General features: G+C 26.4%; 3 long non-coding RNA genes across 3 annotated transcripts; 2 read left to right on the forward strand and 1 right to left on the reverse strand.

Moving 5' to 3' along the window:
- Positions 1-11,698: 11,698 nt before the first annotated feature.
- On the forward strand, positions 11,699-26,810 carry LOC126302206 (uncharacterized). The gene is made up of 2 exons (XR_007553122.1): positions 11,699-11,994; positions 25,773-26,810. It is a non-coding gene; the product is annotated as an uncharacterized LOC126302206 (long non-coding RNA).
- On the reverse strand, positions 26,231-27,981 carry LOC126302204 (uncharacterized). Its single transcript, XR_007553121.1, has 2 exons — positions 27,545-27,981; positions 26,231-27,310 (listed from the first exon to the last, which is right to left on the reverse strand). It is a non-coding gene; the product is annotated as an uncharacterized LOC126302204 (long non-coding RNA).
- Positions 27,982-31,055: 3,074 nt separating this feature from the next.
- LOC126302198 (uncharacterized) lies at positions 31,056-47,982 on the forward strand. Its single transcript, XR_007553115.1, has 2 exons — positions 31,056-31,752; positions 47,366-47,982. It is a non-coding gene; the product is annotated as an uncharacterized LOC126302198 (long non-coding RNA).
- The last annotated feature ends 24,107 nt before the right edge of the window (positions 47,983-72,089 follow it).

A 72,089-nucleotide genomic window follows, 5' to 3' on the forward strand; every position in this document is an offset into this window, starting at 1 on the left:
TTATTTACCTAGGATTATAGCTACTTATGTTTTTAGCTTAAAATAGGTTATTATAATATAATATATATATAATATGTAATTTAATATTTAATATTATTATAATTGGATATAATAAATAAAATTATTAATTTAAATATAAAATATTATAATTAATATAAATAATTATATTAATTATAATAATATAATTATGTAAATTATCTATAATTAGATTATTTAACATATATATATGAAAGTTAACTTAATATAAAAAAAGAATTCATATTAATAACATATTATATTAAATTACATAATTGTATAAAATATATTTATTATATTATTTAATCTTTTTTTATTTATTAGTGAAAAGAAAGATTAAATAAGAAAGAATATAATACATTTATTGCTATACATGTTCCATATTAATCTTTAATTATATATAATAGAGAAGTTGTTGTGGTCATACATAGGGGCGTTTCTTTTTTTTGTTAATGTTTGTGGTTTTTTTCTTTTTTTTCTTTAAATATTTGAATCTTTTACTTTTTCCTGAATTAATAGATTTAAAATTTTCTTATTTTTTATTTTTAAAAGTTTTATTCTTGCTTGTTTATTCACTTTTTCTTTGTATTATATGTAAGTTTTGTTAGACTAAATGTTCTTTTTGCAGTAATTTGATTTAATTATCAAGTGATTTTGGATTTAGCAATTGATTTAGTATCGGCATAATTCGTGCCAGCAGCCGCTGTTATACGATTGATACAAGTGAATATTATTGGTTAAAACAGTTGTTTATATTATTAGGGTTGAAATATAAATTTGTAAGGTGAAATGTTAAAATTTATTTGTGGCCCTTTTTATGAATCTGTGAAATTTAAATAATAAACCAGGATTAGATACCCTATTATTTTAAATGTTAATTATATTTACCAGGGTACTATTAGTTAAGGTCTTTAAACCCAAAGAATTTGGCGGTATCTCATTCCATTCAGAGGAACCTACCCCATGATTGATAATACACGATTTACTCTACTTAATTTATTTGTTTGTATATCTCCGTTATCAGAGAATCTTTTTAGAGCTATAATTCTCAAGATTTATAATTATAAAATATTTCAGGTCAAGGTGCAGCTTATAGTTAAGAGGAGGTGGGTTACAATAGATTTTTGTTTATAACGGATTTGATAGTGAAATACTGTTAATGAAGGTGGATTTGATAGTAATTTAATTTATTTAATTTAACTGATATTGGCTCTGAGATGTGTACACATCGCCCGTCGCTCTCATTATTGATTATTCTATTTTATTTTAAAGTAGCTTCAATTTAGATGAGATAAGTCGTAACATAGTAGATGTACTGGAAAGTGTATCTAGGAAGAGTTTCAAGATATAACTTATTAGTAAAGTGTTTCATTTACACTGAAAATTTTTCTGTGAAAATCAGGATATCTTGATTATTTATTTTATTATATTTATTTTTTGTTTATTTAATTATTTAATATAAATAATTTTATTGTATTTTTGTCTTAGTATATTTTATAGAATTGATTTTTTAAATTATAGTTTATTGGTAATGTAAGTGTTTTATGAAATATTATTTTAAATTTTTTTAAGTAGATTTTATTTATTGTACCTTTTGTATCAGGGTTTATCAAAATTTTAGTATTTATTTTACTTGTCTCGATTTGGGTTGATTTATAAATAATTTATAGTTAATGTATCATAATTATTATTAAATTATTTGTAGAAATGAGATGTTAATCGTTTCCCAAGATATCTAGTTTCTTAAGAAAAAATTTAATTTTTTAAAGTTATTTGTTTTTATTTAATTTTTTAAGTAAAAATATTAACTTATTTATTCTTTAAGGGATAAGCTTTGAAGTTAATAACCTATAATTTATTTTATAGAAATATAATAGTAACCTTTAAACCAGCTATCTTTATGATTACGTTTTAGTTCATTATTTTTTATTTTGATTTTATAAATATTTTAGGTTTTTTATTAAGATTATTAATTAAATTTTAAAATTTTTGTAATAATGATAGAATTAGTATATTTATTTGTATGAAATTTTTACCTTGTGAACTTATAATAAGGAACTAGGCAAAATTGATTTCCGCCTGTTTATCAAAAACATGTCCTCTTGTTTATATTTTGAGGTATGGCCTGCTCACTGAGCGTATTTTTAAAGAGCCGCGGTATTTTGACCGTGCAAAGGTAGCATAATCATTAGTCTCTTAATTAGTGGCTGGAATGAATGGCTTGACGAGAAATCAACTGTCTCTTAATAAATTTTTGAATTTAACTTTTGAGTCAAAAGGCTTAAATTCTTCTTTAGGACGAGAAGACCCTATAGAGCTTGACATTTTACTTTTATATAGTTTTTTGTTTGTCTTTCTATATTTAATGATGATGTTTTGTTGGGGTGACATGAAGAATAGATAAACTCTTCGTTATTATATCATTTAATTATGTTTGTTATTTTGATCCATAATTTATGATCATAAGATTAAGTTACCTTAGGGATAACAGCGTAATTGTTTTTGAGAGCTCATATCGACAAAGCAGATTGCGACCTCGATGTTGGATTAAGAAAAATTTTGGGTGCAGGAGCCCAATGATTAGGTCTGTTCGACCTTTAAATTCTTACATGATCTGAGTTCAGACCGGCGTGAGCCAGGTCGGTTTCTATCCTAAGATTGTTAATCCATATTAGTACGAAAGGACCATATGGTTAAAATATTTTTTGTTATATTGATTAATATTAATTTATTTACTATTTTGACAGATTAATGTGTTGAATTTAGAATTCATTTATGTAGATTTTTTCTACAAATAGTATTGATACTTTATGATTTATTTATATTTATTTTGAATTTTCTTTTATTGGTTATTTGTGTTTTAATTAGTGTTGCCTTTTTAACTTTATTAGAGCGTAAGGTTTTAGGTTATATTCAGATTCGAAAGGGTCCAAATAAGGTAGGTTTTGTTGGAATTCCTCAGCCATTTAGAGATGCTATTAAGTTAATTTGTAAGGAGCAGCCAATTCCTATTATATCTAATTACCTACTTTATTATTTTTCCCCTGTTTTTAATTTAATGATTTCTTTAGCCGTTTGAGTAATTTTTCCTTATTTAACTTATATGTGTTCTTTTTCTTATGGATTTTTATTTTTTTTATGTTGTACTAGATTAGGTGTTTATACTGTTATAATTGCTGGTTGATCTTCTAGTTCAAATTATTCATTATTAGGTTCTCTTCGTTCTGTTGCTCAAACAATTTCTTCTGAAGTTAGTTTAGCTTTAATTTTATTGTCTTTAATTATTTTAATTGGTAGTTTTAATATGTTTGATTTTATAAACTATCAGCTTTATTGTTGATTTATTATTATTTCTTTTCCTTTAGCTTTAGCTTGTTTTGCTTCTTGCTTAGCTGAAACTAATCGTACTCCTTTTGATTTTGCTGAAAGGGAATCTGAGTTAGTTTCAGGATTTAATATTGAGTATGGTGCGGGTGGTTTTACTTTAATTTTTTTAGCTGAATATACTAGAATTGTCTTCATAAGAATGTTATTGGCTTTAATTTCTTTGGGCGGTGATTTTTATTTTTTTATATTTTTTATTAAGCTTGCTATTATATCTTTTGGTTTTATTTGGGTTCGTGGAACATTACCACGGTTCCGTTATGATAAATTAATGTACTTAGCTTGAAAAAGTTTTTTACCTTTATCTTTGAAATTTTTTATTTTCTTTATTGGTTTAAAGATTTTATTTATCTCATTTGTTTAGTGAAATTTTTTGAGAAAAGTTAATAGAAGAGTTAAACTTCTAATTTTATGTTTTCAAAACATATGCTTTTCCTAAGCTAATTAACTTTATTCCTTAATTAATTTATCTCATGCGTTTGCGACATGGACATTAATTAAGAAATATGTGAAGTAAATAATTGTTAAGATTTGACCTGTTATAATATAAGGTTCTTCAACAGGTTGTTTACCAATTCACGTTAGTAAGCATACAACAACTACTATAATTCAGAATAAAATTTGATTAATAGGGTAAAATTGAATGCCTCGGAATGGTGTTTTATTATAAAATGGTAAAATTATTAAGATTCTAATTGATAAAAATAATGCAATAACACCTCCTAACTTATTAGGGATAGATCGTAGAATTGCATATGCAAATAGGAAATATCATTCTGGTTGAATGTGAACTGGTGTTACTAATGGGTTGGCAGGTACAAAGTTATCTGGATCTCCTAATAGGTAAGGATTAATTAAACATAGTATAATTAATAATGATGTTATTATTACAAATGTAATAGAATCCTTAAAGGTAAAGTATGGATGGAATGGAATTTTTTCAATATCTCCATTTAGTCCAAGAGGATTATTAGATCCTGTTTGGTGAAGAAAAAATAAATGAATTGCTGCTATAGCAGCAATAATAAATGGTAATACAAAATGGAATGTGAAGAATCGATTTAATGTTGCATTATCAACAGCGAATCATCCTCATACTCATTGGACTAAATCTGTTCCTAAGTATGGGATTGCTGATAATAAATTAGTAATTACTGTTGCACCTCAAAAAGATATTTGGCCTCAGGGTAAGACATATCCTATAAATGCAGTTGCTATAACTAAAAATAAAATCACTGTACCAATTATTCAGGTATGTATATATACATATAAGATCCATAGTAAATTCCCCATCCTACATGTAAGTAAATACAAATAAAAAATATAGATGCTCCATTTGCGTGTAAGGTTCGGATAATTCAACCATTATTTACGTCTCGGCAGATGTGTACTACACTACTGAATGCTATTTCAATATTTGATGTATAATGTATAGCTAAAAATAGTCCAGTTACGATTTGAATTACCAAACATAACCCTAATAGGGATCCAAAATTTCATCAAAATGAAATATTTGTTGGGGCAGGTAAGTCAATTAAAGAGTTATTAATAATTTTAATTAAAGGATGTCTTAATCGTAAGGGTTTATTCATTAGTAATTATCTTATTTTACGAATTGATTAATATTGGTGATTTTAACAACTGCTAGTAGTGCTAAAAATAAATAAATTATTATTATTATTGTAATAATGAATGTTGGTCTATTATATAATTTTTCTAAAGATATTGTTATTTCTTGATAATTGATTGAATTATCAATATTTATAGTTTCGGTGTTTTTGAAAAAGTCTATAAATATAGATATATCTAGAATAATTAATATTAATATGATAAATACTCACATTATTAATGTAATAATTATAGTGATTGATTTAGGCTGAAATATTTCGTTTGATGCAATTCTTGTAATGTAAATAAATAATACTAGTATACCACCAAGAAATGTTAAAAATAAATTATATATGATAATCAATATCTTTCTATTATTGTTCCTGTTATTAATCCAACTAGGAAGGTTTGAAGGATAATAAAAAGCATTATTGATATTGGGTGTCTTAATTTAATAAAATTAATATTTATTACATTTGATAATGATATAATTATTATTTTGATCATTTCAGGGGTTAGTTTATTTAAAATACCGGTTTTGGGGACCGATGATGGAAGCTTTTCCACCTCTGAAGTTTTAAAAGTGGGGGCTGGACTTATTTCCGGTTTACAAGACCGGCGTTTTTTTAAACTATTAAAACTAATGTTTATATTCTCTATTTTTACTTCTTTATTGATTTATTTTGCTGGTGTTTATGTTTTTTCTTCTAAACGTAAACATTTATTAATGGTTCTTTTGAGATTAGAATATATTGTTCTTTCTTTATTTATGTTAGTTATTGTTTTTCTTATTGAGTTTGATTATGATTATTTTTTTCCTGTTATTTTTTTAGTTTTTTCTGTTTGTGAGGGTGCTTTAGGTCTTTCTATTTTAGTTTCAATAATTCGTTCTCATGGTAATGATTTTTTTAATTCTTTTGGTTTATCTTTATGTTAAAGTATTTATTTATAACTATTTTTTTGATCCCTCTTTGTTTATTAAATAATTGTTGATGGTTGGTTCATTCTTTAATGTTTCTGTCGGGTTTTGTTTTTATAATTTGTGTTTATTCATATGCTGATTTGAATATAATTAGATATTATTTTGGTATTGATTATTTTTCTTTTAGTTTAATTTTACTTAGTTTTTGGATTTGTTCTTTAATAATCACTGCTAGTGGTTCAGTTTATTTAAGTTCATATCATTCTAATTTTTTTGTTTTTATGGTTTTGATTTTAATAATTATGCTTTATTGTTCATTTGCTAGATTAAGTCTTCTTTCTTTTTATATTTTTTTTGAGGCTAGATTAGTTCCTACTTTACTTTTAATTTTGGGTTGGGGTTATCAACCTGAGCGTTTGCAGGCTGGTGTTTATTTAATTTTTTATACTTTGGTTGCTAGATTACCTTTATTATTAGTTTTATTTAAGGTTTATGATTTTTCTAATACTTTATATTTTCCTTTATTGGTTGATTTTGGTTCTTATTATTTTATGTTTTATGTATTTATAATTTTGGCTTTTTTAGTTGAGATACCTATGTTTTTGGTTCATTTATGACTTCCTAAGGCTCATGTAGAGGCCCCTATTTCAGGTAGAATAATTCTTGCTGGTGTTTTATTAAAGTTAGGTGGTTATGGTATTTTTCGTGTTATAAAGGTTATTTCTTATTTGGGTTTAAAGTTTAATTATTTTTGATTGTCTTTAGGTTTATCTGGGGGTGTTATTGTAAGATTTATTTGTTTTCGTCAGGTTGATTTAAAGTCTTTAATTGCATATTCTTCTGTTGCTCATAAAAGAATGGTTATTGGTGGATTGATGACTATGAATTGATGAGGTTGTGTAGGTTCTCTTTCTCTAATGGTTGGTCATGGTTTATGTTCTTCTGGTTTATTTTGTTTATGTAATATTATTTAAGAACGTTTAGGTAGACGAAGATTATTAATTAACAAGGGTATAATTAATTTGATGCCAAGAATGGCTTTATGATGATTTCTTTTAAGATCATCAAATATGGCTGCTCCTCCTTCTTTAAATTTGGTAGGTGAAATTAGATTATTAAATAGAATTATATCTTGATCTTCTTTTAGATTCTTTGCTTTGATTTTTTTATCTTTTTTAGAGCTGTTTATACTTTGTATATATATTCTTATTCTCAGCATGGGAATTATTATTCTGGTGTTTATACTTGTTCTCTTGGTTATTTTCGTGAATATCATCTTTTACTTTTACATTGATTGCCTTTAAATATTCTCTGTTTAAAGGGTGAATATTTCTTTGTCTTTTTAGTTTGCTTAAGTATTTTAATTAAAAATATTGTTTTGTGGAATCAATGATATGAAGTTTTTCATCTTAGGCCGTGAATTTATTTTCTATTTGTTCTTTGAGTTTTTTTTCTTTGTTTATTTCGAGAACTATAATTTTTATTTTAGGTATTTATTATTTAATAGTTGATTATAGAGTTTTTGTTGAGTGAGAGCTTTTCAATTTAAATGGTTCTATAGTTGTTATAACTTTAATTTTGGATTGAATATCTCTTATTTTTATATCTTTTGTTATATATATTTCTTCTTTGGTTATTTATTATAGAGAGGATTATATATCTGGTGAAAAGAATATAAATCGTTTTATTATTATTGTTTTAATATTTATTCTTTCTATAGGTTTTTTAATTATTAGTCCTAATTTAATTAGAATTTTATTAGGTTGAGATGGTTTAGGTTTAGTTTCTTATTGTTTAGTTATTTATTATCAAAATGTAAAATCTTATAGTGCTGGTATATTAACTGCACTTTCTAATCGTATTGGTGATGTTGCTATTTTAATTTCTATTGCATGAATGTTAAATTTTGGTGGTTGAAATTATATTTATTATTATGATTCTATTTCTAATTCTTTTGAAATAAAGCTCATTACTATATTAATTGTTTTAGCAGCTATAACTAAGAGAGCTCAGATTCCTTTCTCTTCATGACTTCCTGCTGCTATAGCAGCTCCTACTCCTGTTTCTGCTTTAGTTCATTCTTCTACTCTTGTTACTGCTGGTGTTTATTTATTAATTCGTTTTAGACCAATATTGGATACTTATAATTGTGGTTGATTTTTACTTTTAATTGGTTGTATAACTATATTTATGGCTGGATTGGGCGCTAATTTTGAGTTTGATTTAAAGAAGATTATTGCTCTTTCTACTTTAAGACAACTTGGTTTAATAATAAGAATTTTGGTTATAGGTTATCCAAAGCTTGCATTTTTTCATTTATTGGCTCATGCTTTATTTAAGGCATTATTATTTATATGTGCAGGTTCAATAATTCATAATTTGAAGGATTCTCAGGATATTCGTTTTATAGGATCAATTGTTAATTTCATACCTTTAACTTCAGTTTGTTTTAATGTTTCTAGTTTATCTTTGTGTGGAATACCTTTTTTAGCGGGATTTTATTCAAAGGATTTAATTCTTGAGATGGTTTGTTTAAGATGAATTAATTGTTTAATTTTTTTCTTTATTTTTTTTTCTACTGGTTTAACTGCTTCTTATTCTTTTCGTTTGTTTTATTATTCAATATCTGGTGATAATAATTTTTATTCTAGATTTTCTTTTGATGATAAGGGTTATTATATTTCATTTGGAATAATTGGTCTATTGTTTGTTGCTGTTTTTGGTGGTAGTCTTTTATCTTGATTAATTTTTCCTATTCCTCATGTGATTGCTTTACCTTATTATTTAAAGTTTTTAACTATTACAGTTGTTATTTTAGGTGCTTATTTAGGTTATCTTATTTCTAATTTTGATTTTTCTCATAATTTATTTTCTTTAAGTATACTTTCTTTTGTTAGATTTGCTGGTTCTATATGATTTATGGCCTTTTCTTTCAACTAAGTTTATTAGATATATTCCTTTAAAAATAGGTTATTATTCATCTAAGTCATTTGATTATGGTTGAGGTGAATTACTTGGTGGTCAAGGTTTATATAGATTATTTATTTATTTAATTGGTTATATTCAAGGTTGATATGATTCTAATTTCAAGATTTATCTTTTAACTTTTATTTTTTGAATATTTATTTTGGTAATATTGTTTTTCGTTTACTTAAATAGCTTATAATTAGAGCGTGACACTGAAGATGTTAAGGAAGTATTTTTACTTTTAAGTATTTATAAATATAGATATATTATTTTTACAGTGAAAATGTAATGTTTTATTTAAACTATATAAATTCTAGAAATGTTAACGGAGTTTAACCGCTAATATAAAAAGTTAGCAGCTTTCATATTGGCTTTACATTTCCTTAATTGGAACTATTATAGTTCAATTATATTATTAACAGTAATACGCCTCTTTTTGGCTTCAATTAATAAGAATAAGGGTAGTACATACCAATCTTCCAGGTCGAAACTGACTGCAATATTTCGCTTCTTATTCTATTTAAGGTTGATTGATAATATCAATACTTTTTGAATGCAACCCAAATGTTATATTTAACTACAACCCTTTATTCTGCTCATTGTAATGCTCCTTGGTTTCATTCATGGTATAGTCCTCCTAATAGAACTAGAATAAAAAATATTGTTGATACTGTTCAGATTATAATGTCTGAAGTTTTAAAAATAATTACAATTGGTAGAATTAGTGCAATTTCTACATCAAAAATTAAAAAGATTACTGCGATTAGGAAGAATCGTATTGAGAATGGTATTCGTGCTGATCTTTTTGGATCAAACCCACATTCAAATGGTGATCTTTTTTCTCGATCATTAATTAATTTTTTTGATAGTGTTGTTGCCAGGATTATAACAATTATTGGAATAATAAATCTAATGAAAACTCTTGTTGATAGAATTATGATTGTTTTTCTTGATTTATATCAAGCTTTCTGATTGGAAGTCAAATGTACTATTTATACTAGAAAAACAATTATCTACCTCATCAATAAATAGAGATATATAAGAATAATCATACTACGTCTACGAAGTGTCAGTATCATGCTGCTGCTTCAAATCCAAAGTGATGTCTTGGTGAAAATTGATTTATTGAGTGTCGAAGTAGACATGTTGATAAAAAGATTGTTCCAATAATTATGTGTAAACCATGGAATCCTGTTGCAACAAAGAATGTTGATCCATAAACTGCATCTGCAATGGTAAAAGGTGCTTCTCAATATTCATATGCTTGAAGTATTGTAAAGTATAGTCCTAATAACACTGTGAAGAATAATCCTTGTAGTGCTTGAGTATGATTAGATTCCATTAAACTATGATGTGCTCATGTTACTGTTACTCCTGATGCTAAAAGAATAGCTGTATTAAGTAATGGAATTTGTATAGGGTTAAAGGGTTGAATTCCTATTGGAGGTCATAGTATTCCTAGTTCAATTGTTGGTGCTAATCTTCTTCTAAAGAATGCTCAAAAAAAGAAACGAAAAATAATACCTCTGATGCAATAAATAAAATTATTCCTCATCGTAATCCAATTGATACAAATCCTGTATGTAATCCTTGATATGTTCCTTCTCGTACTACATCTCGTCATCATTGAATTATAGTTAGTAGGGTAATTCCAAATCCAATTATGAATAAGTTAATATTAAATAGGTGGAATCATTTTGCTAGTCCTGATACTAGGACTATTGCTCCAATTGCTCCTGTTAATGGTCAAGGTCTATAGTCTACTAAGTGGAATGGGTGGTTTGAGTGAGTTGTTAACGTAGGTTTAATATACTTCTCTAGAATATAGAGTTCTTAGAATTGAGAAAACATAGGCTTGAATTATTGCTACTGCTGATTCTAGAATTAATAGAAGTATTTGTCCAATAATTAGTAATGAGATTAAGTTTATTGCTATAGATGGTCCTGTGTTTCCTAATAAGGTTAATAATAAGTGTCCTGCAATTATATTTGCTGCCAACCGTACTGCTAATGTACCTGGTCGAATAACATTACTAATTGTTTCAATTAGTACTATAAATGATATTAATGCAGGCGGTGTACCTTGTGGTACAAGGTGTGTAAATATATGATTAGTATGGTTAATTCATCCAAATAATATAAATCTTAGCCATATAGGTAGGGCAATTGCAAATGTTAATGCTAAATGTCTTGTTCTAGTAAAAATATAAGGGAATAATCCTATGGAATTGTTAAATAATATTATAATAAAAATTGAGATGAAAATGAATGTTGTTCCATTAAATGATTTTGGTCCAAGAAATGTGTTAAATTCATTATGTAAGGTTAAATTTAGTTTATTTCAGATAATGTTAATTCGTGATGGTGTAAGTCAAAATAGTGATGGGATTAATAATAGTCCTAGAAATGTTCTAGTTCAATTTAATGATAAATTAAAGATGTTACTTGATGGGTCAAATGTTGAGAATAGATTTGTTATCATTTTCAATTTAAGTTTTTTATTTCAATTGTTCCTTTTTCTGCTCTTTTAATAAGGTTAGGTTTAAATGAGAAGAAGTTTATTTGATTAAACAAGATTAATGTAGCTGAAAATATAATGAATAGTGAGAATCATATAAGAGGGGATATTTGAGGGATTTGGATATAATTTCCCCATCAGAAGTAGTCGTTAATTTACTATTATTTGGTTTAAGAGACCATTACTTACTTTCAGTCATCTGATGAATTTCAAGGTGTACTAATTTTTTTTAGTTACTTTAGATTGACACTCTAATGTTATTTATTTTAACTAACTCCTTAAATTATCTTAGATAATCACTTAATAAATAAATTTACTGAAGTTCTTTCAATTACAATTGGTATAAATCTGTGGTTTGCTCCACAGAATTCTGAGCATTGTCCAAAGAATAATCCAGGTCGATTTATTGTGAATGTTCCTTGATTTAACCGACCTGGCGTTGCATCAATTTTAACCCCTAATGCAGGAACTGCTCATGAGTGTAGAACATCTGATGCTCTTGTTAATACTCGTACTTCTGTATTTATTGGTAGGATTGTTCGGTTATCTACATCTAGTAGTCGGAATCCATCATTTCTAGGTCTTGTTCTGGTGTTATATAAGTGTCAAATTCTACGTCTAAAGTCCTTAGTATAATGAAATTAAGGTTGATGTTGAAATCAATCCTATTGTTGAAATTATTACTGTTATAGGAAGAATGATTCTTGATTTTTGGGACTTTATCTTTATAGATCACGAATTTTCTGTGTATGATATAATTAGAGCTGAGAATCTAATACGTATATAGTAGTAGAGTGTAATTGTAGTTAATACAACTATAATAGTTATAATAGTTGTTATATTGTTTTCTATTAATGATTGTATTACAATTCATTTTGGTAAGAATCCGAGGAATGGTGGTAGTCCACCTAAAGATAATAAAGATAAGAATATTATGAATTTAATTACGGTTTTTATATTTCTGGCTGAATAAATTTGATTTATGAAAAATAAATTTATTTGCTTAAATAATAAAACTATAATTAATCTTAATAGTGAGTAAATAATGAAGTATAGTTCTCAGATGTTTTCTCTGACTGTTAATGATCTAATTATTCAACCTAGATGTCTGATTGATGAATATGCTAAAAGTTGTCGTAAGGATGTTTGATTTAAACCTCCTATTGCCCCAATAATAATTCTTAAGATAATAATTGTTCAAATAAAAGTTCTTAATTGAATACAATAAGATAAGACCATAATTGGGGCGATTTTTTGTCATGTTATTAATGTTAAACAATTATTTCATCTTGATGCTCCTATAACTTCTGGAAATCAGAAATGGAAAGGTGCAGCTCCAATCTTTAATAATAGTCTAGATCTAATTATTATTGATCTAATTATTCAACCTAGATGTCTGATTGATGAATATGCTAAAAGTTGTCGTAAGGATGTTTGATTTAAACCTCCTATTGCCCCAATAATAATTCTTAAGATAATAATTGTTCAAATAAAAGTTCTTAATTGAATACAATAAGATAAGACCATAATTGGGGCGATTTTTTGTCATGTTATTAATGTTAAACAATTATTTCATCTTGATGCTCCTATAACTTCTGGAAATCAGAAATGGAAAGGTGCAGCTCCAATCTTTAATAATAGTCTAGATCTAATTATTATTGATGGGATAAATTCTGTTTCCCATCCCATGGGATATTTTATTTGAATCAGCAAAATTGAAAATAATAATATTGTCGATGCTATTGCTTGGACAACAAAATATTTAATTGATGATTCATTTATTATTATATTTTTATTTCTTGTTAGGAGCGGAATAAATGAAAGTAAGTTGATCTCAAGTCCTATTCAAACCCCAAATCAGAAATTTGATGAAATGGACAGGATCGTTCCTATCATTAATGTTGATAGGAAGAGATGTTTTGTAGAGTTGTTGGTCATTAAAAAGGAGAGGATTGATACCTCTATAAATGGGGTATGAACCCATTAGCTTGTTTAGCTTACCTTTTTACATTAAGGTGTATGATCCACGTTGGTTTTTGATACTAAAGGAGGTAGTTTAATTCTATCTTATGTAATTTTAATGAAGGTAATTTTATTTACTTTATTTACCCTATCAAGGTAACCCTTTAATCAGGCACTTCATTTATTTAATATATAAATCGAAAGTTTTTTTTTGAAATTCTTTTATGTATTATTTTGTTTAATTAGGATTAATTTATCCTGCTCATTTTATTTTTTATATATATATATATATATATATATAATAATTAATTTATATTAATATATTACATTTAATTGAAATTAAAGTATTATAAGTTCATCTTACCATTATCAATTGATTATTTTAATGCAATTATTTACCTAGGATTATAGCTACTTATGTTTTTAGCTTAAAATAGGTTATTATAATATAATATTTATAATAATATGTAATTTAATATTTAATATTATTATAATTGGATATAAAAAATAAAATTATTAATTTAAAAATAAAATATTATAATTAATATAAATAATTATATTAATTATAATAATATAATTATGTAAATTATCTATAATTAGATTATTTAACTAATATATATGAAAGTTAACTTAATATAGAAAAAAGAATTCATATTAATAACATATTATATTAAATTACATAATTGTATAAAATATATTTATTATATTATTTAATCTTTCTTTATTTATTAGTGAAAAGAAAGATTAAATAAGAAACAATATAATACATTTATTGCTATACATGTTCCATATTAATCTTTAATTATATATAATAGAGAAGTTGTGGTGGTCATACATAGGGGCGTTTCTTTTTTTTTTTTGTTAATGTTTGTGGTTTTTTTCTTTTTTTTTCTTTAAATATTTGAATCTTTTATTTTTTCCTGAATTAATAGATTTAAAATTTTCTTATTTTTTATTTTTAAAAGTTTTATTCTTGCTTGTTTATTCACTTTTTCTTTGTATTATATGTAAGTTTTGTTAGACTAAATGTTCTTTTTGTAGTAATTTGATTTAATTATCAAGTGATTTTGGATTTAGCAATTGATTTAGTATTGGCATAATTCGTGCCAGCAGCCGCGGTTATACGATTGATACAAGTGAATATTATTGGTTAAAACAGTTGTTTATATTATTAGGGTTGAAATATAAATTTGTAAGGTGAAATGTTAAAATTTATTTGTGGCCCTTTTTATGAATCGGTGAAATTTAAATAATAAACTAGGATTAGATACCCTATTATTTTAAATGTTAATTATATTTACCAGGGTACTATTAGTTAAGGTCTTTAAACCCAAAGAATTTGGCGGTATCTCATTCCATTCAGAGGAACCTACCCCATGATTGATAATACACGATTTACTCTACTTAATTTATTTGTTTGTATATCTCCGTTATCAGAGAATCTTTTTAGAGTTATAATTCTCAAGATTTATAATTATAAAATATTTCAGGTCAAGGTGCAGCTTATAGTTAAGAGGAGGTGGGTTACAATAGATTTTTGTTTATAACGAATTTGATAGTGAAATACTGTTAATGAAGGTGGATTTGATAGTAATTTAATTTATGTAATTTAACTGATATTGGCTCTGAGATGTGTACACATCGCCCGTCGCTCTCATTATTGGTTATTCTATTTTATTTTAAAGTAGCTTCAATTTAGATGAGATAAGTCGTAACATAGTAGATGTACTGGAAAGTGTATCTAGGAAGAGTTTCAAGATATAACTTATTAGTAAAGTGTTTCATTTACACTGAAAATTTTTCAGTGCAAATCAGGATATCTTGATTATTTATTTTATTATATTTATTTTTTGTTTATTTAATTATTTAATATAAATAATTTTATTGTATTTTTGTCTTAGTATATTTTATAGAATTGATTTTTTTAATTATAGTTTATTGGTAATGTAAGTGTTTTATGAAATAATATTTTAAATTTTTTTAAGTAGATTTTATTTATTGTACCTTTTGTATCAGGGTTTATCAAAATTTTAGTATTTATTTTACTTGTCTCGATTTGGGTTGATTTATAAATAATTTATAGTTAATGTATCATAAATATTATTAAATTATTTATAGAAATGAGATGTTAATCGTTTCCCAAGATATCTAGTTTCTTAAGAAAAAAATTTATTTTTTAAAGTTATTTGTTTTTATTTAATTTTTTAAGTAAAAATATTAACTTATTTATTCTTTAAGGGATAAGCTTTGAAGTTAATAACCTATAATTTATTTTATAAAAATATAATAGTAAGCTTTAAACCAGCTATCTTTAAGATTACGTTTTAGTTCATTATTTTTTATTTTGATTTTATAAATATTTTAGGTTTTTTATTAAGATTATTAATTTAATTTTAAAATTTTTGTAATAATGATAGAATTAGTATATTTATTTGTATGAAATTTTTACCTTGTGAACTTATTATATGGAACTAGGCAAAATTGATTTCCGCCTGTTTATCAAAAACATGTCCTCTTGTTTATATTTTGAGGTATGGCCTGCTCACTGAGCGTATTTTTAAAGAGCCGCGGTATTTTGACCGTGCAAAGGTAGCATAATCATTAGTCTCTTAATTAGTGGCTGGAATGAATGGCTTGACGAGAAATCAACTGTCTCTTAATAAATTTTTGAATTTAACTTTTGAGTCAAAAGGCTTAAATTCTTCTTTAGGACGAGAAGACCCTATAGAGCTTGACATTTTACTTTTATATAGTTTTTTGTTTGTCTTTCTATATTTAATGATGATGTTTTGTTGGGGTGACATGAAGAATAGATAAACTCCTCATTATTATATCATTTATTTATGTTTGTTATTTTGATCCATAATTTATGATCATAAGATTAAGTTACCTTAGGGATAACAGCGTAATTGTTTTTGAGAGCTCATATCGACAAAGCAGATTGCGACCTCGATGTTGGATTAAGAAAAATTTTGGGTGCAGGAGCCCAATGATTAGGTCTGTTCGACCTTTAAATTCTTACATGATCTGAGTTCAGACCGGCGTGAGCCAGGTCGGTTTCTATCCTAAGATTGTTAATCCATATTAGTACGAAAGGACCATATGGTTAAAATATTTTTTGTTATATTGATTAATATTAATTTATTTACTATTTTGACAGATTAATGTGTTGAATTTAGAATTCATTTATGTAGATTTTTTCTACAAATAGTATTGATACTTTATGATTTATTTATATTTATTTTGAATTTTCTTTTATTGGTTATTTGTGTTTTAATTAGTGTTGCCTTTTTAACTTTATTAGAGCGTAAGGTTTTAGGTTATATTCAGATTCGAAAGGGTCCAAATAAGGTAGGTTTTGTTGGAATTCCTCAGCCATTTAGAGATGCTATTAAGTTAATTTGTAAGGAGCAGCCAATTCCTATTATATCTAATTACCTACTTTATTATTTTTCCCCTGTTTTTAATTTAATGATTTCTTTAGCCGTTTGAGTAATTTTTCCTTATTTAACTTATATGTGTTCTTTTTCTTATGGATTTTTATTTTTTTATGTTGTACTAGATTAGGTGTTTATACTGTTATAATTGCTGGTTGATCTTCTAATTCAAACTATTCATTATTAGGTTCTCTTCGTTCTGTTGCTCAAACAATTTCTTATGAAGTTAGTTTAGCTTTAATTTTATTGTCTTTAATTATTTTGATTGGTAGTTTTAATATGTTTGATTTTATAAACTATCAGCTTTATTGTTGATTTATTATTACTTCTTTTCCTTTAGCTTTAGCTTGTTTTGCTTCTTGCTTAGCTGAAACTAATCGTACTCCTTTTGATTTTGCTGAAGGGGAATCTGAGTTAGTTTCAGGATTTAATATTGAGTATGGTGCGGGTGGTTTTACTTTAATTTTTTTAGCTGAATATACTAGAATTGTCTTCATAAGAATGTTATTGGCTTTAATTTTTTTGGGCGGTGATTTTTATTCTTTTATATTTTTTATTAAGCTTGCTATTATATCTTTTGGTTTTATTTGGGTTCGTGGAACATTACCACGGTTCCGTTATGATAAATTAATGTACTTAGCTTGAAAAAGTTTTTTACCTTTATCTTTGAATTTTTTTATTTTCTTTGTTGGTTTAAAGATTTTATTTATCTCATTTGTTTAGTGAAATTTTTTGAGAAAAGTTAATAGAAGAGTTAAACTTCTAATTTTATGTTTTCAAAACATATGCTTTTCCTAAGCTAATTAACTTTATTCCTTAATTAATTTATCTCATGCGTTTGTGACATGGACATTAATTAAGAAATATGTGAAGTAAATAATTGTTAAGATTTGACCTGTTATAATATAAGGTTCTTCAACAGGTCGTTTACCAATTCACGTTAGTAAGCATACAACAACTACTATAATTCAGAATAAAATTTGATTAATAGGGTAAAATTGAATGCCTCGGAATGGTGTTTTATTATAAAATGGTAAAATTATTAAGATCCTAATTGATAAAAATAATGCAATAACACCTCCTAACTTATTAGGGATAGATCATAGAATTGCATATGCAAATAGGAAATATCATTCTGGTTGAATGTGAACTGGTGTTACTAATGGGTTGGCAGGTACAAAGTTATCTGGATCTCCTAATAGGTAAGGATTAATTAAACATAGTATAATTAATAATGATGTTATTATTACAAATGTAATAGAATCCTTAAAGGTAAAGTATGGATGGAATGGAATTTTTTCAATATCTCCATTTAGTCCAAGAGGATTATTAGATCCTGTTTGGTGAAGAAAAAATAAATGAATTGCTGCTATAGCAGCAATAATAAATGGTAATACAAAATGGAATGTGAAGAATCGATTTAATGTTGCATTATCAACAGCGAATCCTCCTCATACTCATTGGACTAAATCTGTTCCTAAGTATGGGATTGCTGATAATAAATTAGTAATTACTGTTGCACCTCAAAAAGATATTTGGCCTCAGGGTAAGACATATCCTATAAATGCAGTTGCTATAACTAAAAATAAAATCACTGTACCAATTATTCAGGTATGTATATATACATATAAGATCCATAGTAAATTCCCCGTCCTACATGTAAGTAAATACAAATAAAAAATATAGATGCTCCATTTGCGTGTAAGGTTCGGATAATTCCACCATTATTTACGTCTCGGCAGATGTGTACTACACTACTGAATGCTATTTCAATATTTGATGTATAATGTATAGCTAAAAATAGTCCAGTTACGATTTGAATTACCAAACATAACCCTAATAGGGATCCAAAATTTCATCAAAATGAAATATTTGTTGGGGCAGGTAAGTCAATTAAAGAGTTATTAATAATTTTAATTAAAGGATGTCTTAATCGTAAGGGTTTATTCATTAGTAATTATCTTATTTTACGAATAGGTCCCTGATTAATATTGGTGATTTTAACAACTGCTAGTAGTGCTAAAAATAAATAAATTATTATTATTATTGTAATAATGAATGTTGGTCTATTATATAATTTTTCTAAAGATAGTGTTATTTCTTGATAATTGATTAAATTATCAATATTTATAGTTTCGGTGTTTTTGAAAAAGTCTATAAATATAGATATATCTAGAATAATTAATATTAATATGATAAATACTCACATTATTAATGTAATAATTATAGTGATTGATTTAGGCTGAAATATTTCGTTTGATGCAATTCTTGTAATGTAAATAAATAATACTAGTATACCACCAAGAAATGTTAAAAATAAAATATATGATAATCAATATCTTTCTATTATTGTTCCTGTTATTAATCCAACTAGGAAGGTTTGAAGGATAATAAAAAGCATTATTGATATTGGGTGTCTTAATTTAATAAAATTAATATTTATTACATTTGATAATGATATAATTATTATTTTGATCATTTCAGGGGTTAGTTTATTTAAAATACCGGTTTTGGGGACCGATGATGGAAGCTTTTCCACCTCTGAAGTTTTAAAAGTGGGGGTTGGACTTATTTCCGGTTTACAAGACCGGCGTTTTTTTTAAAGTATTAAAACTAATGTTTGTATTCTCTATTTTTACTTCTTTATTGATTTATTTTGCTGGTGTTTATGTTTTTTCTTCTAAACGTAAACATTTATTAATGGTTCTTTTGAGATTAGAATATATTGTTCTTTCTTTATTTATGTTAGTTATTGTTTTTCTTATTGAGTTTGATTATGATTATTTTTTTCCTGTTATTTTTTTAGTTTTTTCTGTTTGTGAGGGTGCTTTAGGTCTTTCTATTTTAGTTTCAATAATTCGTTCTCATGGTAATGATTTTTTTAATTCTTTTGGTTTATCTTTATGTTAAAGTATTTATTTATAACTATTTTTTTGATCCCTCTTTGTTTATTAAATAATTGTTGATGGTTGGTTCATTCTTTAATGTTCCTGTCGGGTTTTGTTTTTATAATTTGTGTTTATTCATATGCTGATTTGAATATAATTAGATATTATTTTGGTATTGATTATTTTTCTTTTAGTTTCATTTTACTTAGTTTTTGGATTTGTTCTTTAATAATCACTGCTAGAGGTTCAGTTTATTTAAGTTCATATCATTCTAATTTTTTTGTTTTTATGGTTTTGATTTTAATAATTATGCTTTATTGTTCATTTGCTACATTAAGTCTTCTTTCTTTTTATATTTTTTTTGAGGCTAGATTAGTTCCTACTATACTTTTAATTTTGGGTTGGGGTTATCAACCTGAGCGTTTGCAGGCTGGTGTTTATTTAATTTTTTATACTTTGGTTGCTAGATTACCTTTATTATTAGTTTTATTTAAGGTTTATGATTTTTCTAATACTTTATATTTTCCTTTATTGGTTGATTTTGGTTCTTATTATTTTATGTTTTATGTATTTATAATTTTGGCTTTTTTAGTTGAGATACCTATGTTTTTGGTTCATTTATGACTTCCTAAGGCTCATGTAGAGGCCCCTATTTCAGGTAGAATAATTCTTGCTGGTGTTTTATTAAAGTTAGGTGGTTATGGTATTTTTCGTGTTATAAAGGTTATTTCTTATTTGGGTTTAAAGTTTAATTATTTTTGATTGTCTTTAGGTTTATCTGGGGGTGTTATTGTAAGATTTATTTGTTTTCGTCAGGTTGATTTAAAGTCTTTAATTGCATATTCTTCTGTTGCTCATATAAGAATGGTTATTGGTGGATTGATGACTATGAATTGATGAGGTTGTGTAGGTTCTCTTTCTCTAATGGTTGGTCATGGTTTATGTTCTTCTGGTTTATTTTGTTTATCTAATATTATTTATGAACGTTTAGGTAGACGAAGATTATTAATTAACAAGGGTATAATTAATTTGATGCCAAGAATGGCTTTATGATGATTTCTTTTAAGATCATCAAATATGGCTGCTCCTCCTTCTTTAAATTTGGTAGGTGAAATTAGATTATTAAATAGAATTATATCTTGATCTTCTTTTAGATTCTTTGCTTTGATTTTTTTATCTTTTTTTAGAGCTGTTTATACTTTGTATATATATTCTTATTCTCAGCATGGGAATTATTATTCTGGTGTTTATACTTGTTCTCTTGGTTATTTTCGTGAATATCATCTTTTACTTTTACATTGATTGCCTTTAAATATTCTCTGTTTAAAGGGTGAATATTTCTTTGTTTAGTTTGCTTAAGTATTTTAATTAAAAATATTGTTTTGTGGAATCAATGATATGAAGTTTTTCATCTTAGGCCGTGAATTTATTTTCTATTTGTTCTTTGAGTTTTTTTTCTTTGTTTATTTCGAGAACTATAATTTTTATTTTAGGTATTTATTATTTAATAGTTGATTATAGAGTTTTTGTTGAGTGAGAGCTTTTCAATTTAAATGGTTCTATAGTTGTTATAACTTTAATTTTGGATTGAATATCTCTTATTTTTATATCTTTTGTTATATATATTTCTTCTTTGGTTATTTATTATAGAGAGGATTATATATCTGGTGAAAAGAATATAAATCGTTTTATTATTATTGTTTTAATATTTATTCTTTCTATAGGTTTTTTAATTATTAGTCCTAATTTAATTAGAATTTTATTAGGTTGAGATGGTTTAGGTTTAGTTTCTTATTGTTTAGTTATTTATTATCAAAATGTAAAATCTTATAGTGCTGGTATATTAACTGCACTTTCTAATCGTATTGGTGATGTTGCTATTTTAATTTCTATTGCATGAATGTTAAATTTTGGTGGTTGAAATTATATTTATTATTAGGATTTTATTTCTAATTCTTTTGAAATAAAGCTCATTACCATATTAATTGTTTTAGCAGCTATAACTAAGAGAGCTCAGATTCCTTTCTCTTCATGACTTCCTGCTGCTATAGCAGCTCCTACTCCTGTTTCTGCTTTAGTTCATTCTTCTACTCTTGTTACTGCTGGTGTTTATTTATTAATTCGTTTTAGACCAATATTGGATACTTATAATTGTGGTTGATTTTTACTTTTAATTGGTTGTATAACTATATTTATGGCTGGATTGGGCGCTAATTTTGAGTTTGATTTAAAGAAGATTATTGCTCTTTCTACTTTAAGACAACTTGGTTTAATAATAAGAATTTTGGCTATAGGTTATCCAAAGCTTGCATTTTTTCATTTATTGGCTCATGCTTTATTTAAGGCATTATTATTTTTATGTGCAGGTTCAATAATTCATAATTTGAAGGATTCTCAGGATATTCGTTTTATAGGATCAATTGTTAATTTCATACCTTTAACTTCAGTTTGTTTTAATGTTTCTAGTTTATCTTTGTGTGGAATACCTTTTTTAGCGGGATTTTATTCAAAGGATTTAATTCTTGAGATGGTTTGTTTAAGATGAATTAATTGTTTAATTTTTTTTCTTTATTTTTTTTTCTACTGGTTTAACTGCTTCCTATTCTTTTCGTTTGTTTTATTATTCAATATCTGGTGATAATAATTTTTATTCTAGATTTTCTTTTGATGATAAGGGTTATTATATTTCATTTGGAATAATTGGTCTATTGTTTGTTGCTGTTTTTGGTGGTAGTCTTTTATCTTGATTAATTTTTCCTATTCCTCATGTGATTGCTTTACCTTATTATTTAAAGTTTTTAACTATTACAGTTGTTATTTTAGGTGCTTATTTAGGTTATCTTATTTCTAATTTTGATTTTTCTCATAATTTATTTTCTTTAAGTATACTTTCTTTTGTTAGATTTGCTGGTTCTATATGATTTATACCTTTTCTTTCAACTAAGTTTATTAGATATATTCCTTTAAAAATAGGTTATTATTCATCTAAGTCATTTGATTATGGTTGAGGTGAATTACTTGGTGGTCAAGGTTTATATAGATTATTTATTTATTTAATTGGTTATATTCAAGGTTGATATGATTCTAATTTCAAGATTTATCTTTTAACTTTTATTTTTTGAATATTTATTTTGGTAATATTGATTTTCGTTTACTTAAATAGCTTATAATTAGAGCGTGACACTGAAGATGTTAAGGAAGTATTTTTACTTTTAAGTATTTATATATATAGATATATTATTTTTACAGTGAAAATGTAATGTTTTATTTAAACTATATAAATTTTAGAAATGTTAACGGAGTTTAACCGCTAATATAAAAAGTTAGCAGCTTTCATATTGGCTTTACATTTCCTTAATTGGAACTATTATAGTTCAAATATATTAGTAACAGTAATACGCCTCTTTTTGGCTTCAATTAATAAGAATAAGGGTAGTACATACCAATCTTCCAGGTCGAAACTGACTGCAATATTTCGCTTCTTATTCTATTTAAGGTTGATTGATAATATCAATACTTTTTGAATGCAATCCAAATGTTATATTTAACTACAACCCTTTATTCTGCTCATTGTAATGCTCCTTGGTTTCATTCATGGTATAGTCCTCCTAATAGAACTAGAATAAAAAATATTGTTGATACTGTTCAGATTATAATGTCTGAAGTTTTAAAAATAATTACAATTGGTAGAATTAGTGCAATTTCTACATCAAAAATTAAAAAGATTACTGCGATTAGGAAGAATCGTATTGAGAATGGTATTCGTGCTGATCTTTTTGGATCAAACCCACATTCAAATGGTGATCTTTTTTCTCGATCATTAATTAATTTTTTTGATAGTGTTGTTGCCAGGATTATAACAATTATTGGAATAATAAATCTAATGAGAACTCTTGTTGATAGAATTAGAATTGTTTTTCTTGATTTATATCAAGCTTTCTGATTGGAAGTCAAATGTACTATTTATACTAGAAAAACAATTATCTACCTCATCAATAAATAGAGATATATAAGAATAATCATACTACGTCTACGAAGTGTCAGTATCATGCTGCTGCTTCAAATCCAAAGTGATGTCTTGGTGAAAATTGATTTATTGAGTGTCGAAGTAGACATGTTGATAAAAAGATTGTTCCAATAATTACGTGTAAACCATGGAATCCTGTTGCAACAAAGAATGTTGATCCATAAACTGCATCTGCAATGGTAAAAGGTGCTTCTCAATATTCATATGCTTGAAGTATTGTAAAGTATAGTCCTAATAACACTGTGAAGAATAATCCTTGTAGTGCTTGAGTATGATTAGATTCCATTAAACTATGATGTGCTCATGTTACTGTTACTCCTGATGCTAAAAGAATAGCTGTATTAAGTAATGGAATTTGTATAGGGTTAAAGGGTTGAATTCCTATTGGAGGTCATAGTATTCCTAGTTCAATTGTTGGTGCTAATCTTCTTCTAAAGAATGCTCAAAAAAAAGAAACGAAAAATAATACCTCTGATGCAATAAATAAAATTATTCCTCATCGTAATCCAATTGATACAAATCCTGTATGTAATCCTTGATATGTTCCTTCTCGTACTACATCTCGTCATCATTGAATTATAGTTAGAAGGGTAATTCCAAATCCAATTATGAATAAGTTAATATTAAATAGGTGGAATCATTTTGCTAGTCCTGATACTAGGACTATTGCTCCAATTGCTCCTGTTAATGGTCAAGGTCTATAGTCTACTAAGTGGAATGGGTGGTTTGAGTGAGTTGTTAACATAGGTTTAATATACTTCTCTAGAATATAGAGTTCTTAGAATTGAGAAAACATAGGCTTGAATTATTGCTACTGCTGATTCTAGAATTAATAGAAGTATTTGTCCAATAATTAGTAATGAGATTAAGTTTATTGCTATAGATGGTCCTGTGTTTCCTAATAAGGTTAATAATAAGTGTCCTGCAATTATATTTGCTGCCAACCGTACTGCTAATGTACCTGGTCGAATAACATTACTAATTGTTTCAATTAGTACTATAAATGATATTAATGCAGGCGGTGTACCTTGTGGTACAAGGTGTGTAAATATATGATTAGTATGGTTAATTCATCCAAATAATATAAATCTTAGCCATATAGGTAGGGCAATTGCAAATGTTAATGCTAAATGTCTTGTTCTAGTAAAAATATAAGCGAATAATCCTATGAAATTGTTAAATAATATTATAATAAAAATTGAGATGAAAATGAATGTTGTTCCATTAAATGATTTTGGTCCAAGAAGTGTTTTAAATTCATTATGTAAGGTTAAATTTAGTTTATTTCAGATAATGTTAATTCGTGATGGTGTAAGTCAAAATAGTGATGGGATTAATAATAGTCCTAGAAATGTTCTAGTTCAATTTAATGATAAATTAAAGATGTTAGTTGATGGGTCAAATGTTGAGAATAGATTTGTTATCATTTTCAATTTAAGTTTTTTATTTCAATTGTTCCTTTTTCTGCTCTTTTAATAAGGTTAGGTTTAAATGAGAAGAAGTTTATTTGATTAAACAAGATTAATGTAGCTGAAAATATAATGAAAAGTGAGAATCATATAAGAGGGGATATTTGAGGGATTTGGATATAATTTCCCCATCAGAAGTAGTCGTTAATTTACTATTATTTGGTTTAAGAGACCATTACCTACTTTCAGTCATCTGATGAATTTCAAGGTGTACTAATTTTTTTTAGTTACTTTAGATTGACACTCTAATGTTATTTATTTTAACTAACTCCTTAAATTATCTTAGATAATCACTTAATAAATAAATTTACTGAAGTTCTTTCAATTACAATTGGTATAAATCTGTGGTTTGCTCCACAGATTTCTGAGCATTGTCCAAAGAATAATCCAGGTCGATTTATTGTGAATGTTCCTTGATTTAACCGACCTGGCGGTGCATCAATTTTAACCCCTAATGCAGGAACTGCTCATGAGTGTAGAACATCTGATGCTCTTGTTAATACTCGTACTTCTGTATTTATTGGTAGGATTGTTCGGTTATCTACATCTAGTAGTCGGAATCCATCATTTTCTAGGTCTTGTTCTGGTGTTATATAAGTGTCAAATTCTACGTCTATGAAGTCTGAATATTCATATCTTCAATATCATTGTCGTCCAATGGTTTTAATTGTAATTATTGCATCTACTGAATCATCAAGTAAATATAATAGTCGTAATGATGGAAGGGCAATAAAAATTAATGTAATTGCTGGTAAAGCTGTTCAGATTGTTTCAATTAAATGTCCATGAAGTATATTACGGTTAGTATAGGCAATAAATAATATATAACTTAGGGCATAACCTACAATTACTGTAATTAATAATAATACGACCATAGTATGATCATGAAAGAATGATAATTGCTCCATTAATGGTGAAGCTCCATCTTGAAGAGATAAATTTGATCATGTTGCCATTAATAAATATTTTCTAATAAAAGGTCAAACCTTTATTTGTAGAGCTTAAATCTACTGCACTAATCTGCCATATTAGAATCTAGAGATTAATGGTAATTCTGAGTAACTATGTTCTGCAGGAGGGTTATTTTGTAGTCATTCTGTTGATCTTCTTATGTTAGCTCTAAATATAATTGCTCGGTTTGTAATCATTCTTTCTCATATAATTACAATGAATATAATGATTCCTACAATAGAAATTGTAGACCCAATTCTTGATACTACGTTTCATGATGTATATGCGTCTGGGTAGTCAGAGTATCGTCGAGGTATTCCTGCTAATCCTAGGAAGTGTTGAGGAAAGAATGTTAAATTTACTCCAATGAATATAATTGTAAATTGGATTTTTAATCATGTATTATTTATAGTTAATCCTGTAAATAGTGGATATCATTGAATGACACCTCCTATAATTGCAAATACTGCTCCTATAGATAATACATAATGAAAGTGGGCTACTACATAATATGTATCATGTAATACAATATCAAGTGATGAATTTGCTAATACTAATCCTGTAAATCCACCAATTGTAAATAGGAAAATAAATCCTAGAGCTAATAATAATGGTGGATTGAACTTGAATTTAGTTCCATATAATGTAGCTAATCATTTAAATACCTTAATTCCTGTAGGTACAGCAATAATTATTGTTGCTGATGTAAAATATGCTCGTGTGTCAACATCCATTCCTACTGTAAATATATGATGTGCTCATACAATAAATCCTATTAGTCCAATTGATAGTATAGCATAAATTATACCTAATGTTCCAAATGATTCAATTTTTCCTCTTTCTTGACATACAATATGTGAAATAATTCCGAACCCCGGTAGAATTAAAATATAAACTTCTGGGTGTCCAAAGAATCAAAATAGATGTTGATATAGAATTGGGTCACCCCCTCCTGCAGGGTCAAAGAATGATGTATTTAAATTTCGATCTGTTAATAATATAGTAATAGCTCCTGCTGAAACTGGAAGTGAAAGAAGGAGAAGTAATGCTGTAATAGCTACAGATCATACAAATAAAGGTGTTTGATCTAAAGTTATACTTTCTGATCGTATATTAATTGCTGTTGTAATGAAATTCACTGCACCAAGAATAGATGATACACCTGCTAAGTGCAGTGAAAAAATAGCTAGAGGGTCAAAGAATGATGTATTTAAATTTCGATCTGTTAATAATATAGTAATAGCTCTTGCTAAAACTGGAAGTGAAAGAAGGAGAAGTAATGCTGTAATAGCTACAGATCATACAAATAAAGGTGTTTGATCTAAAGTTATACTTTCTGATCGTATATTAATTGCTGTTGTAATGGAATTCACTGCACCAAGAATAGATGATACACCTGCTAAGTGCAGTGAAAAAATAGCTAGATCTACAGATGCACCCCCGTGTGCAATAGCTCCTGCGAGAGGAGGGTAAACTGTTCATCCTGTACCAGCACCATTATCTACTATAGAAGATGTAAGAAGAAGGGTTAGTGAAGGTGGTAGTAATCAAAAACTTATATTATTTATTCGTGGAAATGCTATATCTGGTGCACCAATTATTAGTGGAACAAGTCAATTACCAAATCCACCAATTATAATAGGTATTACTATAAAGAAAATTATTACGAATGCGTGAGCTGTAATAATAACATTATAAATCTGGTCATCCCCAATTAGAGATCTGGGTTGGCCAAGTTCAGCACGAATAAGTATTCTTATTGATGTTCCTACTATTCCTGCTCATGCTCCAAATATGAAGTATAAAGTACCAATGTCCTTATGGTTTGTTGAGAATAATCATTTTTGCGGTAAGATGGATGAATTTTAGGTGGTAGACTGTAAATCTACTTATGAGATGTTTTCTCTCTTATCATATTTAGGTCTTATATTCAATTATGATTCTAGACTGCAATTCTAGAGGTGTAAAATTTTACTAAGGCCTAAAAGATTATTCTTTTAATTATAACTTTGAAGGTTATTAGTTTGATTAACTTAAGTCCTTAGTATAATGAAATTAAGGTTGATGTTGAAATCAATCCTATTGTTGAAATTATTACTGTTATAGGAAGAATGATTCTTGATTTTTGGGACTTTATCTTTATAGATCACGAATTTTCTGTGTATGATATAATTAGAGCTGAGAATCAAATACGTATATAGTAGTAGAGTGTAATTGTAGTTAATACAACTATAATAGTTATAATAGTTGTTATATTGTTTTCTATTAATGATTGTATTACAATTCATTTTGGTAAGAATCCAAGGAATGGTGGTAGTCCACCTAAAGATAATAAAGATAAGAATATTATGAATTTAATTTCGGTTTTTATATTTCTGGCTGAATAAATTTGATTTATGAAAAATAAATTTATTTGCTTAAATAATAAAACTATAATTAATCTTAATAGTGAGTAAATAATGAAGTATAGTTCTCAGATGTTTTCTCTGACTGTTAATGATCTAATTATTCAACCTAGTTGTCTGATTGATGAATATGCTAAAAGTTGTCGTAAGGATGTTTGATTTAAACCTCCTATTGCCCCAATAATAATTCTTAAGATAATAATTGTTCAAATAAAAGTTCTTAATTGAATACAATAAGATAAGACCATTATTGGGGCGATTTTTTGTCATGTTATTAATGTTAAACAATTATTTCATCTTGATGCTCCTATAACTTCTGGAAATCAGAAATGGAACGGTGCAGCTCCAATCTTTAATAATAGTCTAGATCTAATTATTATTGATGGGATAAATTCTGTTTCCCATCCCATGGGATATTTTATTTGAATCAGCAAAATTGAAAATAATAATATTGTCGATGCTATTGCTTGGACAATAAAATATTTAATTGATGATTCATTTATTATTATATTTTTATTTCTTGTTAGGAGCGGAATAAATGAAAGTAAGTTGATCTCAAGTCCTATTCAAACCCCAAATCAGGAATTTGATGAAATGGACAGGATCGTTCCTATCATTAATGTTGATAGGAAGAGAAGTTTTGTAGAGTTGTTGGTCATTAAAAAGGAGAGGATTGATACCTCTATAAATGGGGTATGAACCCATTAGCTTGTTTAGCTTACCTTTTTACATTAAGGTGTATGATGCACGTTAGTTTTTGATACTAAAGGAGGTAGTTTAATTCTATCTTATGTAATTTTAATGAAGGAAATTTAATTTACTTTATTTACCCTATCAAGGTAACCCTTTAATCAGGCACTTCATTTATTTAATATATAAATCGAAAGTTTTTTTTTGAAATTCTTTTATGTATTATTTTGTTTAATTAGGATTAAATTATACTGCTCATTTTATTTTTTTTATAATTATATATAATAAATAATTTATATTAATATATTACATTTAATTGAAATTAAAGTATTATAAGTTCATCTTACCATTATCAATTGATTATTTTAATGCAATTATTTACCTAGGATTATAGCTACTTTTGTTTTTAGCTTAAAATAGGTTATTATAATATAATATATATAATAATATGTAATTTAATATTTAATATTATTATAATTGGATATAATAAATAAAATTATTAATTTAAATATAAAATATTAAAATTAATATAAATAATTATATTAATTATAATAATATAATTATGTAAATTACCTATAATTAGATTATTTAACTAATATATATGAAAGTTAACTTAATATAAAAAAGAATTCATATTAATAACATATTATATTAAATTACATAATTGTATAAAATATATTTATTATATTATTTAATCTTTCTTTATTTATTAGTGAAAAGAAAGATTAAATAAGAAAGAATATAATACATTTATTGCTATACATGTTCCATATTAATCTTTAATTATATATAATAGAGAAGTTGTTGTGGTCATACATAGGGGCGTTTCTTTTTTTTTTGTTAATGTTTGTGGTTTTTTTCTTTTTTTTTCTTTAAATTTTTGAATCTTTTATTTTTTCCTGAATTAATAGATTTAAAATTTTCTAATTTTTTATTTTTAAAAGTTTTATTCTTGCTTGTTTATTCACTTTTTCTTTGTATTATATGTAAGTTTTGTTAGACTAAATGTTTTTTTTGCAGTAATTTGATTTAATTATCAAGTGATTTTGGATTTAGCAATTGATTTAATATCGGCATAATTCGTGCCAGCAGCCGCGGTTATACGATTGATACAAGTGAATATTATTGGTTAAAACAGTTGTTTATATTATTAGGGTTGAAATATAAATTTGTAAGGTGAAATGTTAAAATTTATTTGTGGCCCTTTTTATGAATCTGTGAAATTTAAATAATAAACTAGGATTAGATACCCTATTATTTTAAATGTTAATTATATTTACCAGGTACTATTAGTTAAGGTCTTTAAACCCAAAGAATTTGGCGGTATCTCATTCCATTCAGAGGAACCTACCCCATGATTGATAATACACGATTTACTCTACTTAATTTATTTGTTTGTATATCTCCGTTATCAGAGAATCTTTTTAGAGTTATAATTCTCAAGATTTATAATTATAAAATATTTCAGGTCAAGGTGCAGCTTATAGTTAAGAGGAGGTGGGTTACAATAGATTTTAGTTTATAACGGATTTGATAGTGAAATACTGTTAATGAAGGTGGATTTGATAGTAATTTAATTTATTTAATTTAACTGATATTGGCTCTGAGATGTGTACACATCGCCCGTCGCTCTCATTATTGATTATTCTATTTTATTTTAAAGTAGCTTCAATTTAGATGAGATAAGTCGTAACATAGTAGATGTACTGGAAAGTGTATCTAGGAAGAGTTTCAAGATATAACTTATTAGTAAAGTGTTTCATTTACACTGAAAATTTTTCTGTGCAAATCAGGATATCTTGATTATTTATTTTATTATATTTATTTTTTGTTTATTTAATTATTTAATATAAATAATTTTATTGTATTTTTGTCTTAGTATATTTTATAGAATTGATTTTTTAAATTATAGTTTATTGGTAATGTAAGTGTTTTATGAAATATTATTTTAAATTTTTTTAAGTAGATTTTATTTATTGTACCTTTTGTATCAGGGTTTATCAAAATTTTAGTATTTATTTTACTTGTCTCGATTTGGGTTGATTTATAAATAATTTATAGTTAATGTTTCATAATTATTATTAAATTATTTATAGAAATGAGATGTTAATCGTTTCCCAAGATATCTAGTTTCTTAAGAAAAAATTTAATTTTTTAAAGTTATTTGTGTTTATTTAATTTTTTAAGTAAAAATATTAACTTATTTATTCTTTAAGGGATAAGCTTTGAAGTTAATAACCTATAATTTATTTTATAGAAATATAATAGTAAGCTTTAAACCAGCTATCTTTAAGATTACGTTTTAGTTCATTATTTTTTATTTTGATTTTATAAATATTTTAGGTTTTTTATTAAGATTATTAATTTAATTTTAAAATTTTTGTAATAATGATAGAATTAGTATATTTATTTGTATGAAATTTTTACCTTGTGAACTTATTATAAGGAACTAGGCAAAATTGATTTCCGCCTGTTTATCAAAAACATGTCCTCTTGTTTATATTTTGAGGTATGGCCTGCTCACTGAGCGTATTTTTAAAGAGCCGCGGTATTTTGACCGTGCAAAGGTAGCATAATCATTAGTCTCTTAATTAGTGGCTGGAATGAATGGCTTGACGAGAAATCAACTGTCTCTTAATAAATTTTTGAATTTAACTTTTGAGTCAAAAGGCTTAAATTCTTCTTTAGGACGAGAAGACCCTATAGAGCTTGACATTTTACTTTTATATAGTTTTTTGTTTGTCTTTCTATATTTAATGATGATGTTTTGTTGGGGTGACATGAAGAATAGATAAACTCCTCATTATTATATCATTTATTTATGTTTGTTATTTTGATCCATAATTTATGATCATAAGATTAAGTTACCTTAGGGATAACAGCGTAATTGTTTTTGAGAGCTCATATCGACAAAGCAGATTGCGACCTCGATGTTGGATTAAGAAAAATTTTGGGTGCAGGAGCCCAATGATTAGGTCTGTTCGACCTTTAAATTCTTACATGATCTGAGTTCAGACCGGCGTGAGCCAGGTCGGTTTCTATCCTAAGATTGTTAATCCATATTAGTACGAAAGGACCATATGGTTAAAATATTTTTTGTTATATTGATTAATATTAATTTATTTACTATTTTGACAGATTAATGTGTTGAATTTAGAATTCATTTATGTAGATTTTTTCTACAAATAGTATTGATACTTTATGATTTATTTATATTTATTTTGAATTTTCTTTTATTGGTTATTTGTGTTTTAATTAGTGTTGCCTTTTTAACTTTATTAGAGCGTAAGGTTTTAGGTTATATTCAGATTCGAAAGGGTCCAAATAAGGTAGGTTTTGTTGGAATTCCTCAGCCATTTAGAGATGCTATTAAGTTAATTTGTAAGGAGCAGCCAATTCCTATTATATCTAATTACCTACTTTATTATTTTTCCCCTGTTTTTAATTTAATGATTTCTTTAGCCGTTTGAGTAATTTTTCCTTATTTAACTTATGTGTGTTCTTTTTCTTATGGATTTTTATTTTTTTTATGTTGTACTAGATTAGGTGTTTATACTGTTATAATTGCTGGTTGATCTTCTAATTCAAATTATTCATTATTAGGTTCTCTTCGTTCTGTTGCTCAAACAATTTCTTATGAAGTTAGTTTAGCTTTAATTTTATTGTCTTTAATTATTTTAATTGGTAGTTTTAATATGTTTGATTTTATAAACTATCAGCTTTATTGTTGATTTATTATTATTTCTTTTCCTTTAGTTTTAGCTTGTTTTGCTTCTTGCTTAGCTGAAACTAATCGTACTCCTTTTGATTTTGCTGAAAGGGAATCTGAGTTAGTTTCAGGATTTAATATTGAGTATGGTGCGGGTGGTTTTACTTTAATTTTTTTAGCTGAATATACTAGAATTGTCTTCATAAGAATGTTATTGGCTTTAATTTTTTTGGTCGGTGATTTTTATTCTTTTATATTTTTTATTAAGCTTGCTATTATATCTTTTGGTTTTATTTGGGTTCGTGGAACATTACCACGGTTCCGTTATGATAAATTAATGTACTTAGCTTGAAAAAGTTTTTTACCTTTATCTTTGAATTTTTTTATTTTCTTTGTTGGTTTAAAGATTTTATTTATCTCATTTGTTTAGTGAAATTTTTTGAGAAAAGTTAATAGAAGAGTTAAACTTCTAATTTTATGTTTTCAAAACATATGCTTTTCCTAAGCTAATTAACTTTATTCCTTAATTAATTTATCTCATGCGTTTGCGACATGGACATTAATTAAGAAATATGTGAAGTAAATAATTGTTAAGATTTGACCTGTTATAATATAAGGTTCTTCAACAGGTCGTTTACCAATTCACGTTAGTAAGCACACAACAACTACTATAATTCAGAATAAAATTTGATTAATAGGGTAAAATTGAATGCCTCGGAATGGTGTTTTATTATAAAATGGTAAAATTATTAAGATTCTAATTGATAAAAATAATGCAATAACACCTCCTAACTTATTAGGGATAGATCGTAGAATTGCATATGCAAATAGGAAATATCATTCTGGTTGAATGTGAACTGGTGTTACTAATGGGTTGGCAGGTACAAAGTTATCTGGATCTCCTAATAGGTAAGGATTAATTAAACATAGTATAATTAATAATGATGTTATTATTACAAATGTAATAGAATCCTTAAAGGTAAAGTATGGATGGAATGGAATTTTTTCAATATCTCCATTTAGTCCAAGAGGATTATTAGATCCTGTTTGGTGAAGAAAAAATAAATGAATTGCTGCTATAGCAGCAATAATAAATGGTAATACAAAATGGAATGTGAAGAATCGATTTAATGTTGCATTATCAACAGCGAATCCTCCTCATACTCATTGGACTAAATCTGTTCCTAAGTATGGGATTGCTGATAATAAATTAGTAATTACTGTTGCACCTCAAAAAGATATTTGGCCTCAGGGTAAGACATATCCTATAAATGCAGTTGCTATAACTAAAAATAAAATCACTGTACCAATTATTCAGGTATGTATATATATATATATAAGATCCATAGTAAATTCCCCGTCCTACATGTAAGTAAATACAAATAAAAAATATAGATGCTCCATTTGCGTGTAAGGTTCGGATAATTCAACCATTATTTACGTCTCGGCAGATGTGTACTACACTACTGAATGCTATTTCAATATTTGATGTATAATGTATAGCTAAAAATAGTCCAGTTACGATTTGAATTACCAAACATAACCCTAATAGGGATCCAAAATTTCATCAAAATGAAATATTTGTTGGGGCAGGTAAGTCAATTAAAGAGTTATTAGTAATTTTAATTAAAGGATGTCTTAATCGTAAGGGTTTATTCATTAGTAATTATCTTATTTTACGAATAGGTCCCTGATTAATATTGGTGATTTTAACAACTGCTAGTAGTGCTAAAAATAAATAAATTATTATTATTATTGTAATAATGAATGTTGGTCTATTATATAATTTTTCTAAAGATATTGTTATTTCTTGATAATTGGTTGAATTATCAATATTTATAGTTTCGGTGTTTTTGAAAAAGTCTATAAATATAGATATATCTAGAATAATTAATATTAATATGATAAATACTCACATTATTAATGTAATAATTATAGTGATTGATTTAGGCTGAAATATTTCGTTTGATGCAATTCTTGTAATGTAAATAAATAATACTAGTATACCACCAAGAAATGTTAAAAATAAAATATATGATAATCAATATCTTTCTATTATTGTTCCTGTTATTAATCCAACTAGGAAGGTTTGAAGGATAATAAAAAGCATTATTGATATTGGGTGTCTTAATTTAATAAAATTAATATTTATTACATTTGATAATGATATAATTATTATTTTGATCATTTCAGGAGTTAGTTTATTTAAAATACCGGTTTTGGGGACCGATGATGGAAGCTTTTCCACCTCTGAAGTTTTAAAAGTGGGGGCTGGACTTATTTCCGGTTTACAAGACCGGCGTTTTTTTTAAACTATTAAAACTAATGTTTATATTCTCTATTTTTACTTCTTTATTGATTTATTTTGCTGGTGTTTGTTTTTTCTTCTAAACGTAAACATTTATTAATGGTTCTTTTGAGATTAGAATATATTGTTCTTTCTTTATTTATGTTAGTTATTGTTTTTCTTATTGAGTTTGATTATGATTATTTTTTTCCTGTTGTTTTTTTAGTTTTTTCTGTTTGTGAGGGTGCTTTAGGTCTTTCTATTTTAGTTTCAATAATTCGTTCTCATGGTAATGATTTTTTTAATTCTTTTGGTTTATCTTTATGTTAAAGTATTTATTTATAACTATTTTTTGATCCCTCTTTGTTTATTAAATAATTGTTGATGGTTGGTTCATTCTTTAATGTTTCTGTCGGGTTTTGTTTTTATAATTTGTGTTTATTCATATGCTGATTTGAATATAATTAGATATTATTTTGGTATTGATTATTTTTCTTTTAGTTTAATTTTACTTAGTTTTTGGATTTGTTCTTTAATAATCACTGCTAGAGGTTCAGTTTATTTAAGTTCATATCATTCAAATTTTTTTGTTTTTATGGTTTTGATTTTAATAATTATGCTTTATTGTTCATTTGCTAGATTAAGTCTTCTTTCTTTTTATATTTTTTTTGAGGCTAGATTAGTTCCTACTTTACTTTTAATTTTGGGTTGGGGTTATCAACCTGAGCGTTTGCAGGCTGGTGTTTATTTAATTTTTTATACTTTGGTTGCTAGATTACCTTTATTATTAGTTTTATTTAAGGTTTATGATTTTTCTAATACTTTATATTTTCCTTTATTGGTTGATTTTGGTTCTTATTATTTTATGTTTTATGTATTTATAATTTTGGCTTTTTTAGTTGAGATACCTATGTTTTTGGTTCATTTATGACTTCCTAAGGCCCATGTAGAGGCCCCTATTTCAGGTAGAATAATTCTTGCTGGTGTTTTATTAAAGTTAGGTGGTTATGGTATTTTTCGTGTTATAAAGGTTATTTCTTATTTGGGTTTAAAGTTTAATTATTTTTGATTGTCTTTAGGTTTATCTGGGGGTGTTATTGTAAGATTTATTTGTTTTCGTCAGGTTGATTTAAAGTCTTTAATTGCATATTCTTCTGTTGCTCATAAAAGAATGGTTATTGGTGGATTGATGACTATGAATTGATGAGGTTGTGTAGGTTCTCTTTCTCTAATGGTTGGTCATGGTTTATGTTCTTCTGGTTTATTTTGTTTATCTAATATTATTTATGAACGTTTAGGTAGACGAAGATTATTAATTAACAAGGGTATAATTAATTTGATGCCAAGAATGGCTTTATGATGATTTCTTTTAAGATCATCAAATATGGCTGCTCCTCCTTCTTTAAATTTGGTAGGTGAAATTAGATTATTAAATAGAATTATATCTTGATCTTCTTTTAGATTCTTTGCTTTGATTTTTTTATCTTTTTTAGAGCTGTTTATACTTTGTATATATATTCTTATTCTCAGCATGGGAATTATTATTCTGGTGTTTATACTTGTTCTCTTGGTTATTTTCGTGAATATCATCTTTTACTTTTACATTGATTGCCTTTAAATATTCTCTGTTTAAAGGGTGAATATTTCTTTGTTTAGTTTGCTTAAGTATTTTAATTAAAAATATTGTTTTGTGGAATCAATGATATGAAGTTTTTCATCTTAGGCCGTGAATTTATTTTCTATTTGTTCTTTGAGTTTTTTTTCTTTGTTTATTTCGAGAAATATAATTTTTATTTTAGGTATTTATTATTTAATAATTGATTATAGAGTTTTTGTTGAGTGAGAGCTTTTCAATTTAAATGGTTCTATAGTTGTTATAACTTTAATTTTGGATTGAATATCTCTTATTTTTATATCTTTTGTTATATATATTTCTTCTTTGGTTATTTATTATAGAGAGGATTATATATCTGGTGAAAAGAATATAAATCGTTTTATTATTATTGTTTTAATATTTATTCTTTCTATAGGTTTTTTAATTATTAGTCCTAATTTAATTAGAATTTTATTAGGTTGAGATGGTTTAGGTTTAGTTTCTTATTGTTTAGTTATTTATTATCAAAATGTAAAATCTTATAGTGCTGGTATATTAACTGCACTTTCTAATCGTATTGGTGATGTTGCTATTTTAATTTATATTGCATGAATGTTAAATTTTGGTGGTTGAAATTATATTTATTATTATGATTTTATTTCTAATTCTTTTGAAATAAAGCTCATTACTATAATAATTGTTTTAGCAGCTATAACTAAGAGAGCTCAGATTCCTTTCTCTTCATGACTTCCTGCTGCTATAGCAGCTCCTACTCCTGTTTCTGCTTTAGTTCATTCTTCTACTCTTGTTACTGCTGGTGTTTATTTATTATTTCGTTTTAGACCAATATTGGATACTTATAATTGTGGTTGATTTTTACTTTTAATTGGTTGTATAACTATATTTATGGCTGGATTGGGCGCTAATTTTGAGTTTGATTTAAAGAAGATTATTGCTCTTTCTACTTTAAGACAACTTGGTTTAATAATAAGAATTTTGGCTATAGGTTATCCAAAGCTTGCATTTTTTCATTTATTGGCTCATGCTTTATTTAAGGCATTATTATTTATATGTGCAGGTTCAATAATTCATAATTTGAAGGATTCTCAGGATATTCGTTTTATAGGATCAATTGTTAATTTCATACCTTTAACTTCAGTTTGTTTTAATGTTTCTAGTTTATCTTTGTGTGGAATACCTTTTTTAGCGGGATTTTATTCAAAGGATTTAATTCTTGAGATGGTTTGTTTAAGATGAATTAATTGTTTAATTTTTTTTCTTTATTTTTTTTTCTACTGGTTTAACTGCTTCTTATTCTTTTCGTTTGTTTTATTATTCAATATCTGGTGATAATAATTTTTATTCTAGATTTTCTTTTGATGATAAGGGTTATTATATTTCATTTGGAATAATTGGTCTATTGTTTGTTGCTGTTTTTGGTGGTAGTCTTTTATCTTGATTAATTTTTCCTATTCCTCATGTGATTGCTTTACCTTATTATTTAAAGTTTTTAACTATTACAGTTGTTATTTTAGGTGCTTATTTAGGTTATCTTATTTCTAATTTTGATTTTTCTCATAATTTATTTTCTTTAAGTATACTTTCTTTTGTTAGATTTGCTGGTTCTATATGATTTATACCTTTTCTTTCAACTAAGTTTATTAGATATATTCCTTTAAAAATAGGTTATTATTCATCTAAGTCATTTGATTATGGTTGAGGTGAATTACTTGGTGGTCAAGGTTTATATAGATTATTTATTTATTTAATTGGTTATATTCAAGGTTGATATGATTCTAATTTCAAGATTTATCTTTTAACTTTTATTTTTTGAATATTTATTTTGGTAATATTGTTTTTCGTTTACTTAAATAGCTTATAATTAGAGCGTGACACTGAAGATGTTAAGGAAGTATTTTTACTTTTAAGTATTTATAAATATAGATATATTATTTTTACAGTGAAAATGAAATGTTTTATTTAAACTATATAAATTTTAGAAATGTTAACGGAGTTTAACCGCTAATATAAAAAGTTAGCAGCTTTCATATTGGCTTTACATTTCCTTAATTGGAACTATTATAGTTCAATTATATTATTAACAGTAATACGCCTCTTTTTGGCTTCAATTAATAAGAATAAGGGTAGTACATACCAATCTTCCAGGTCGAAACTGACTGCAATATTTCGCTTCTTATTCTATTTAAGGTTGATTGATAATATCAATACTTTTTGAATACAACCCAAATGTTATATTTAACTACAACCCTTTATTCTGCTCATTGTAATGCTCCTTGGTTTCATTCATGGTATAGTCCTCCTAATAGAACTAGAATAAAAAATATTGTTGATACTGTTCAGATTATAATGTCTGAAGTTTTAAAAATAATTACAATTGGTAGAATTAGTGCAATTTCTACATCAAAAATTAAAAAGATTACTGCGATTAGGAAGAATCGTATTGAGAATGGTATTCGTGCTGATCTTTTTGGATCAAACCCACATTCAAATGGTGATCTTTTTTCTCGATCATTAATTAATTTTTTTGATAGTGTTGTTGCCAGGATTATAACAATTATTGGAATAATAAATCTAATGAAAACTCTTGTTGATAGAATTAGAACTGTTTTTCTTGATTTATATCAAGCTTTCTGATTGGAAGTCAAATGTACTATTTATACTAGAAAAACAATTATCTACCTCATCAATAAATAGAGATATATAAGAATAATCATACTACGTCTACGAAGTGTCAGTATCATGCTGCTGCTTCAAATCCAAAGTGATGTCTTGGTGAAAATTGATTTATTGAGTGTCGAAGTAGACATGTTGATAAAAAGATTGTTCCAATAATTACGTGTAAACCATGGAATCCTGTTGCAACAAAGAATGTTGATCCATAAACTGCATCTGCAATGGTAAAAGGTGCTTCTCAATATTCATATGCTTGAAGTATTGTAAAATATAGTCCTAATAACACTGTGAAGAATAATCCTTGTAGTGCTTGAGTATGATTAGATTCCATTAAACTATGATGTGCTCATGTTACTGTTACTCCTGATGCTAAAAGAATAGCTGTATTAAGTAATGGAATTTGTATAGGGTTAAAGGGTTGAATTCCTATTGGAGGTCATAGTATTCCTAGTTCAATTGTTGGTGCTAATCTTCTTCTAAAGAATGCTCAAAAAAAAGAAACGAAAAATAATACCTCTGATGCAATAAATAAAATTATTCCTCATCGTAATCCAATTGATACAAATCCTGTATGTAATCCTTGATATGTTCCTTCTCGTACTACATCTCGTCATCATTGAATTATAGTTAGAAGGGTAATTCCAAATCCAATTATGAATAAGTTAATATTAAATAGGTGGAATCATTTTGCTAGTCCTGATACTAGGACTATTGCTCCAATTGCTCCTGTTAATGGTCAAGGTCTATAGTCTACTAAGTGGAATGGGTGGTTTGAGTGAGTTGTTAACATAGGTTTAATATACTTCTCTAGAATATAGAGTTCTTAGAATTGAGAAAACATAGGCTTGAATTATTGCTACTGCTGATTCTAGAATTAATAGAAGTATTTGTCCAATAATTAGTAATGAGATTAAGTTTATTGCTATAGATGGTCCTGTGTTTCCTAATAAGGTTAATAATAAGTGTCCTGCAATTATATTTGCTGCCAACCGTACTGCTAATGTACCTGGTCGAATAACATTACTAATTGTTTCAATTAGTACTATAAATGATATTAATGCAGGCGGTGTACCTTGTGGTACAAGGTGTGTAAATATATGATTAGTATGGTTAATTCATCCAAATAATATAAATCTTAGCCATATAGGTAGGGCAATTGCAAATGTTAATGCTAAATGTCTTGTTCTAGTAAAAATATAAGCGAATAATCCTATGAAATTGTTAAATAATATTATAATAAAAATTGAGATGAAAATGAATGTTGTTCCATTAAATGATTTTGGTCCAAGAAGTGTTTTAAATTCATTATGTAAGGTTAAATTTAGTTTATTTCAGATAATGTTAATTCGTGATGGTGTAAGTCAAAATAGTGATGGGATTAATAATAGTCCTAGAAATGTTCTAGTTCAATTTAATGATAAATTAAAGATGTTAGTTGATGGGTCAAATGTTGAGAATAGATTTGTTATCATTTTCAATTTAAGTTTTTTATTTCAATTGTTCCTTTTTCTGCTCTTTTAATAAGGTTAGGTTTAAATGAGAAGAAGTTTATTTGATTAAACAAGATTAATGTAGCTGAAAATATAATGAATAGTGAGAATCATATAAGAGGGGATATTTGAGGGATTTGGATATAATTTCCCCATCAGAAGTAGTCGTTAATTTACTATTATTTGGTTTAAGAGACCATTACTTACTTTCAGTCATCTGATGAATTTCAAGGTGTACTAATTTTTTTTAGTTACTTTAGATTGACACTCTAATGTTATTTATTTTAACTAACTCCTTAAATTATCTTAGATAATCACTTAATAAATAAATTTACTGAAGTTCTTTCAATTACAATTGGTATAAATCTGTGGTTTGCTCCACAGATTTCTGAGCATTGTCCAAAGAATAATCCAGGTCGATTTATTGTGAATGTTCCTTGATTTAACCGACCTGGCGTTGCATCAATTTTAACCCCTAATGCAGGAACTGCTCATGAGTGTAGAACATCTGATGCTCTTATTAATACTCGTACTTCTGTATTTATTGGTAGGATTGTTCGGTTATCTACATCTAGTAGTCGGAATCCATCATTTTCTAGGTCTTGTTCTGGTGTTATATAAGTGTCAAATTCTACGTCTATGAAGTCTGAATATTCATATCTTCAATATCATTGTCGTCCAATGGTTTTAATTGTAATTATTGCATCTACTGAATCATCAAGTAAATATAATAAACGTAATGATGGAAGGGCAATAAAAATTAATGTAATTGCTGGTAAAGCTGTTCAGATTGTTTCAATTAAATGTCCATGAAGTATATTACGGTTAGTATAGGCAATAAATAATATATAACTTAGGGCGTAACCTACAATTACTGTAATTAATAATAATACGACCATAGTATGATCATGAAAGAATGATAATTGCTCCATTAATGGTGAAGCTCCATCTTGAAGAGATAAATTTGATCATGTTGCCATTAATAAATATTTTCTAATAAAAGGTCAAACCTTTATTTGTAGAGCTTAAATCTACTGCACTAATCTGCCATATTAGAATCTAGAGATTAATGGTAATTCTGAGTAACTATGTTCTGCAGAAGGTTATTTTGTAGTCATTCTGTTGATCTTCTTATGTTAGCTCTAAATATAATTGCTCGGTTTGTAATCATTCTTTCTCATATAATTACAATGAATATAATGATTCCTACAATAGAAATTGTAGACCCAATTCTTGATACTATGTTTCATGATGTATATGCGTCTGGGTAGTCAGAGTATCGTCGAGGTATTCCTGCTAATGCTAGGAAGTGTTGAGGAAAGAATGTTAAATTTACTCCAATGAATATAATTGTAAATTGGATTTTTAATCATGTATTATTTATAGTTAATCCTGTAAATAGTGGATATCATTGAATGACACCTCCTATAATTGCAAATACTGCTCCTATAGATAATACATAATGAAAGTGGGCTACTACATAATATGTATCTTGTAATACAATATCAAGTGATGAATTTGCTAATACTAATCCTGTTAATCCACCAATTGTAAATAGGAAAATAAATCCTAGAGCTCATAATAATGGTGGATTGAACTTGAATTTAGTTCCATATAATGTAGCTAATCATCTAAATACCTTAATTCCTGTAGGTACAGCAATAATTATTGTTGCTGATGTAAAATATGCTCGTGTGTCAACATCCATTCCTACTGTAAATATATGATGTGCTCATACAATAAATCCTATTAGTCCAATTGATAGTATAGCATAAATTATACCTAATGTTCCAAATGATTCAATTTTTCCTCTTTCTTGACATACAATATGTGAAATAATTCCGAACCCCGGTAGAATTAAAATATAAACTTCTGGGTGTCCAAAGAATCAAAATAGATGTTGATATAGAATTGGGTCACCCCCTCCTGCAGGGTCAAAGAATGATGTATTTAAATTTCGATCTGTTAATAATATAGTAATAGCTCCTGCTAAAACTGGAAGTGAAAGAAGGAGAAGTAATGCTGTAATAGCTACAGATCATACAAATAAAGGTGTTTGATCTAAAGTTATACTTTCTGATCGTATATTAATTGCTGTTGTAATGAAATTCACTGCACCAAGAATAGATGATACACCTGCTAAGTGCAGTGAAAAAATAGCTAGATCTACAGATGCACCCCCATGTGCAATAGCTCCTGCTAGAGGAGGGTAAACTGTTCATCCTGTACCAGCACCATTATCTACTATAGAAGATGTAAGAAGAAGGGTTAGTGAAGGTGGTAGTAATCAAAAACTTATATTATTTATTCGTGGAAATGCTATATCTGGTGCACCAATTATTAGTGGAACAAGTCAATTACCAAATCCACCAATTATAATAGGTATTACTATAAAGAAAATTATTACGAATGCGTGAGCTGTAATAATAACATTATAAATCTGGTCATCCCCAATTAGAGATCCGGGTTGGCCAAGTTCAGCACGAATAAGTATTCTTATTGATGTTCCTACTATTCCTGCTCATGCTCCAAATATGAAGTATAAAGTACCAATGTCCTTATGGTTTGTTGAGAATAATCATTTTTGCGGTAAGATGGCTGAATTTTAGGCGGTAGACTGTAAATCTACTTATGAGATGTTTTCTCTCTTATCATATTTAGGTCTTATATTCAATTATGATTCTAGACTGCAATTCTAGAGGTGTAAAATTTTACTAAGGCCTAAAAGATTATTCTTTTAATTATAACTTTGAAGGTTATTAGTTTGATTAACTTAAGTCCTTAGTATAATGAAATTAAGGTTGATGTTGAAATCAATCCTATTGTTGAAATTATTACTGTTATAGGAAGAATGATTCTTGATTTTTGGGACTTTATCTTATAGATCACGAATTTTCTGTGTATGATATAATTAGAGCTGAGAATCAAATACGTATATAGTAGTAGAGTGTAATTGTAGTTAATACAACTATAATAGTTATAATAGTTGTTATATTGTTTTCTATTAATGATTGTATTACAATTGATTTTGGTAAGAATCCAAGGAATGGTGGTAGTCCACCTAAAGATAATAAAGATAAGAATATTATGAATTTAATTTCGGTTTTTATATTTCTGGCTGAATAAATTTGATTTATGAAAAATAAATTTATTTGCTTAAATAATAAAACTATAATTAATCTTAATAGTGAGTAAATAATGAAGTATAGTTCTCAGATGTTTTCTCTGACTGTTAATGATCTAATTATTCAACCTAGATGTCTGATTGATGAATATGCTAAAAGTTGTCGTAAGGATGTTTGATTTAAACCTCCTATTGCCCCAATAATAATTCTTAAGATAATAATTGTTCAAATAAAAGTTCTTAATTGAATACAATAAGATAAGACCATTATTGGGGCGATTTTTTGTCATGTTATTAATGTTAAACAATTATTTCATCTTGATGCTCCTATAACTTCTGGAAATCAGAAATGGAAAGGTGCAGCTCCAATCTTTAATAATAGTCTAGATCTAATTATTATTGATGGGATAAATTCTGTTTCCCATCCCATGGGATATTTTATTTGAATCAGCAAAATTGAAAATAATAATATTGTCGATGCTATTGCTTGGACAATAAAATATTTAATTGATGATTCATTTATTATTATATTTTTATTTCTTGTTAGGAGCGGAATAAATGAAAGTAAGTTGATCTCAAGTCCTATTCAAACCCCAAATCAGGAATTTGATGAAATGGACAGGATCGTTCCTATCATTAATGTTGATAGGAAGAGAAGTTTTGTAGAGTTGTTGGTCATTAAAAAGGAGAGGATTGATACCTCTATAAATGGGGTATGAACCCATTAGCTTGTTTAGCTTACCTTTTTACATTAAGGTGTATGATGCACGTTAGTTTTTGATACTAAAGGAGGTAGTTTAATTCTATCTTATGTAATTTTAATGAAGGTAATTTTATTTACTTTATTTACCCTATCAAGGTAACCCTTTAATCAGGCACTTCATTTATTTAATATATAAATCGAAAGTTTTTTTTTGAAATTCTTTTATGTATTATTTTGTTTAATTAGGATTAATTTATCCTGCTCATTTTATTTTTATATATATATATATATATAATAAATAATTTATATTAATATATTACATTTAATTGAAATTAAAGTATTATAAGTTCAACTTACCATTATCAATTGATTATTTTAATGCAATTATTTACCTAGGATTATAGCTACTTATGTTTTTAGCTTAAAATAGGTTATTATAATATAATATATATAATAATATGTAATTTAATATTTAATATTATTATAATTGGATATAATAAATAAAATTATTAATTTAAATATAAAATATTATAATTAATATAAATAATTATATTAATTATAATAATATAATTATGTAATTTATCTATAATTAGATTATTTAACTAATATATATGAAAGTTAACTTAATATAAAAAAAAGAATTCATATTAATAACAAATTATATTAAATTACATAATTATATAAATATATTTATTATATTATTTAATCTTTCTTTATTTATTAGTGAAAAGAAAGATTAAATAAGAAACAATATAATACATTTATTGCTATACATGTTCCATATTAATCTTTAATTATATATAATAGAGAAGTTGTTGTGGTCATACATAGGGGCGTTTCTTTTTTTTTTGTTAATGTTGGTGGTTTTTTTCTTTTTTTTTCTTTAAATATTTGAATCTTTTATTTCTTCCTGAATTAATAGATTTAAAATTTTCTTATTTTTTATTTTTAAAAGTTTTATTCTTGCTTGTTTATTCACTTTTTCTTTGTATTATATGTAAGTTTTGTTAGACTAAATGTTCTTTTTGCAGTAATTTGATTTAATTATCAAGTGATTTTGGATTTAGCAATTGATTTAGTATCGGCATAATTCGTGCCAGCAGCCGCGGTTATACGATTGATACAAGTGAATATTATTGGTTAAAACAGTTGTTTATATTATTAGGGTTGAAATATAAATTTGTAAGGTGAAATGTTAAAATTTATTTGTGGCCCTTTTTATGAATCTGTGAAATTTAAATAATAAACTAGGATTAGATACCCTATTATTTTAAATGTTAATTATATTTACCAGGGTACTATTAGTTAAGGTCTTTAAACCCAAAGAATTTGGCGGTATCTCATTCCATTCAGAGGAACCTACCCCATGATTGATAATACACGATTTACTCTACTTAATTTATTTGTTTGTATATCTCCGTTATCAGAGAATCTTTTTAGAGTTATAATTCTCAAGATTTATAATTATAAAATATTTCAGGTCAAGGTGCAGCTTATAGTTAAGAGGAGGTGGGTTACAATAGATTTTTGTTTATAACGGATTTGATAGTGAAATACTGTTAATGAAGGTGGATTTGATAGTAATTTAATTTATTTAATTTAACTGATATTGGCTCTGAGATGTGTACACATCGCCCGTCGCTCTCATTATTGACTACTCTATTTTATTTTAAAGTAGCTTCAATTTAGATGAGATAAGTCGTAACATAGTAGATGTACTGGAAAGTGTATCTAGGAAGAGTTTCAAGATATAACTTATTAGTAAAGTGTTTCATTTACACTGAAAATTTTTCAGTGCAAATCAGGATATCTTGATTATTTATTTTATTATATTTATTTTTTGTTTATTTAATTATTTAATATAAATAATTTTATTGTATTTTTGTCTTAGTATATTTTATAGAATTGATTTTTTAAATTATAGTTTATTGGTAATGTAAGTGTTTGATGAAATATTATTTTAAATTTTTTTAAGTAGATTTTATTTATTGTACCTTTTGTATCAGGGTTTATCAAAATTTTAGTATTTATTTTACTTGTCTCGATTTGGGTTGATTTATAAATAATTTATAGTTAATGTTTCATAATTATTATTAAATTATTTATAGAAATGAGATGTTAATCGTTTCCCAAGATATCTAGTTTCTTAAGAAAAAATTTAATTTTTTAAAGTTATTTGTTTTTATTTAATTTTTTAAGTAAAAATATTAACTTATTTATTCTTTAAGGGATAAGCTTTGAAGTTAATAACCTATAATTTATTTTATAGAAATATAATAGTAAGCTTTAAACCAGCTATCTTTAAGATTACGTTTTAGTTCATTATTTTTTATTTTGATTTTATAAATATTTTAGGTTTTTTATTAAGATTATTAATTTAATTTTAAAATTTTTGTAATAATGATAGAATTAGTATATTTATTTGTATGAAATTTTTACCTTGTGAACTTATTATAAGGAACTAGGCAAAATTGATTTCCGACTGTTTATCAAAAACATGTCCTCTTGTTTATATTTTGAGGTCTGGCCTGCTCACTGAGCGTATTTTTAAAGAGCCGCGGTATTTTGACCGTGCAAAGGTAGCATAATCATTAGTCTCTTAATTAGTGGCTGGAATGAATGGCTTGACGAGAAATCAACTGTCTCTTAATAAATTTTTGAATTTAACTTTTGAGTCAAAAGGCTTAAATTCTTCTTTAGGACGAGAAGACCCTATAGAGCTTGACATTTTACTTTTATATAGTTTTTTGTTTGTCTTTCTATATTTAATGATGATGTTTTGTTGGGGTGACATGAAGAATAGATAAACTCTTCATTATTATATCATTTATTTATGTTTGTTATTTTGATCCATAATTTATGATCATAAGATTAAGTTACCTTAGGGATAACAGCGTAATTGTTTTTGAGAGCTCATATCGACAAAGCAGATTGCGACCTCGATGTTGGATTAAGAAAAATTTTGGGTGCAGGAGCCCAATGATTAGGTCTGTTCGACCTTTAAATTCTTACATGATCTGAGTTCAGACCGGCGTGAGCCAGGTCGGTTTCTATCCTAAGATTGTTAATCCATATTAGTACGAAAGGACCATATGGTTAAAATATTTTTTGTTATATTGATTAATATTAATTTATTTACTATTTTGACAGATTAATGTGTTGAATTTAGAATTCATTTATGTAGATTTTTTCTACAAATAGTATTGATACTTTATGATTTATTTATATTTATTTTGAATTTTCTTTTATTGGTTATTTGTGTTTTAATTAGTGTTGCCTTTTTAACTTTATTAGAGCGTAAGGTTTTAGGTTATATTCAGATTCGAAAGGGTCCAGATAAGGTAGGTTTTGTTGGAATTCCTCAGCCATTTAGAGATGCTATTAAGTTAATTTGTAAGGAGCAGCCTATTCCTATTATATCTAATTACCTACTTTATTATTTTTCCCCTGTTTTTAATTTAATGATTTCTTTAGCCGTTTGAGTAATTTTTCCTTATTTAGCTTATATGTGTTCTTTTTCTTATGGATTTTTATTTTTTTTATGTTGTACTAGATTAGGTGTTTATACTGTTATAATTGCTGGTTGATCTTCTAATTCAAATTATTCATTATTAGGTTCTCTTCGTTCTGTTGCTCAAACAATTTCTTATGAAGTTAGTTTAGCTTTAATTTTATTGTCTTTAATTATTTTAATTGGTAGTTTTAATATGTTTGATTTTATAAACTATCAGCTTTATTGTTGATTTATTATTATTTCTTTTCCTTTAGCTTTAGCTTGTTTTGCTTCTTGCTTAGCTGAAACTAATCGTACTCCTTTTGATTTTGCTGAAGGGGAATCTGAGTTAGTTTCAGGATTTAATATTGAGTATGGTGCGGGTGGTTTTACTTTAATTTTTTTAGCTGAATATACTAGAATTGTCTTCATAAGAATGTTATTGGCTTTAATTTTTTTGGGCGGTGATTTTTATTCTTTTATATTTTTTATTAAGCTTGCTATTATATCTTTTGGTTTTATTTGGGTTCGTGGAACATTACCACGGTTCCGTTATGATAAATTAATGTACTTAGCTTGAAAAAGTTTTTTACCTTTATCTTTGAATTTTTTTATTTTCTTTGTTGGTTTAAAGATTTTATTTATCTCCTTTGTTTAGTGAAATTTTTTGAGAAAAGTTAATAGAAGAGTTAAACTTCTAATTTTATGTTTTCAAAACATATGCTTTTCCTAAGCTAATTAACTTTATTCCTTAATTAATTTATCTCATGCGTTTGCGACATGGACATTAATTAAGAAATATGTGAAGTAAATAATTGTTAAGATTTGACCTGTTATAATATAAGGTTCTTCAACAGGTCGTTTACCAATTCACGTTAGTAAGCATACAACAACTACTATAATTCAGAATAAAATTTGATTAATAGGGTAAAATTGAATGCCTCGGAATGGTGTTTTATTATAAAATGGTAAAATTATTAAGATTCTAATTGATAAAAATAATGCAATAACACCTCCTAACTTATTAGGGATAGATCGTAGAATTGCATATGCAAATAGGCAATATCATTCTGGTTGAATGTGAACTGGTGTTACTAATGGGTTGGCAGGTACAAAGTTATCTGGATCTCCTAATAGGTAAGGATTAATTAAACATAGTATAATTAATAATGATGTTATTATTACAAATGTAATAGAATCCTTAAAGGTAAAGTATGGATGGAATGGAATTTTTTCAATATCTCCATTTAGTCCAAGAGGATTATTAGATCCTGTTTGGTGAAGAAAAAATAAATGAATTGCTGCTATAGCAGCAATAATAAATGGTAATACAAAATGGAATGTGAAGAATCGATTTAATGTTGCATTATCAACAGCGAATCCTCCTCATACTCATTGGACTAAATCTGTTCCTAAGTATGGGATTGCTGATAATAAATTAGTAATTACTGTTGCACCTCAAAAAGATATTTGGCCTCAGGGTAAGACATATCCTATAAATGCAGTTGCTATAACTAAAAATAAAATCACTGTACCAATTATTCAGGTATGTATATATATATAAGATCCATAGTAAATTCCCCGTCCTACATGTAAGTAAATACAAATAAAAAATATAGATGCTCCATTTGCGTGTAAGGTTCGGATAATTCAACCATTATTTACGTCTCGGCAGATGTGTACAACACTACTGAATGCTATTTCAATATTTGATGTATAATGTATAGCTAAAAATAGTCCAGTTACGATTTGAATTACCAAACATAACCCTAATAGGGATCCAAAATTTCATCAAAATGAAATATTTGTTGGGGCAGGTAAGTCAATTAAAGAGTTATTAATAATTTTAATTAAAGTATGTCTTAATCGTAAGGGTTTATTCATTAGTAATTATCTTATTTTACGAATAGGTCCCTGATTAATATTGGTGATTTTAACAACTGCTAGTAGTGCTAAAAATAAATAAATTATTATTATTATTGTAATAATGAATGTTGGTCTATTATATAATTTTTCTAAAGATATTGTTATTTCTTGATAATTGATTGAATTATCAATATTTATAGTTTCGGTGTTTTTGAAAAAGTCTATAAATATAGATATATCTAGAATAATTAATATTAATATGATAAATACTCACATTATTAATGTAATAATTATAGTGATTGATTTAGGCTGAAATATTTCGTTTGATGCAATTCTTGTAATGTAAATAAATAATACTAGTATACCACCAAGAAATGTTAAAAATAAAATATATGATAATCAATATCTTTCTATTATTGTTCCTGTTATTAATCCAACTAGGAAGGTTTGAACGATAATAAAAAGCATTATTGATATTGGGTGTCTTAATTTAATAAAATTAATATTTATTACATTTGATAATGATATAATTATTATTTTGATCATTTCAGGGGTTAGTTTATTTAAAATACCGGTTTTGGGGACCGATGATGGAAGCTTTTCCACCTCTGAAGTTTTAAAAGTGGGGGCTGGACTTATTTCCGGTTTACAAGACCGGCGTTTTTTTAAACTATTAAAACTAATGTTTATATTCTCTATTTTTACTTCTTTATTGATTTATTTTGCTGGTGTTTATGTTTTTTCTTCTAAACGTAAACATTTATTAATGGTTCTTTTGAGATTAGAATATATTGTTCTTTCTTTATTTATGTTAGTTATTGTTTTTCTTATTGAGTTTGATTATGATTATTTTTTTCCTGTTATTTTTTTAGTTTTTTCTGTTTGTGAGGGTGCTTTAGGTCTTTCTATTTTAGTTTCAATAATTCGTTCTCATGGTAATGATTTTTTTAATTCTTTTGGTTTATCTTTATGTTAAAGTATTTATTTATAACTATTTTTTTGATCCCTCTTTGTTTATTAAATAATTGTTGATGGTTGGTTCATTCTTTAATGTTTCTGTCGGGTTTTGTTTTTATAATTTGTGTTTATTCATATGCTGATTTGAATATAATTAGATATTATTTTGGTATTGATTATTTTTCTTTTAGTTTAATTTTACTTAGTTTTTGGATTTGTTCTTTAATAATCACTGCTAGAGGTTCAGTTTATTTAAGTTCATATCATTCTAATTTTTTTGTTTTTATGGTTTTGATTTTAATAATTATGCTTTATTGTTCATTTGCTAGATTAAGTCTTCTTTCTTTTTATATTTTTTTTGAGGCTAGATTAGTTCCTACTTTACTTTTAATTTTGGGTTGGGGTTATCAACCTGAGCGTTTGCAGGCTGGTGTTTATTTAATTTTTTATACTTTGGTTGCTAGATTACCTTTATTATTAGTTTTATTTAAGGTTTATGATTTTTCTAATACTTTATATTTTCCTTTATTGGTTGATTTTGGTTCTTATTATTTTATGTTTTATGTATTTATAATTTTGGCTTTTTTAGTTAAGATACCTATGTTTTTGGTTCATTTATGACTTCCTAAGGCTCATGTAGAGGCCCCTATTTCAGGTAGAATAATTCTTGCTGGTGTTTTATTAAAGTTAGGTGGTTATGGTATTTTTCGTGTTATAAAGGTTATTTCTTATTTGGGTTTAAAGTTTAATTATTTTTGATTGTCTTTAGGTTTATCTGGGGGTGTTATTGTAAGATTTATTTGTTTTTGTCAGGTTGATTTAAAGTCTTTAATTGCATATTCTTCTGTTGCTCATATAAGAATGGTTATTGGTGGATTGATGACTATGAATTGATGAGGTTGTGTAGGTTCTCTTTCTCTAATGGTTGGTCATGGTTTATGTTCTTCTGGTTTATTTTGTTTATCTAATATTATTTATGAACGTTTAGGTAGACGAAGATTATTAATTAACAAGGGTATAATTAATTTGATGCCAAGAATGGCTTTATGATGATTTCTTTTAAGATCATCAAATATGGCTGCTCCTCCTTCTTTAAATTTGGTAGGTGAAATTAGATTATTAAATAGAATTATATCTTGATCTTCTTTTAGATTCTTTGCTTTGATTTTTTTATCTTTTTTTAGAGCTGTTTATACTTTGTATATATATTCTTATTCTCAGCATGGGAATTATTATTCTGGTGTTTATACTTGTTCTCTTGGTTATTTTCGTGAATATCATCTTTTACTTTTACATTGATTGCCTTTAAATATTCTCTGTTTAAAGGGTGAATATTTCTTTGTTTAGTTTGCTTAAGTATTTTAATTAAAAATATTGTTTTGTGGAATCAATGATATGAAGTTTTTCATCTTAGGCCGTGAATTTATTTTCTATTTGTTCTTTGAGTTTTTTTTCTTTGTTTATTTCGAGAACTATAATTTTTATTTTAGGTATTTATTATTTAATAATTGATTATAGAGTTTTTGTTGAGTGAGAGCTTTTCAATTTAAATGGTTCTATAGTTGTTATAACTTTAATTTTGGATTGAATATCTCTTATTTTTATATCTTTTGTTATATATATTTCTTCTTTGGTTATTTATTATAGAGAGGATTATATATCTGGTGAAAAGAATATAAATCGTTTTATTATTATTGTTTTAATATTTATTCTTTCTATAGGTTTTTTAATTATTAGTCCTAATTTAATTAGAATTTTATTAGGTTGAGATGGTTTAGGTTTAGTTTCTTATTGTTTAGTTATTTATTATCAAAATGTAAAATCTTATAGTGCTGGTATATTAACTGCACTTTCTAATCGTATTGGTGATGTTGCTATTTTAATTTCTATTGCATGAATGTTAAATTTTGGTGTTTGAAATTATATTTATTATTATGATTTTATTTCTAATTCTTTTGAAATAAAGCTCATTACTATATTAATTGTTTTAGCAGCTATAACTAAGAGAGCTCAGATTCCTTTCTCTTCATGACTTCCTGCTGCTATAGCAGCTCCTACTCCTGTTTCTGCTTTAGTTCATTCTTCTACTCTTGTTACTGCTGGTGTTTATTTATTAATTCGTTTTAGACCAATATTGGATACTTATAATTGTGGTTGATTTTTACTTTTAATTGGTTGTATAACTATATTTATGGCTGGATTGGGCGCTAATTTTGAGTTTGATTTAAAGAAGATTATTGCTCTTTCTACTTTAAGACAACTTGGTTTAATAATAAGAATTTTGGCTATAGGTTATCCAAAGCTTGCATTTTTTCATTTATTGGCTCATGCTTTATTTAAGGCATTATTATTTATATGTGCAGGTTCAATAATTCATAATTTGAAGGATTCTCAGGATATTCGTTTTATAGGATCAATTGTTAATTTCATACCTTTAACTTCAGTTTGTTTTAATGTTTCTAGTTTATCTTTGTGTGGAATACCTTTTTTAGCGGGATTTTATTCAAAGGATTTAATTCTTGAGATGGTTTGTTTAAGATGAATTAATTGTTTAATTTTTTTTCTTTATTTTTTTTCTACTGGTTTAACTGCTTCTTATTCTTTTCGTTTGTTTTATTATTCAATATCTGGTGATAATAATTTTTATTCTAGATTTTCTTTTGATGATAAGGGTTATTATATTTCATTTGGAATAATTGGTCTATTGTTTGTTGCTGTTTTTGGTGGTAGTCTTTTATCTTGATTAATTTTTCCTATTCCTCATGTGATTGCTTTACCTTATTATTTAAAGTTTTTAACTATTACAGTTGTTATTTTAGGTGCTTATTTAGGTTATCTTATTTCTAATTTTGATTTTTCTCATAATTTATTTTCTTTAAGTATACTTTCTTTTGTTAGATTTGCTGGTTCTATATGATTTATACCTTTTCTTTCAACTAAGTTTATTAGATATATTCCTTTAAAAATAGGTTATTATTCATCTAAGTCATTTGATTATGGTTGAGGTGAATTACTTGGTGGTCAAGGTTTATATAGATTATTTATTTATTTAATTGGTTATATTCAAGGTTGATATGATTCTAATTTCAAGATTTATCTTTTAACTTTTATTTTTTGAATATTTATTTTGGTAATATTGTTTTTCGTTTACTTAAATAGCTTATAATTAGAGCGTGACACTGAAGATGTTAAGGAAGTATTTTTACTTTTAAGTATTTATAAATATAGATATATTATTTTTACAGTGAAAATGTAATGTTTTATTTAAACTATATAAATTTTAGAAATGTTAACGGAGTTTAACTGCTAATATAAAAAGTTAGCAGCTTTCATATTGGCTTTACATTTCCTTAATTGGAACTATTATAGTTCAATTATATTATTAACAGTAATACGCCTCTTTTTGGCTTCAATTAATAAGAATAAGGGTAGTACATACCAATCTTCCAGGTCGAAACTGACTGCAATATTTCGCTTCTTATTCTATTTAAGGTTGATTGATAATATCAATACTTTTTGAATGCAACCCAAATGTTATATTTAACTACAACCCTTTATTCTGCTCATTGTAATGCTCCTTGGTTTCATTCATGGTATAGTCCTCCTAATAGAACTAGAATAAAAAATATTGTTGATACTGTTCAGATTATAATGTCTGAAGTTTTAAAAATAATTACAATTGGTAGAATTAGTGCAATTTCTACATCAAAAATTAAAAAGATTACTGCGATTAGGAAGAATCGTATTGAGAATGGTATTCGTGCTGATCTTTTTGGATCAAACCCACATTCAAATGGTGATCTTTTTTCTCGATCATTAATTAATTTTTTTGATAGTGTTGTTGCCAGGATTATAACAATTATTGGAATAATAAATCTAATGAAAACTCTTGTTGATAGAATTAGAATTGTTTTTCTTGATTTATATCAAGCTTTCTGATTGGAAGTCAAATGTACTATTTATACTAGAAAAACAATTATCTACCTCATCAATAAATAGAGATATATAAGAATAATCATACTACGTCTACGAAGTGTCAGTATCATGCTGCTGCTTCAAATCCAAAGTGATGTCTTGGTGAAAATTGATTTATTGAGTGTCGAAGTAGACATGTTGATAAAAAGATTGTTCCAATAATTACGTGTAAACCATGGAATCCTGTTGCAACAAAGAATGTTGATCCATAAACTGCATCTGCAATGGTAAAAGGTGCTTCTCAATATTCATATGCTTGAAGTATTGTAAAGTATAGTCCTAATAACACTGTGAAGAATAATCCTTGTAGTGCTTGAGTATGATTAGATTCCATTAAACTATGATGTGCTCATGTTACTGTTACTCCTGATGCTAAAAGAATAGCTGTATTAAGTAATGGAATTTGTATAGGGTTAAAGGGTTGAATTCCTATTGGAGGTCATAGTATTCCTAGTTCAATTGTTGGTGCTAATCTTCTTCTAAAGAATGCTCAAAAAAAAGAAACGAAAAGTAATACCTCTGATGCAATAAATAAAATTATTCCTCATCGTAATCCAATTGATACAAATCCTGTATGTAATCCTTGATATGTTCCTTCTCGTACTACATCTCGTCATCATTGAATTATAGTTAGTAGGGTAATTCCAAATCCAATTATGAATAAGTTAATATTAAATAGGTGGAATCATTTTGCTAGTCCTGATACTAGGACTATTGCTCCAATTGCTCCTGTTAATGGTCAAGGTCTATAGTCTACTAAGTGGAATGGGTGGTTTGAGTGAGTTGTTAACATAGGTTTAATATACTTCTCTAGAATATAGAGTTCTTAGAATTGAGAACACATAGGCTTGAATTATTGCTACTGCTGATTCTAGAATTAATAGAAGTATTTGTCCAATAATTAGTAATGAGATTAAGTTTATTGCTATAGATGGTCCTGTGTTTCCTAATAAGGTTAATAATAAGTGTCCTGCAATTATATTTGCTGCCAACCGTACTGCTAATGTACCTGGTCGAATAACATTACTAATTGTTTCAATTAGTACTATAAATGATATTAATGCAGGCGGTGTACCTTGTGGTACAAGGTGTGTAAATATATGATTAGTATGGTTAATTCATCCAAATAATATAAATCTTAGCCATATAGGTAGGGCAATTGCAAATGTTAATGCTAAATGTCTTGTTCTAGTAAAAATATAAGGGAATAATCCTATGAAATTGTTAAATAATATTATAATAAAAATTGAGATGAAAATGAATGTTGTTCCATTAAATGATTTTGGTCCAAGAAGTGTTTTAAATTCATTATGTAAGGTTAAATTTAGTTTATTTCATTTAATGTTAATTCGTGATGGTGTAAGTCAAAATAGTGATGGGATTAATAATAGTCCTAGAAATGTTCTAGTTCAATTTAATGATAAATTAAAGATGTTAGTTGATGGGTCAAATGTTGAGAATAGATTTGTTATCATTTTCAATTTAAGTTTTTTATTTCAATTGTTCCTTTTTCTGCTCTTTTAATAAGGTTAGGTTTAAATGAGAAGAAGTTTATTTGATTAAACAAGATTAATGTAGCTGAAAATATAATGAATAGTGAGAATCATATAAGAGGGGATATTTGAGGGATTTGGATATAATTTCCCCATCAGAAGTAGTCGTTAATCTACTATTATTTGGTTTAAGAGACCATTACTTACTTTCAGTCATCTGATGAATTTCAAGGCGTACTAATTTTTTTTAGTTACTTTAGATTGACACTCTAATGTTATTTATTTTAACTAACTCCTTAAATTATCTTAGATAATCACTTAATAAATAAATTTACTGAAGTTCTTTCAATTACAATTGGTATAAATCTGTGGTTTGCTCCACAGATTTCTGAGCATTGTATAAAGAATAATCCAGGTCGATTTATTGTGAATGTTCCTTGATTTAACCGACCTGGCATTGCATCAATTTTAACCCCTAATGCAGGAACTGCTCATGTGTGTAGAACATCTGATGCTCTTGTTAATACTCGTACTTCTGTATTTATTGGTAGGATTGTTCGGTTATCTACATCTAGTAGTCGGAATCCATCATTTTCTAGGTCTTGTTCTGGTGTTATATAAGTGTCAAATTCTACGTCTAAAGTCCTTAGTATAATGAAATTAAGGTTGATGTTGAAATCAATCCTATTGTTGAAATTATTACTGTTATAGGAAGAATGATTCTTGATTTTTGGGACTTTATCTTTATAGATCACGAATTTTCTGTGTATGATATAATTAGAGCTGAGAATCTAATACGTATATAGTAGTAGAGTGTAATTGTAGTTAATACAACTATAATAGTTATAATAGTTGTTATATTGTTTTCTATTAATGATTGTATTACAATTCATTTTGGTAAGAATCCAAGGAATGGTGGTAGTCCACCTAAAGATAATAAAGATAAGAATATTATGAATTTAATTTCGGTTTTTATATTTCTGGCTGAATAAATTTGATTTATGAAAAATAAATTTATTTGCTTAAATAATAAAACTATAATTAATCTTAATAGTGAGTAAATAATGAAGTATAGTTCTCAGATGTTTTCTCTGACTGTTAATGATCTAATTATTCAACCTAGATGTCTGATTGATGAATATGCTAAAAGTTGTCGTAAGGATGTTTGATTTAAACCTCCTATTGCCCCAATAATAATTCTTAAGATAATAATTGTTCAAATAAAAGTTCTTAATTGAATACAATAAGATAAGACCATTATTGGGGCGATTTTTTGTCATGTTATTAATGTTAAACAATTATTTCATCTTGATGCTCCTATAACTTCTGGAAATCAGAAATGGAAAGGTGCAGCTCCAATCTTTAATAATAGTCTAGATCTAATTATTATTGATGGGATAAATTCTGTTTCCCATCCCATGGGATATTTTATTTGAATCAGCAAAATTGAAAATAATAATATTGTCGATGCTATTGCTTGGACAATAAAATATTTAATTGATGATTCATTTATTATTATATTTTTATTTCTTGTTAGGAGCGGAATAAATGAAAGTAAGTTGATCTCAAGTCCTATTCAAACCCCAAATCAGGAATTTGATGAAATGGACAGGATCGTTCCTATCATTAATGTTGATAGGAAGAGAAGTTTTGTAGAGTTGTTGGTCATTAAAAAGGAGAGGATTGATACCTCTATAAATGGGGTATGAACCCATTAGCTTGTTTAGCTTACCTTTTTACATTAAGGTGTATGATGCACGTTAGTTTTTGATACTAAAGGAGGTAGTTTAATTCTATCTTATGTAATTTTAATGAAGGTAATTTTATGTACTTTATTTACCCTATCAAGGTAACCCTTTAATCAGGCACTTCATTTATTTAATATATAAATCGAAAGTTTTTTTTTGAAATTCTTTTATGTATTATTTTGTTTAATTAGGATTAATTTATCTTGCTCATTTTATTTATATATATATATATATAATAAATAATTTATATTAATATATTACATTTAATTGAAATTAAAGTATTATAAGTTCATCTTACCATTATCAATTGATTATTTTAATGCAATTATTTACCTAGGATTATAGCTACTTATGTTTTTAGCTTAAAATAGGTTATTATAATATAATATATATAATAATATGTAATTTAATATTTAATATTATTATAATTGGATATAATAAATAAAATTATTAATTTAAATATAAAATATTATAATTAATATAAATAATTATATTTATTATTATATTATTATATTATTATATTATTATATTATTTAATCTTTATTAATTTATTAGTGAAAAGAAAGATTAAATAAGAAAGAATATAATACATTTATTGCTATACATGTTCCATATTAATCTTTAATTATATATAATAGAGAAGTTGTTGTGGTCATACATAGGGGCGTTTCTTTTTTTTTTGTTAATGTTTGTGGTTTTTTTCTTTTTTTTCTTTAAATATTCGAATCTTTTATTTTTTCCTGAATTAATAGATTTAAAATTTTCTTATTTTTTATTTTTAAAAGTTTTATTCTTGCTTGTTTATTCACTTTTTCTTTGTATTATATGTAAGTTTTGTTAGACTAAATGTTCTTTTTGCAGTAATTTGATTTAATTATCAAGTGATTTTGGATTTAGCAATTGATTTAGTATCGGCATAATTCGTGCCAGCAGCCGCGGTTATACGATTGATACAAGTGAATATTATTGGTTAAAACAGTTGTTTATATTATTAGGGTTGAAATATAAATTTGTAAGGTGAAATGTTAAAATTTATTTGTGGCCCTTTTTATGAATCTGTGAAATTTAAATAATAAACTAGGATTAGATACCCTATTATTTTAAATGTTAATTATATTTACCAGGGTACTATTAGTTAAGGTCTTTAAACCCAAAGAATTTGGCGGTATCTCATTCCATTCAGAGGAACCTACCCCATGATTGATAATACACGATTTACTCTACTTAATTTATTTGTTTGTATATCTCCGTTATCAGAGAATCTTTTTAGAGTTATAATTCTCAAGATTTATAATTATAAAATATTTCAGGTCAAGGTGCAGCTTATAGTTAAGAGGAGGTGGGTTACAAGAGATTTTTGTTTATAACGGATTTGATAGTGAAATACTGTTAATGAAGGTGGATTTGATAGTAATTTAATTTATGTAATTTAACTGATATTGGCTCTGAGATGTGTACACATCGCCCATCGCTCTCATTATTGATTATTCTATTTTATTTTAAAGTAGCTTCAATTTAGATGAGATAAGTCGTAACATAGTAGATGTACTGGAAAGTGTATCTAGGAAGAGTTTCAAGATATAACTTATTAGTAAAGTGTTTCATTTACACTGAAAATTTTTCTGTGCAAATCAGGATATCTTGATTATTTATTTTAATATATTTATTTTTTGTTTATTTAATTATTTAATATAAATAATTTTATTGTATTTTTGTCTTAGTATATTTTATAGAATTGATTTTTTAAATTATAGTTTATTGGTAATGTAAGTGTTTTATGAAATATTATTTAAAATTTTTTTAAGTAGATTTTATTTATTGTACCTTTTGTATCAGGGTTTATCAAAATTTTAGTATTTATTTTACTTGTCTCGATTTGGGTTGATTTATAAATAATTTATAGTTAATGTATCATAATTATTATTAAATTATTTATAGAAATGAGATGTTAATCGTTTCCCAAGATATCTAGTTTCTTATGAAAAAATTTAATTTTTTAAAGTTATTTGTTTTTATTTAATTTTTTAAGTAAAAATATTAACTTATTTATTCTTTAAGGGATAAGCTTTGAAGTTAATAACCTATAATTTATTTTATAGAAATATAATAGTAAGCTTTAAACCAGCTATCTTTAAGATTACGTTTAGTTCATTATTTTTTATTTTGATTTTATAAATATTTTAGGTTTTTTATTAAGATTATTAATTTAATTTTAAAATTTTTGTAATAATGATAGAATTAGTATATTTATTTGTATGAAATTTTTACCTTGTGAACTTATTATAAGGAACTAGGCATAATTGATTTCCGCCTGTTTATCAAAAACATGTCCTCTTGTTTATATTTTGAGGTCTGGCTTGCTCACTGAGCATATTTTTAAAGAGCCGTGGTATTTTGACCGTGCAAAGGTAGCATAATCATTAGTCTCTTAATTAGTGGCTGGAATGAATGGCTTGACGAGAAATCAACTGTCTCTTAATAAATTTTTGAATTTAACTTTTGAGTCAAAAGGCTTAAATTCTTCTTTAGGACGAGAAGACCCTATAGAGCTTGACATTTTACTTTTATATAGTTTTTTGTTTGTCTTTCTATATTTAATGATGATGTTTTGTTGGGGTGACATGAAGAATAGATAAACTCTTCATTATTATATCATTTATTTATGTTTGTTATTTTGATCCATAATTTATGATCATAAGATTAAGTTACCTTAGGGATAACAGCGTAATTGTTTTTGAGAGCTCATATCGACAAAGCAGATTGCGACCTCGATGTTGGATTAAGAAAAATAATGGGTGCAGGAGCCCAATGATTAGGTCTGTTCGACCTTTAAATTCTTACATGATCTGAGTTCAGACCGGCGTGAGCCAGGTCGGTTTCTATCCTAAGATTGTTAATCCATATTAGTACGAAAGGACCATATGGTTAAAATATTTTTTGTTATATTGATTAATATTAATTTATTTACTATTTTGACAGATTAATGTGTTGAATTTAGAATTCATTTATGTAGATTTTTTCTACAAATAGTATTGATACTTTATGATTTATTTATATTTATTTTGAATTTTCTTTTATTGGTTATTTGTGTTTTAATTAGTGTTGCCTTTTTAACTTTATTAGAGCGTAAGGTTTTAGGTTATATTCAGATTCGCAAGGGTCCAAATAAGGTAGGTTTTGTTGGAATTCCTCAGCCATTTAGAGATGCTATTAAGTTAATTTGTAAGGAGCAGCCAATTCCTATTATATCTAATTACCTACTTTATTATTTTTCCCCTGTTTTTAATTTAATGATTTCTTTAGCCGTTTGAGTAATTTTTCCTTATTTAACTTATATGTGTTCTTTTTCTTATGGATTTTTATTTTTTTTATGTTGTACTAGATTAGGTGTTTATACTGTTATAATTGCTGGTTGATCTTCTAATTCAAATTATTCATTATTAGGTTCTCTTCGTTCTGTTGCTCAAACAATTTCTTATGAAGTTAGTTTAGCTTTAATTTTATTGTCTTTAATTATTTTAATTGGTAGTTTTAATATGTTTGATTTTATAAACTATCAGCTTTATTGTTGATTTATTGTTATTTCTTTTCCTTTAGCTTTAGCTTGTTTTGCTTCTTGCTTAGCTGAAACTAATCGTACTCCTTTTGATTTTGCTGAAGGGGAATCTGAGTTAGTTTCAGGATTTAATATTGAGTATGGTGCGGGTGGTTTTACTTTAATTTTTTTAGCTGAATATACTAGAATTGTCTTCATAAGAATGTTATTGGCTTTAATTTTTTTGGGTGGTGATTTTTATAATTTTATATTTTTTATTAAGCTTGCTATTATATCTTTTGGTTTTATTTGGGTTCGTGGAACATTACCACGGTTCCGTTATGATAAATTAATGTACTTAGCTTGAAAAAGTTTTTTACCTTTATCTTTGAATTTTTTTATTTTCTTTGTTGGTTTAAAGATTTTATTTATCTCATTTGTTTAGTGAAATTTTTTGAGAAAAGTTAATAGAAGAGTTAAACTTCTAATTTTATGTTTTCAAAACATATGCTTTTCCTAAGCTAATTAACTTTATTCCTTAATTAATTTATCTCATGCGTTTGCGACATGGACATTAATTAAGAAATATGTGAAGTAAATAATTGTTAAGATTTGACCTGTTGTAATATAAGGTTCTTCAACAGGTCGTTTACCAATTCACGTTAGTAAGCATACAACAACTACTATAATTCAGAATAAAATTTGATTAATAGGGTAAAATTGAATGCCACGGAATGGTGTTTTATTATAAAATGGTAAAATTATTAAGATTGTAATTGATAAAAATAATGCAATAACACCTCCTAACTTATTAGGGATAGATCGTAGAATTGCATATGCAAATAGGAAATATCATTCTGGTTGAATGTGAACTGGTGTTACTAATGGGTTGGCAGGTACAAAGTTATCTGGATCTCCTAATAGGTAAGGATTAATTAAACATAGTATAATTAATAATGATGTTATTATTACAAATGTAATAGAATCCTTAAAGGTAAAGTATGGATGGAATGGAATTTTTTCAATATCTCCATTTAGTCCAAGAGGATTATTAGATCCTGTTTGGTGAAGAAAAAATAAATGAATTGCTGCTATAGCAGCAATAATAAATGGTAATACAAAATGGAATGTGAAGAATCGATTTAATGTTGCATTATCAACAGCGAATCCTCCTCATACTCATTGGACTAAATCTGTTCCTAAGTATGGGATTGCTGATAATAAATTAGTAATTACTGTTGCACCTCAAAAAGATATTTGGCCTCAGGGTAAGACATATCCTATAAATGCAGTTGCTATAACTAAAAATAAAATCACTGTACCAATTATTCAGGTATGTATATATATATAAGATCCATAGTAAATTCCCCGTCCTACATGTAAGTAAATACAAATAAAAAATATAGATGCTCCATTTGCGTGTAAGGTTCGGATAATTCAACCATTATTTACGTCTCGGCAGATGTGTACTACACTACTGAATGCTATTTCAATATTTGATGTATAATGTATAGCTAAAAATAGTCCAGTTACGATTTGAATTACCAAACATAACCCTAATAGGGATCCAAAATTTCATCAAAATGAAATATTTGTTGGGGCAGGTAAGTCAATTAAAGAGTTATTAATAATTTTAATTAAAGGATGTCTTAATCGTAAGGGTTTATTCATTAGTAATTATCTTATTTTACGAATAGGTCCCTGATTAATATTGGTGATTTTAACAACTGCTAGTAGTGCTAAAAATAAATAAATTATTATTATTATTGTAATAATGAATGTTGGTCTATTATATAATTTTTCTAAAGATATTGTTATTTCTTGATAATTGATTGAATTATCAATATTTATAGTTTCGGTGTTTTTGAAAAAGTCTATAAGTAGATATATATCTAGAATAACTAATATTAATATGATAAATACTCACATTATTAATGTAATAATTATAGTGATTGATTCAGGCTGAAATATTTCGTTTGATGCAATTCTTGTAATGTAAATAAATAATACTAGTATACCACCAAGAAATGTTAAAAATAAAATATATGATAATCAATATCTTTCTATTATTGTTCCTGTTATTAATCCAACTAGGAAGGTTTGAAGGATAATAAAAAGCATTATTGATATTGGGTGTCTTAATTTAATAAAATTAATATTTATTACATTTGAAAATGATATAATTATTATTTTGATCATTTCAGGGGTTAGTTTATTTAAAATACCGGTTTTGGGGACCGATGATGGAAGCTTTTCCACCTCTGAAGTTTTAAAATTGGGGGCTGGACTTATTTCCGGTTTACAAGACCGGCGTTTTTTTTAAACTATTAAAACTAATGTTTGTATTCTCTATTTTTACTTCTTTATTGATTTATTTTGCTGGTGTTTATGTTTTTTCTTCTAAACGTAAACATTTATTAATGGTTCTTTTGAGATTAGAATATATTGTTCTTTCTTTATTTATGTTAGTTATTGTTTTTCTTATTGAGTTTGATTATGATTATTTTTTCCTGTTATTTTTTTAGTTTTTTCTGTTTGTGAGGGTGCTTTAGGTCTTTCTATTTTAGTTTCAATAATTCGTTCTCATGGTAATGATTTTTTTAATTCTTTTGGTTTATCTTTATGTTAAAGTATTTATTTATAACTATTTTTTTGATCCCTCTTTGTTTATTAAATAATTGTTGATGGTTGGTTCATTCTTTAATGTTTCTGTCGGGTTTTGTTTTTATAATTTGTGTTTATTCATATGCTGATTTGAATATAATTAGATATTATTTTGGTATTGATTATTTTTCTTTTAGTTTAATTTTACTTAGTTTTTGGATTTGTTCTTTAATAATCACTGCTAGAGGTTCAGTTTATTTAAGTTCATATCATTCTAATTTTTTTGTTTTTATGGTTTTGATTTTAATAATTATGCTTTATTGTTCATTTGCTAGATTAAGTCTTCTTTCTTTTTATATTTTTTTTGAGGCTAGATTAGTTCCTACTTTACTTTTAATTTTGGGTTGGGGTTATCAACCTGAGCGTTTGCAGGCTGGTGTTTATTTAATTTTTTATACTTTGGTTGCTAGATTACCTTTATTATTAGTTTTATTTAAGGTTTATGATTTTTCTAATACTTTATATTTTCCTTTATTGGTTGATTTTGGTTCTTATTATTTTATGTTTTATGTATTTATAATTTTGGCTTTTTTAGTTAAGATACCTATGTTTTTGGTTCATTTATGACTTCCTAAGGCTCATGTAGAGGCCCCTATTTCAGGTAGAATAATTCTTGCTGGTGTTTTATTAAAGTTAGGTGGTTATGGTATTTTTCGTGTTATAAAGGTTATTTCTTATTTGGGTTTAAAGTTTAATTATTTTTGATTGTCTTTAGGTTTATATGGGGGTGTTATTGTAAGATTTATTTGTTTTCGTCAGGTTGATTTAAAGTCTTTAATTGCATATTCTTCTGTTGCTCATATAAGAATGGTTATTGGTGGATTGATGACTATGAATTGATGAGGTTGTGTAGGTTCTCTTTCTCTAATGGTTGGTCATGGTTTATGTTCTTCTGGTTTATTTTGTTTATCTAATATTATTTATGAACGTTTAGGTAGACGAAGATTATTAATTAACAAGGGTATAATTAAATTGATGCCAAGAATGGCTTTATGATGATTTCTTTTAAGATCGTCAAATATGGCTGCTCCTCCTTCTTTAAATTTGGTAGGTGAAATTAGATTATTAAATAGAATTATATCTTGATCTTCTTTTAGATTCTTTGCTTTGAATTTTTTATCTTTTTTTAGAGCTGTTTATACTTTGTATATATATTCTTATTCTCAGCATGGGAATTATTATTCTGGTGTTTATACTTGTTCTCTTGGTTATTTTCGTGAATATCATCTTTTACTTTTACATTGATTGCCTTTAAATATTCTCTGTTTAAAGGGTGAATATTTCTTTGTTTAGTTTGCTTAAGTATTTTAATTAAAAATATTGTTTTGTGGAATCAATGACATGAAGTTTTTCATCTTAGGCATTGAATTTATTTTCTATTTGTTCTTTGAGTTTTTTTTCTTTGTTTATTTCGAGAACTATAATTTTTATTTTAGGTATTTATTATTTAATAATTGATTATAGAGTTTTTGTTGAGTGAGAGCTTTTCAATTTAAATGGTTCTATAGTTGTTATAACTTTAATTTTGGATTGAATATCTCTTATTTTTATATCTTTTGTTATATATATTTCTTCTTTGGTTATTTATTATAGAGAGGATTATATATCTGGTGAAAAGAATATAAATCGTTTTATTATTATTGTTTTAATATTTATTCTTTCTATAGGTTTTTTAATTATTAGTCCTAATTTAATTAGAATTTTATTAGGTTGAGATGGTTTAGGTTTAGTTTCTTATTGTTTAGTTATTTATTATCAAAATGTAAAATCTTATAGTGCTGGTATATTAACTGCACTTTCTAATCGTATTGGTGATGTTGCTATTTTAATTTCTATTGCATGAATGTTAAATTTTGGTGGTTGAAATTATATTTATTATTATGATTTTATTTCTAATTCTTTTGAAATAAAGCTCATTACTATATTAATTGTTTTAGCAGCTATAACTAAGAGAGCTCAGATTCCTTTCTCTTCATGACTTCCTGCTGCTATAGCAGCTCCTACTCCTGTTTCTGCTTTAGTTCATTCTTCTACTCTTGTTACTGCTGGTGTTTATTTATTAATTCGTTTTAGACCAATATTGGATACTTATAATTGTGGTTGATTTTTACTTTTAATTGGTTGTATAACTATATTTATGGCTGGATTGGGCGCTAATTTTGAGTTTGATTTAAAGAAGATTATTGCTCTTTCTACTTTAAGACAACTTGGTTTAATAATAAGAATTTTGGCTATAGGTTATCCAAAGCTTGCATTTTTTCATTTATTGGCTCATGCTTTATTTAAGGCATTATTATTTATATGTGCAGGTTCAATAATTCATAATTTGAAGGATTCTCAGGATATTCGTTTTATAGGATCAATTGTTAATTTCATACCTTTAACTTCAGTTTGTTTTAATGTTTCTAGTTTATCTTTGTGTGGAATACCTTTTTTAGCGGGATTTTATTCAAAGGATTTAATTCTTGAGATGGTTTGTTTAAGATGAATTAATTGTTTAATTTTTTTCTTTATTTTTTTTCTACTGGTTTAACTGCTTCTTATTCTTTTCGTTTGTTTTATTATTCAATATCTGGTGATAATAATTTTTATTCTACATTTTCTTTTGATGATAAGGGTTATTATATTTCATTTGGAATAATTGGTCTATTGTTTGTTGCTGTTTTTGGTGGTAGTCTTTTACCTTGATTAATTTTTCCTATTCCTCATGTGATTGCTTTACCTTATTATTTAAAGTTTTTAACTATTACAGTTGTTATTTTAGGTGCTTATTTAGGTTATCTTATTTCTAATTTTGATTTTTCTCATAATTTATTTTCTTTAAGTATACTTTCTTTTGTTAGATTTGCTGGTTCTATATGATTTATACCTTTTCTTTCAACTAAGTTTATTAGATATATTCCTTTAAAAATAGGTTATTATTCATCTAAGTCATTTGATTATGGTTGAGGTGAATTACTTGGTGGTCAAGGTTTATATAGATTATTTATTTATTTAATTGGTTATATTCAAGGTTGATATGATTCTTATTTCAAGATTTATCTTTTAACTTTTATTTTTTGAATATTTATTTTGGTAATATTGTTTTTCGTTTACTTAAATAGCTTATAATTAGAGCGTGACACTGAAGATGTTAAGGAAGTATTTTTACTTTTAAGTATTTATAAATATAGATATATTATTTTTACAGTGAAAATGTAATGTTTTATTTAAACTATATAAATTTTAGAAATGTTAACGGAGTTTAACCGCTAATATAAAAAGTTAGCAGCTTTCATATTGGCTTTACATTTCCTTAATTGGAACTATTATAGTTCAATTATATTATTAACAGTAATACGCCTCTTTTTGGCTTCAATTAATAAGAATAAGGGTAGTACATACCAATCTTCCAGGTCGAAACTGACTGCAATATTTCGCTTCTTATTCTATTTAAGGTTGATTGATAATCTCAATACTTTTTGAATGCAACCCAAATGTTATATTTAACTACAACCCTTTATTCTGCTCATTGTAATGCTCCTTGGTTTCATTCATGGTATAGTCCTCCTAATAGAACTAGAATAAAAAATATTGTTGATACTGTTCAGATTATAATGTCTGAAGTTTTAAAAATAATTACAATTGGTAGAATTAGTGCAATTTCTACATCAAAAATTAAAAAGATTACTGCGATTAGGAAGAATCGTATTGAGAATGGTATTCGTGCTGATCTTTTTGGATCAAACCCACATTCAAATGGTGATCTTTTTCCTCGATCATTAATTAATTTTTTTGATAGTGTTGTTGCCAGGATTATAACAATTATATAACTCATCAATAAATAGAGATATATAAGAATAATCATACTACATCTACGAAGTGTCAGTATCATGCTGCTGCTTCAAATCCAAAGTGATGTCTTGGTGAAAATTGATTTATTGAGTGTCGAAGTAGACATGTTGATAAAAAGATTGTTCCAATAATTATGTGTAAACCATGGAATCCTGTTGCAACAAAGAATGTTGATCCATAAACTGCATCTGCAATGGTAAAAGGTGCTTCTCAATATTCATATGCTTGAAGAATTGTAAAGTATAGTCCTAATAACACTGTGAAGAATAATCCTTGTAGTGCTTGAGTATGATTAGATTCCATTAAACTATGATGTGCTCATGTTACTGTTACTCCTGATGCTAAAAGAATAGCTGTATTAAGTAATGGAATTTGTATAGGGTTAAAGGGTTGAATTCCTATTGGATATAAATAATTATATTAATTATAATATTTTATATTTAAATTAATAATTTTATTTATTATATCCAATTATAATAATATTAAATATTAAATTACATATTATTATATATATTATATTATAATAACCTATTTTAAGCTAAAAACATAAGTAGCTATAATCCTAGGTAAATAATTGCATTAAAATAATCAATTGATAATGGTAAGATGAACTTATAATACTTTAATTTCAATTAAATGTAATATATTAATACAAATTATTTATTATATATATATATAAAAAAAAAATGAGCAGGATAAATTAATCCTAATTAAACAAAATAATACATAAAAGAATTTCAAAAAAAAACTTTCGATTTATATATTAAATAAATGAAGTGCCTGATTAAAGGGTTACCTTGATAGGGTAAATAAAGTAAATAAAATTACCTTCATTAAAATTACATAAGATAGAATTAAACTACCTCCTTTAGTATCAAAAACTAACGTGCATCATACACTTAATGTAAAAAGGTAAGCTAAAGAAGCTATTGGGTTCATACCCCATTTATAGAGGTATCAATCCTCTCCTTTTTAATGACCAACAACTCTACAAAACTTCTCTTCCTATCAACATTAATGATAGGAACGATCCTGTCCATTTCATCAAATTCCTGATTTGGGGTTTGAATAGGACTTGAGATCAACTTACTTTCATTTATTCTGCTCCTAACAAGAAATAAAAATATAATAATAAATGAATCATCAATTAAATATTTTATTGTCCAAGCAATAGCATCGACAATATTATTATTTTCAATTTTGCTGATTCAAATAAAATATCCCATGGGATGAGAAACAGAATTTATCCCATCAATAATAATTAGATCTAGACTATTATTAAAGATTGGAGCTGCACCTTTCCATTTCTGATTTCCAGAAGTTATAGGAGCATCAAGATGAAATAATTGTTTAACATTAATAACATGACAAAAAATCGCCCCAATAATGGTCTTATCTTATTGTATTCAATTAAGAACTTTTATTTGAACAATTATTATCTTAAGAATTATTATTGGGGCAATAGGAGGTTTAAATCAAACATCCTTACGACAACTTTTAGCATATTCATCAATCAGACATCTAGGTTGAATAATTAGATCATTAACAGTCAGAGAAAACATCTGAGAACTATACTTCATTATTTACTCACTATTAAGATTAATTATAGTTTTATTATTTAAGCAAATAAATTTATTTTTCATAAATCTAATTTATTCAGCCAGAAATATAAAAACCGAAATTAAATTCATAATTTTCTTATCTTTATTATCTTTAGGTGGACTACCACCATTCCTTGGATTCTTATCAAAATGAATTGTAATACAATCATTAATAGAAAACAATATAACAACTATTATAACTATTATAGTTGTATTAACTACAATTACACTCTACTACTATATACGTATTAGATTCTCAGCTCTAATTATATCATACACAGAAAATTCGTGATCTATAAAGATAAAGTCCCAAAAATCAAGAATCATTCTTCCTATAACAGTAATAATTTCAACAATAGGATTCATTTCAACATCAACCTTAATTTCATTATACTAAGGACTTAAGTTAATCAAACTAATAACCTTCAAAGTTATAATTAAAAGAATAATCTTTTAGGCCTTAGTAAAATTTTACACCTCTAGAATTGCAGTCTAGAATCATAATTGAATATAAGACCTAAATATGATAAGAGAGAAAACATCTCATAAGTAGATTTACAGTCTACCACCTAAAATTCAGCCATCTTACCGCAAAAATGATTATTCTCAACAAACCATAAGGACATTGGTACTTTATACTTCGTATTTGGAGCATGAGCAGGAATAGTAGGAACATCAATAAGAATACTTATTCGTGCTGAACTTGGCCAACCCGGATCTCTAATTGGGGATGACCAGATTTATAATGTTATTATTACAGCTCACGCATTTGTAATAATTTTCTTTATAGTAATACCTATTATAATTGGTGGATTTGGTAATTGACTTGTTCCACTAATAATTGGTGCACCAGATATAGCATTTCCACGAATAAATAATATAAGTTTTTGATTACTACCACCTTCACTAACCCTTCTTCTTACATCTTCTATAGTAGATAATGGTGCTGGTACAGGATGAACAGTTTACCCTCCTCTAGCAGGAGCTATTGCACACGGGGGTGCATCTGTAGATCTAGCTATTTTTTCACTGCACTTAGCAGGTGTATCATCTATTCTTGGTGCAGTGAATTTCATTACAACAGCAATTAATATACGATCAGAAAGTATAACTTTAGATCAAACACCTTTATTTGTATGATCTGTAGCTATTACAGCATTACTTCTCCTTCTTTCACTTCCAGTTTTAGCAGGAGCTATTACTATGTTATTAACAGATCGAAATTTAAATACATCATTCTTTGACCCTGCAGGAGGGGGTGACCCAATTCTATATCAACATCTATTTTGATTCTTTGGACACCCAGAAGTTTATATTTTAATTCTACCGGGGTTCGGAATTATTTCACATATTGTATGTCAAGAAAGAGGAAAAATTGAATCATTTGGAACATTAGGTATAATTTATGCTATACTATCAATTGGACTAATAGGATTTATTGTATGAGCACATCATATATTTACAGTAGGAATGGATGTTGACACACGAGCATATTTTACATCAGCAACAATAATTATTGCTGTACCTACAGGAATTAAGGTATTTAGATGATTAGCTACATTATATGGAACTAAATTCAAGTTCAATCCACCATTATTATGAGCTCTAGGATTTATTTTCCTATTTACAATTGGTGGATTAACAGGATTAGTATTAGCAAATTCATCACTTGATATTGTATTACATGATACATATTATGTAGTAGCCCACTTTCATTATGTATTATCTATAGGAGCAGTATTTGCAATTATAGGAGGTGTCATTCAATGATATCCACTATTTACAGGATTAACTATAAATAATACATGATTAAAAATCCAATTTACAATTATATTCATTGGAGTAAATTTAACATTCTTTCCTCAACACTTCCTAGGATTAGCAGGAATACCTCGACGATACTCTGACTACCCAGACGCATATACATCATGAAACGTAGTATCAAGAATTGGGTCTACAATTTCTATTGTAGGAATCATTATATTCATTGTAATTATATGAGAAAGAATGATTACAAACCGAGCAATTATATTTAGAGCTAACATAAGAAGATCAACAGAATGACTACAAAATAACCCT

This window comes from Schistocerca gregaria, unplaced genomic scaffold, assembly GCF_023897955.1.
Source record: "Schistocerca gregaria isolate iqSchGreg1 unplaced genomic scaffold, iqSchGreg1.2 ptg000169l, whole genome shotgun sequence".
In the NCBI taxonomy this organism is placed as follows: domain Eukaryota; kingdom Metazoa; phylum Arthropoda; class Insecta; order Orthoptera; family Acrididae; genus Schistocerca; species Schistocerca gregaria.